The sequence below is a fragment of the Dipodomys merriami genome, unplaced genomic scaffold (genome assembly GCF_024711535.1).
Source record: "Dipodomys merriami isolate MVZ:Mamm:240054 unplaced genomic scaffold, mDipMer1.0.p SCAF_6, whole genome shotgun sequence".
In the NCBI taxonomy this organism is placed as follows: domain Eukaryota; kingdom Metazoa; phylum Chordata; class Mammalia; order Rodentia; family Heteromyidae; genus Dipodomys; species Dipodomys merriami.
In genome coordinates this window covers 74217300-74289388 of record NW_027206179.1, presented here as the reverse complement: position 1 = coordinate 74289388, position 72089 = coordinate 74217300, and the positions used below count along the sequence as shown (strand labels likewise).

The 72089-nt window shown below is 38.0% G+C and overlaps 1 long non-coding RNA gene across 1 annotated transcript; it reads left to right on the top strand.

Annotated features, from left to right (window-relative positions):
* Positions 1-17437: 17437 nt before the first annotated feature.
* Positions 17438-47894, top strand: LOC138813584 (uncharacterized). The gene is made up of 8 exons (XR_011367855.1): positions 17438-17510; positions 18078-18139; positions 42513-42669; positions 42978-43083; positions 43997-44204; positions 44548-44689; positions 46586-46673; positions 47684-47894. It is a non-coding gene; the product is annotated as an uncharacterized lncRNA (long non-coding RNA).
* Positions 47895-72089: the final 24195 nt, after the last annotated feature.

The following is a 72089-nucleotide window of genomic DNA, read 5'->3' as shown; positions in this document are numbered from 1 at the left end:
ATGTGGGGTAGAAAATGCACTTAGTAAATATCCAGTGGATATTAGTGTGTGTTTCTAATCATTTTAATTTTGGTGCGTTAGGAAGTCTGGCAACTGTACCCAGGAATGCCCCCAGAGAGAAGAGAATAGATGTAAAGGAATGAGAGGTAGGAAATGTCCTACGATACTAGGATAACTACTAGAGGAACTAAATCAAAACAGGCTTGAGTCAGAATGGATTGGGGCTGACAGTGGACAGAAAGAGAGGAAGAACAAATGGTACCCTTACTGCATCTGGCAGTGACTTGAACTTCTGACTCATCACTATGTCATTTTAGGTGTTTGGATTATAAAAGCAGTATAAACCCTGCCATCAAAAACAGGAAGTTTCATTGTAAGTTAAAGGTCTCTACTGAGTAGATAATATCTCTAAGCTATTTGCAGTTAGCACACACTAAAATAAGATATCCACCACTGAACAGATTCTGCTTCTACCCTGTGACTTTAATTGGACAGCAAGGGCAGGTACATCATCTTGAATTTTGTTTACTAATCTTAAATCAAGGAGGAAAGTTTCCGGAAATACAGACACAAGTTGAGCAAGCAAGCCTGCCCTTGAATTGCACTGTATTGATTCAGTGCTAAAACAGAAAAGAAGAGTTTTACTAAAACATGTCTGTTTAATCAGCTCTGAAGAGGATTGAGTAAAAAACAAAGTCTGCACAGTTGTACTCCTAGAATAAAAGAGCTCTATTTGTAGTTTGGATATGTCAGATTGCATGGGAAAATTTTTATTAGTTGGAATTCCTTGTGAATGTCTCTTGCAAGAGAATGTTCACAGAAGAGATTGGGTACCAATAAATTATCCCTGGGAAATGGAAGGTGTAGAGCAGATAACATCCAGCCTTCTCTACATCTTTGGCGTGTAGCACAGAGAACTGTATCAACTGAAGATTGCAATAATCCCCCAGGACCAGCAAGAGCTCCTATAACTACAGAATAGTCTTTTTTCCATTTTTCTTTTCTATATACCAAGATAGGAATGTAGACTAATAAATTAGAGAATGGCCTTTTTACCCAAAACAAGTGCTGAAATTTAAAAGGAAACAAAATGTGTTTTCTAATTTCTACCTATCAGAACATTCAGAAAATTAATAGAGTTTCCCCCTGAGGGATCTGTTTGCATATCTCACTCAAGAATATGAGCATTATATATGGGTATATTCAGAAAGCACTGTGCAGAAGAAACACAATTTATAATTAATTACCCAATGCTGTGTTGTTTGCCATATATCCAAGCTTTACCACAACTGAAGAATTCTTAAAGGAGCTCCATTTACAGGCCAAACTACACAACCTACACAAGACAGAAACAGAACAAGTAAGGGAACAGGGACCCTCCTCTAGGCCTAGGGAGAAAATAGGGAGAAAAGATAGGTTGGGATGCTCTTGCAGGGAGAATTGTGCGCAGACTTCTCTCTCTCTCCTCTCCTCTCTCTTCTCTCTTTCTCTTCCTTTCTCTCTTTTTATCTCTCTCTCTCTCTCCTCTCTCTCTCCTCTCTCTTTCTCTCCTACACTGATTTAGGAAGCTGGGAGAAGAGCATCAGCTGAGTTGATGCTTTAGCTTTCCATGAGTGATTGAAGGTGGAGACAAAGAAGAACTATAAACTCAGGCTCAGTGTAAGTGACAGGGGTAAAAGGGATCTTGAGGTCAGGATAGGACTGGTAGCTGGATCTCTAGGCCAGAGGCCATCTATTTCTACAGGCCAGGGCTGCAAGTTACCTCAATATACCAGATAGAGATGAATCATGGTGAAAAGAAGAGGGAGGAGATTTATTATGTGGCCTGATCATGTCCTGTGAAGAGGAAAAGCCAGCATTCTGCCCATCATTAGGGTACAGACATGTGCTTTTGGTTTAAATAGAGGAGGAGGAACTTGAGACCCTAGAAACTGCCTGAATATCCAGGGGCTGCATTTGCTTAATGTGCCCTTGGTTCCACTAAGGCTCTGGTGAAGAAATTTATTTTCTCTGCCATCCCCTTTAGCCTTATCTATACCACCCTTACTAAGGCTTAGAGGTGCTGTACTACCCTGTAAAATTGGCTGTGGTTGATTTTAAAGAAAAAGAAAAGTCAGGTGCTGGTGGCTTATGCCTGTAATCCTAGATAGTCAGAAGGCTGAGATGTGAGGGTCACAGTTCTAAACTAGCCCTACTATTGGCATACAAACACACACCAACCTGCCAACCCCTCCAAATAAAACAACTTATGGTCTTCCAGAGAAAAGAACCCCACCTATAATATTTACTTCTGATTTTCAAATATCTAAGTTGAGTCAAATCATTTCTAAGTTGGAGGTGTAATGAAATAACTGTATTATATGCACAAATTGATCTCTTTCCTGTTTCTATCCAACCTTTTTGTATCCTTCTGTTTCATACTGAAGCATATAACCTCTGGGAAATAGGCTTCTAAAAGATTAGATCTGCTTGATTTCATCCTGCGCCACCTGATTACTGCTTGCATGACTCAGACCTATCTTTGGAGACACATAAGAGCACCAGTGATCATCAGCACAGAGAGTTGTGTCTTTAAATTTTAGTAACTGGTTATTGGTTCTGCTCAGTGAATGCTTTCTTTCAATCTAGTCTTATGTAATCTGTCTGTAGAGGAAATGGGTACTGTAGCTTATTGTGTATGGCATACTTGTGTATGAAGAACTAAGACCCAGACAGGCTAATCAGCTTCACCAACATTACAAGTTGGTCATTGCTTTTGGGCATTGTTAATTTGAACCATAGCACTTTTGAACCAAAAGGGGGTTAGGAGATGGTTTTCTAAAAGTACTTCTCACAGAAAAGGAATCTGAAGTTATCAAGGTCACACAGCTAATTGTTGATAGATTCTACACACACACACACACATTTAATTCACACTTCTCAGAAGCTCTTGGTTATTGTTTTACTTAATGAACAAGAAATGATCAAACTTGGTATAAGGAAGGAATCCAAGGGCTAATTCTAATATTCAGATTATTGGGCACATGACTACCCTTTAGGAAAACAGATCCTTCCGGTTTGTAATTATAGTCAGAGTGCAAGAACTTATTTTTTAAAAGATTTCAATAATTACCCCCCAAAAATCTTGTTAGCTTCTAAAACCAGCAAATTCTGACAGAAAGAAGGAAGTATTCACTCTTCACCCAGGGGATAGGGAAGATGGAATACCTGTGTGAGAAAATAAACACCAGACTGGCAGGAGGAACTGTCCTCTTTGTCTTTTGGATGTATTCATGGGAGTATTTTGTCTGGGAAGAGGCAGTTATCTTATAATTGTGAGGAGATAAGCCTGAGATGACTAGCCAGTATGATGAGCACAGAGGAAGAGAAATGCAGGATGACCTGGGTCTTCGATGATATTGTTCTACCACCAAGTTTACTCCCAGTGACTGATTTCTTGTTATGTGACATGCTGAAATCAGCTCTTATGGTGAGAACTGTTATGCATCTCCTCCTAATTCTGAGTTTAGTTGCTATTGCTGGTAGCCTGTAATTATCTGTGGCAAGTATAGATACACCATGGAAACTTCGAATGCCATAAATCAGAGCTTTGTAATTTTCTGAAGAGTAGATTGCTAACCAGTGTAGCAGCGATACTCACAAGACAATATATTGGAAATGAACTGTACAACTTGGGGAGGGGGTGGAAGGGAGGAAAGTGGGAGAAAAATGAGGGAGGGAGTAACAAGTTCAACAAGAAATATACTACCTTATATACATAACTGTAACCCCTGTGTACATCACCTTGACAATAAAATTAAAACACTACAATATAATGCACTTTTTAAGCCACATCTGCAACTAGCAATTGAGAGCATATTAATTGATACAGTAGTCTGGCCTTGGAGAGCTCATCTCTACCACTCTTAACAATTATCCCATGGAGTTAATCATCATAGACTGCTGCTGTTCTGTGGTGCATTTCAATTAAAGATACATATCGCACACTGCCATCAGAACCAGAGGACTCAACAGCTATCCCTTTCGGTTGGGGCTTTCCCACTCTCTATTGGCCTGATAACTTTCGGCTTTAGGAATGCATCGAAAAGTTGGTGGATGTATTGTAAGAGAAGGAAGCTATGTGAGAAAGAAGACTTCCAAAGATTATTGGTATCCACAGTGCAAGAGGATTGATTAGGAAGGAAACAGCAGCCCCAGGTTCAAGAGCTCTGTGTTCCCTGAACAAGACCAGAAGCATCCTAAAAGCCCTGCATGGGGAAGTGGAACTGTAGCTCAAGTGGTAGAGCGCTAGCCTTGAGCTGAACAGCTAAGGGACAGTGCCCAGGTCCAGAGTTCAAGCCCCATGACTGGCAAAAAAAAAAAAGTCCTGGATGGCTGGGTTGATTGCCGAACATGCCCCCTTGACCTTCAGGTTGCTCATGGGCTCAAAGTTTTGGGACTACATTATGCTTCCCTTCTCCTTTCACAGGAGATAATCAATGTACAAGGAATGATAAGTACAAGGAATGTCTGAGGAAAACCACTTATGCAAACCAGAATTCCAGCCTTGTTTTACCTTAAGTGAATCATTTAAATTGTCTCTCTCTTTTTTTTTTTTTTTTGGATCTGGTTGTGGGGCCTGAACTCTGGGCCTGAGTGCTGTCCCTCAGCTCTTCAGCTCAAGGCTAGTGCTCTACCACTTGAGCCACAGCACCACTTCCAGCTTTTTTCTTTTTGCTTATGTGGTGCTGAGGAATTGAACCCAGGGCCTCAGGCATGCATGACAAGCCTTCCCAGCCCTGTCTCTTTTTTATTAATAAGTTTTTTATTGTGAAAATATGATACAGAGGGGTTACAATTACATGAGCAAGGTAATGAGTACATTTCTTATCAAGCATTGTTGCCTCCTCCTTTGTTTTTCCCCTACCATCCCTGCCCTCCTATCTCCACCACAACATTCCCCCCCACACCAAAGTTGTAAAGTTCAGTTTTCGACTTGTTTTTACTATTTAATTTATTGTAAAGGTCATGTACAGAGGAGTTACAGTTACCTAAGTAAGTTAATGAGTGCATTTTTGTAGTAGACTATTGTTTTAAAATAACCCATTCTTTCTATATATATATCAAGGATGATTTGTCAATTGCCTTATACTAATTCTACATTTATAACATATAGTAGAACAATTAAGATAATATTATGTGAGTGAAAATATGTAGGGTACTTGCCATATTATGAGGGACTGTAAAGAAATACAGTGATGTTTAATTTGGGATCAAGTATTCTAAAAAAGATGAAGAGTAAAAAAAAACTTATTTAACTCTGCAAACATATTGTATTTTCTCTGTACAACTGTGTCCCCAAAGGATGTATTTTGGCTTAAAAGAGTACCTTGCTCATGTAACTGTAACCCCTCTGTACAGTGTTTTTACAATAAAAAAAACTTATTTTAAAAATAAATAAAGTCAAAAAAGAGTAAAAAATCTCAAAAATTCATTGATGAAGATAATTATGTGATCCCATAAAGTAAATAATCATTTTTGTTTATTTCATGAGTGATGAATGTTACTTGAATCGTGTATAAGTGTTCACATGGACATATGAAAGGCATGTGATCATCAGAAAGGCACTATTGTATCTGAGCACCTCCTATCTTACTTGTGAAGCAGCACAGTGCTACATGCATGGCCCATATGCTTGCAGAAGTGACTAAGATTGTTCCTATTATTTTATATCTTATTTTAAAGGGCTCATTATTAATATCAGTATCTCTACTCACAGGGAATATTTGTCATTTGGGGGATACTGAGGATCTTCCTAGATCCCTCACCCTCTTCACTTACAGCTTGCTAAGTTCCCTTTGAAAAGAACACTCCATGAGAATTAGTCTTAGAGGAAGAGTGGTGGTTGGTGCTAGCCATTCCCATCACCCCTTCCTCCTGCCTCATTTAAGGAAGCTGATGGAACTCGGCTGGCTAAGCAGACATTCCCATCAGGGATTTGCTAAGTCAAGTTAGCAGTGACAGTTCGGAGGCTAGTTCCCACATAACAGCCCACAAGATCATGTGATCCCTGTTCTGTGTCTAGGGCTGTTGCTTTTCATACTTGGCATCTAGGATTCCCTTAGCTTCTTGACTGTGTTGTTTTACTTGTGGGACAAGTAATGTCTTTCCAACAGGACCTCACAGCAGGTCCTTACCAATGAAGGGATGGTATTGATCATACCTTTCATACCTACCTTGGAAAATACAGTTGGCACCATAAACACAAACATAAAGCTTTCAGGAACAAATAGTAGGATTAATGCATATTTAGAACAATCTAATGAAGAACATTTGAAGCTCAGTATTAACTGGAAAACACTTGTTGATTCCCATTAGCTATTCACTGGAATATGGAGGCTCATGTTTTCTGAGCATGACAGGAAAACAAACCATGGACATTCTCCAGAGACAGGAAAGAGGTTCTATGTATCATAAGTACAAGAGGTTTCGGTTTGCAAAATAAATGAGATTATAGGTATAGATGCAAGACCAATTGTCTTTGCCAGGCACCTAGGTAGGTATTACCCATAAACTTTGATGTGAGACTTCAGGAACTTAGAGTTCAAATTCTCTATTTGTGGCTCTTGGAATGGAAATTTCTGTCACTAACAGATACTATCCTGTCTTTTATCTGCCAAGGTGATTCAGCTGTCTACCCCAAACATGTTTTTATTGATCGATAGTGTAACATCATTTGCTAAGAAACAATCAGTATGCTAAGGATGACATTCTATATTGAATCTTAAGTGTAAAACACATCATGCAATTTACTCAGGGGCAGCATGGTCAAATTGTATTTAGTTTCACATTATTTATTCCTAAAGCTTCTTCAGTATTGGTTTTTAAAATTGGACAAGAGTTGCATAGTGCCTGAGATAGCAGGATTGCGTAGCTGATACCCTCACATTGATATCAAACTCTTCTTTCCAAGATCTTGTAATTCAGGATAAGAACAATATCAACAACATAGGAAGAAAGGGAATTATAAAGTGCCACATGTGTAGGCACCATTTTGAATCTAAGCAAGTTGGGGGCCCTTGTGATCTATAATTCATAAGAAATTCTTAAAGCCCAGAAAGTTTAAGAGATACCTTCTAAGTGACTCGGGTTATATCTCTCTACCATGTTGGTGTCAGGAACTAACTTTCATATCCCACCGCTGCTGAGACTTCTCTGTTGCCATCTGTGTGACAGAGTAAATAGTGCTTTTCCTTGCATGTAGGAAAGCTATATTGTAAACTTGATTTCTAAGTTTTGGAAACAGTTGTCCAGTGACTACCTCTGCTTTGGCAATCTGCCAAGAATAAAGAGTGCAAGGATAGGTTAAAGTTCACCTCCTTCCCCACAGCATCATTGCCCTGAGTGGACAAAAGTACAGCATATAGAACCACCACTGGAAATTCACAAGGCACCTGATAATACAGGGCTTAAAGGGGGACTGTAGACAAATCCTGATTTTTCCTGAACCTTCTCCCAAAGTTTTAACTGTGCATCCTGTGATGTACCAATTGCAGTCATCAAACAAGTCTAATATCCAACAGCACTGCCATTATCCAAGCACAAGATAAGAAATGTAAGTCTAGAAAAATACTTGGAAATAACTTGCATTTAAGTTCTCCAGAACTGCCTTTAGTCTATGGTCATTTGATAAGCAGTGTGATTCATGCAAAAGTTGTCATGTTTAAAATACAGTCAAAACCTCACATATGCCACTATAGCCTCTTAAAGTAATTACTAGCATGTATTCATACACTTTGAAATTCTTTAAGCATATGATTCTGTGGTTTCCACTACACTAATGGTTGTGAATCCATCACTGGTATCCTCATTTTAGAAAGTTTCATCACCCTGAAGGGAAAGTCCATACCAGTTAGCTCTCATTTTTATCTTTCTTCTTTCTAAGTCCTTAGGAAAACCTCAGTTTCCTTCCATTCTCTGTAGATCAATCTATTCTGCACATTTTATCTAAATGGAATCACAAAATGTGTGATCTTTTGTGACTCCCTTCTTTCACTTAAAGATTTCAAAGTTCATCCATATGTTAGCATGTTTAGGTACTTTGTTGCTTTTTTAAATCATCATTCCATGAAATGGATAAACCATGTTTTATTTATCCTTTCATCTGTTGATGACATCCAGATTGTTTATACTTGCTGGTTTATACTTGTGCTACTATTGCTGCAAAAACCCATATACAAATTTTTGTGCATTTTAATTTCTTTTGGCCACATATTAAGGAGTGGAATTTCTGGGTCATATGGTGACATTCTTTTAATTATCTAATTATCTAAGTAGTTCTACAAAGGAGTTGTCATTCAAGTACGAGAAACATAGTTTTATTGGTAGCTTTAGTATGACTTTGTGATCATTTGGGCAAATGCCCAGAAGTGGGATTTCTGGGTCATAGGGGGCTTTATGTGTATGTAGTCTTTTGAGGAACCTCCATATTTCTTTCGAGAGTTCTAACCCACTCTTGAAGGCACCCCATCCTGCTCTTCCTGGGGTTACTTTTATGATAATCTTAACAGGAATGAAGTAGTCTCTCTCACTGTGATTTTGATTAGCATGTCCCTAAAACCTGGCCATTTATATGACTTCTTTTGAATGTCTATATTCAAATTACTTGCAGAGTTTAAAAAGTGGGTTGTCTAGTATGCGCAGAGCCTCAAGCCTGTAATCCTATCTGCTTGGAAGGTGGAGATTGTAGTATCATGGTTCAAGGGCAGCTAGGCTAATAAACAAGTTTATGAGACTCAATTTCAACCTGTGGCTGGGCACAGTGCTGGTTCCTGTCATCTTCAGCAATACAAGAAAGCACAAATCAGAGGACTGCAGCCTATCCATGAACATAAAGCGAGAACCTAGCTTGAAAGGGGGAAAAAGGCAAAAAGGAGGCAGAGTTCAAGTGGTAAGATGCCTGTGTGACCAGAAGGAGGCCCTGAATTCAATCCCTCCTGTGAGAGGGAGTGAGAGTGGGAGAGGGAGAGAGAGGGGAAGGGGCGAAGAGAGAGGGGGAGAGGGAGCTTTCTTATCTAATATCTCTTTTATACATAGTCTCTTCCATTCTCTGTGTTGTGTTTTCATATCCTTGAAGGTAGTCTTGAGCAAGGAAAGATTTTAATTTTGATGAAATTCATTGCTTTAGCTTTTGGTGCTGCATATGAGGAACTATTGCTTAATCCAATGTCACAGGAATGTATATGTAATTTTTTCTGAGATCTATAGTTTGGACTCTTATATTTAGATCTGTGATTAGCTTTCAATTAATTTTCATATGTGGACATGGGTAAGGTCCAATTTGTGCTGTACACTTGTTGAAAGAAATATACTTTCCAAATTCACTTATACATTAGCTTCCTAAGGCTCCTCTACCAAAATGCCCCAAACAGGGTGGCTGAAAACCACATATATTCACTGTTATTGGAGTCAAATGGCAGAACTAGAGGTGTTGTCAAAGCTAGGATCCTTCTGAAATCCTTAGAAAATCCATCCTTGCAGTTCATGGCTCCTGGTGTTTGCTGCTGGTAACCCTGGGTGTCTCCTATAAACATATTGCTCCAATCTCTGTCTCTCTTGTCCTGTAGCTGTTTTTCCCCTAGTTATATCAAACTATGAGTCCCCTCTCCCCCAGTATGACATTTCTTAATGAATGACAACAAAAATAAATCAAATTTCAAATAAGATAGCATTCCGAAGTAGTGAGGATTAAGGCTAAGATGTGTCCTTTGGGGAGGAATACCATTCAATCTTTGACCATGCTTTCCCCAAATTTATTTCATTTTCATGAGAAAAAAATAGAGTCATCACAACCTAATAACCCCAGGAGTATTAGCCATTCTCATATCAACTGTATATCTACAATTATAACCATCACTTGAACCACCTAAATGATCTGTGAATGAGACTTGATATATGAAACATGCTAGGACAAAACTTATCTGGGAATCTAGAAACCAGACAAAAAGTGACCTTCTTCTAAAAAGCAATGGTAGGATCACAGTAGGACAGACATAAAGAAGAAAAAGGAAAGGGTCACCAGTATGAAGCACATCACATCCTTTCAGCCACATTCCCTCTCTTTCCTCTATCTGAAATTCTCACAATGTACAGGTTGGAATTGACAATTTCCTATTGTCCCACAGGTTTTGGAGGCTGTTAATTTGCTCAATTTTTCTTTCATTTCAATACTGTCAATGGACCATTCATTGATTTTTTTGCCTGTTGAAATTCATTGTTGAAGAAGGCTAGCAACTTAAAAAAAAAAGTTGAGCTATGGGCTGGGAAGTTGGCTCAGCAGTAGAATGCTTGCCTCCCATGAATGAGACCCTGGGTTTGATTCCTTAGCACCACATAAGCAGGGAAATGCTGGAAGTGGCACTGTGGCTCAAGTGGTAGGACACTAGCCTTGAGCTGAAGAGCTGAGGGGCAGTGTCCAAGCCCAGAGTTCAGCCCCCATGACTGACAAAAAAAATTGAGCTATTAGAGTTTTTATCTGATGGATTTCTATTTGATTGTGTTGAAAGTAATTTCTATTTCTTTCATATTTAGGGATATCAGTTGCCTCTGTATTTTGTGAACACTTTTCTGTTTAATATTCTGTGTATACATCATTGGCTTCTGGCACCAAATAAAACTTTAGAGAAACATAAATTCAATCTAGTACTGTTACCTCTGATACTTTTCTTCCTTTATCTGGACACCTAAAGAATTATTTTTCTTAAGTTTGGGTTTGGGTTTGTCTTGTGATGAAAATTCACTTATCATATTTTTCCTGTAACACAGTGTGCTATTTTTATTATCCAAGTACCCAGCATTTCTTTTTATTCATTTTGAAAAAATTCTCATAAAATTTAAATTATTGCTTTATATTGCTTTCTAATATCTCTGCTTTAGGAACATTGGTTATCCTTATTATAGCTCATCATATCTTTTTTCAATACTTACAGGCTTCCCTTTTGTTGCAAGATCTTTAGGGCTTTAAAAAATTTTCACATTTACTTTATCTGACTTGTGCAAGGTTGTTTTCTATGCCAGTAATTCCATTTTCAGAAATGGAATTTCTCTTCTCAGACTTTCTGTTTCAGCTTCAGGTAGTTCATAAATTTTATAACCTACTTTAAAATTTTATTTTCTTGTTTAAAATCTCATCCATTAACTTCTACTTTATTGATTTTAATTTCATCATCAAGTTCCTGCTTTATTCTAAAAGCTTCCATTGTTGCACTAATTATGAAAAGTTCACTTCCCATTTGAGTAATTCTTTCTCTATGACTGTGAACTTTATGTTTTGTATATGTTTACTTTCTCTCTTTATTGGCTCTAGAATATTTATATGGTTCTATATTATTTTTGTTCATCAATTCCCTTTAATTCTACTTAGCTATCTTATTTTCTTTCAGACATAAATAACTCCTTGCATCCCTTGTTAATTTATTGGTTTCCTGTGAGCTAGAATTGAAGGCCTGAGGATTTGTTGTCCTAATCAATGCAGGTTAGCAAACCCAGTTTCATACGTACTCTGAGATGCTTCTATGCCAGCACTACTGTGATCAACAAAGAGAGAGGCCACAGATAATCCATGCCTGCTCCCCAGTGTTTTGGCCGATAAAAGACGTGCCTCAGTGATGTTAAAACACAATTGATCAGACGTGACATACGATTTCAATGTAACCACCTTAGAAATTGAAGACTGAGAATACATATGGATGAATTCCTGTCTTTTCAGTATAATCACAGTATAATCACAAGAACATGTTTTCCTGTTCTTGAGTACATTTCTATCTTTCATGTTGACTTCCTTATCAAATGCACCCTTCCCAGGAAAGGATTATCACAAACTCAAATTCTTATACCACCAGTGTAGCTAGCCCATTGTGGAGACAGCTTCTTTTGAAAATGGTTCTAATGCATTCCAAGAGATGTATATGATCAGAGTGATTTGGGTCCCTTCTCTCTCCCTCAAATACTTGTGGTCTTGGGAATAAAGTGCTGTGATTGGCCGAGTCTGGGGGCCAGCTCTTCTCCTGGAGTTGAGAAACATCAGTCACATGTGCATCATAGGGATGCAGTTGTTAGAAAACTGGGATGATGTCATCAGAGGTAATGGAAGGAGCACTGGGCTTTAAATAGAACAGATGTCCACTACATGAGGTGTTCATGAGGTATCAGTGGTAATACTCTGATAGGAAATTTATCAACCATGTAACTACATATTGCTAGTATTCTTCAAGGATAGTTTGGTGGGTGTTTATTATATAAACACGTACCATTTGTTTTATACTTGATAGGCAGGTATATTAGTAAAACATTTAATTTTATTGAATATTCCATATGTACAATTTATAGCTTTATGACATAATATCTAAAGATTAGTTTGTCAGATGAGATTTAGATTTAGTTTTGACTCAGTATGTGTTGTATTCAGTCATTGCCTTTTTTATGTGACTCCACCTGTATTTGATTATATATAAAATGTTGTCTTCTTAGTAATCCCATTTGATGAAAGGACAATTTTTCTGAGTGTTAAGCTCACTTAAAAAAATCTTTAAGGAATTGTACAAAAGAGTTGCCATTTAACAAAGCAGTTTATGAATGCAAGGCATCTTGATCAGCCTTTTAACAACCCAACCATCCCCTTTTCTTAATTTTGTAGAATAGACATTGAATTATTGACTGTATTCTCCCCCTCTTCCCCTCTTCATTCTTCTACCCCTTTAAAGTACCTGAATTTTAGTGTTTATTTTGTTGAACTTTGCCTTTCTAAGGAATTACACTAGTTGAGTTCTCCCCTAAAAGGACCATTTTTCAGTTAATACATGCATATTACCTGACATATTTACTTATAAGTTTATTAGCTAATTCTAGCTTACCATGTAAGGGAAAGTCTTCATCCTTTGTCTCTTCTGGGCTGACTTACTTCACAAAACATATGTTTTCCAGGTCTTCCCATTTTTTTCTTACAAATGATACAGTGTCATTCTTTCTAAACCCTCAGAGAACAATCCAATGGCTTATAAGCTAGAGTCTCCTTAAAAGGAGTAATTAAGGTTTTCATTAAAAACAAGGACTCCTTATTGGAGAGCTAAAGTATTTGAGTACAATACAATGCATTGTATTTGTTTTCTTTGTGCTAATACTGGGACTTGAACCCAGGGCCTGGATATTATTCCTTAGGTTTTTGTTCAAGGCTAGTACTCTTACCACTTTTGACTGGAGATAAAAATCTCATGGTCTTTCCTGCTTGGGCTGGCTTTAAACTAGGATCGTCACATCTCAGCCTCCTGAGTAACTAGGATTCTAGATGTGAACCACTAGCTCTTGGACATTGTACTTTTGTACCTGGGAAGATGTCCCATCAGGATTGCAAGAAATGGCTTATCACAATTTCATGGCTTTGTCCTTTTGTAATGTGAATTATAAGTAAGAGATCTTACTTGTCTGAAACATAATGTAGCAAGTACCAAGATCTTGACACATCTCATATTCTCCATGATTATAAATTAATATTTAAAGATAGTAGCTTATTACTAGATTATCCTTAGATTTGAACATGACAGATTAATTGCATATTGTCTCTGAAAGTGGATTAGTTCTATGAGAGTTACAGCTTTTGTAGAGTTGATTTTTTTGTTAAAAATTATTCACAGTATCTTGGAATCTATAGGAGCCCTGAATCTTAATGTCACTATTAAATCCTTTTATTCTAATGTGCAGAAAAGAACAAAATCAATAGGTCCATAAACAGCACTCATCCCTAAACAGTTAATATAAAATACAACAAAATTCTTATATATGTTCATGTTCCCAAAACTGTAGAATTCTGAAAAGTTGTCAAGGAAATTCTTTTCTAAAATGCCAAATGTCAAGAGTTGAATTGTGCCCCTTCAAAAAAGATAAATTAAAATCCTAATGCCCAGGACCGTGTGATGAGCCCTTATTTGGAAACAGAAACATTGCACATAGAATAAAGTTAAAGTTAGGTCAGACTAGGCTAGGGATAATCCATTATATTAAATATGATGGTATCCTGATAAGAAGGCTACCCTGTAAAGACAGGATGGGAATGCTATGTGACAACAAAGGCAGAAAATAGAGTTGCATAACTTCAGAGCAAGGAATTTCAAGGATTGATGACTAATAGATGCCAAGAAGTGGCATCTATTTACAGATAGTATGATCTTCCTTTGAAATCTGAGTGGAAGCCTCAGGATCCCATGTCTCTTTGATTCTTTTTTTTATTGTGAAAATACTGTACAGAGGAGTTACAATTACATGGGCAAGATAATGAGTACATTTCTTATCAAGCATTATTGCCTCCTCTCCCCCTACCCCCCCACCCAATCCTCTCCGCTCCTCCCGCACCAAAGTTGTAAAGTTCGTTTTCGACATAACGACTTGTACATCTCATTGTTGCAATGGGTCTACCTGTATCCCCATTTAAACGATTTGTTTTTCCCCTTCTCCTCCACAAATTATACCGACATCAAATACAGTGAGAGCAAGGGTTATACCATGGGGGAGGGACATACAAAGCAACAAAGAAATAATCTTATAAATGTGTTAGAAACAATCGCATGAAAGAAAAAAATATCTTAGGGTTCATTTCCCTAGCATCACCTTATCTGACCTTTTCTGCTTGACTCAGACATATACTAGTTATTGCAAATAAGGGAAACCATGGGACCGTGTTTCTTTGGGCCTGGCTTACTTCACTTAATATAATTTTTTCCAAGTCTTTCCATTTCCTAACAAACCCATGTCTCTTCAATTCTGCATGCCTACAAAACCAGTTTCAAGTAGATAATGTCAAAGTCTGTTACCACCTTACTTATTTTCCATGTATCCATGAATTAAGACTAAAGAAGCTTGAGCCAATGTTGTACAGATGAACCCAGGAAAACACTTTTCTAAACAGCCTTGTGTTTCATCATAACATTTCTCAAATGCTTGTAGTGTAGCTAGTTAATATTTATACCATATATTGCTTTCTTATTCCCGTTTCTCACCCCCTTCTTTATCTTCTCATCTCCCAGGCAGTCTCCATTTTTCCTACATGTTCTTGGTTGTTTTGTTTCATGTTATATTCTACAACTACTTTGAGAAAACATTGATACTTGTCTTTGTGAAAGTGTCTTTTTGAGCATTATTGAATGTAATGTTCTCCATTTCCATCTAGTTTCCAGAAAATGGCATCATTTCATTCTTCTAAGTAATTAAAATTCCATTGTATTTATAAACATTTTCTTTTTTTAAGATGCCCAATGGGCATCTGAATTGATTTCCTAATTTGACTGTTAGGAACAGTGCTACAAATAAAACAAGTATATAGGCATCTGTTTTAGATGACCTTTATTCTTCAAGTTAGATAGGAGAAATGGTGTCACTGGCTCATATGGAACTTCTATGTTTTTGAGGGATCTCCAGAGTGATTTCCATAGTGGGTGGACTGATTTACATTTCCATTAGTAGTGAGTATTTGTTCCTTTAACCTGCATGTCCTTAATATAATTTGTTGTTGTTTTCTTGATTATAGCCATTCTGAATGAAGGAATCCCAACACAGGTTTTATTTAAATTTCCCTGAAGTTAAGGATATCAGGAATTTAAAGAATACATTTTCACCATCTTTAAGTAGTTGTACAATGGAGTTGCCTTTCAACAAAGCAGTAATTTTTCCAGGTACTTGTCCATTTGTATTTCTTCATTTGAAAAGTATCTGTTCAGTTTATTTGTCCATTTTTGGGTTATTTGTTTGATCTTTTATATTTTCAGTTCTTTATATTGTAGATGTTATTCTCCTGTTGAACTCTGGCAAAGACTTTCTCCTTTTCTATATGTTGTCTCTACCTGATTAGTAATTCTTTTTCAGTGAAAAATTTTGAAAATTTGGAAAATCTCATTTGTCTATTACTGCTCTCATTTCTTCAGCTAGGTGAGAGTTTTTCAGGCATTCCTTGCCTATGCTTACCTCTTAAAATGTTACTAATAGATTTTGCTCTGTGTGTTCCAAAGTTTCAGGTATTAAGATCTTGATCTATTTTGAGTTGATTTCTCTACAGGCTGAGAGATATGATTTAGTTTCCTTCCTTCCTCTTCCTCCTCCTCCTCCTCCTCCCTCTTCTTCACCTTTGCCTTCTTCTTCACCTTCGCCTTCTTCCCTTCTTCTCCACCTTCTTCTCTGCTTTCTTCTTTGCCTTCTTCTCCTTCTTCGCCTTCTTCTTCACCTTCTTCACCTTCTTCTTTGCTTTCTTTACCTTCTTTTTTTTAGAAAATTCCTGTTGCTATGTTATTAAGTGCATTCATTTCTTCTCTAATATCTAAGATATAAATAATGTCATCAAACATACTTTCACTTGTAGATTCTAATTTTAGACTCTTTACTACCTCTATGTTACTAGGGATCCTATACAATTTTTCCTATAATTTCCCAGCAAGTTGATTCAAATTACAATGTTTTCATTGACCATTTAGTTCCTACAAGCTATATTATTTCTTGGTTGGCCTCTACTGATGATTTTTTTCTCCTCATTATAGTTTGTGTTTTCCTCCTTTTCTCAATACCTAGAAATATTTAATATAAAATGAGGCAGATAAAAATAAATTTAGGGTCATGAAAGTGGCTCAGTGGTAGAGTGCTTGCCTTGCATGCATGAGGCCCTGGGTTTGATTCCTCAGCACCACATAAGCAGAAAAAGCCAGAAGGGGTGCTGTGTCTCAAGTAGTAGAGCACTAGCCTTGAGCTGAAGAGCTAAGGGACAGCACCCCAGGCCCAGAGTTCAGGCCCCACGACTGACAAAAATAAAATAAAATAAAAATAAAAATAAATTTTATCTTGTTACTGGCTGTTTTTGTCCATTTTTATAGAATGTGGCTGATTTGCCTTTTAGGCTACTGGTTTTTAGTTTAAGAGCAATGCTTCAGTAAGGATTTTCTCTACTGAGGCTCCTCCCTTTCTAAGCTCTCTATCTAAAAACTCCCTCAATCATGAAGCTGTCTATCCCAACAGACTAGAACAGAAAATATCCCTTTCCTCCTCTAGACTCCAATCATGTTGAGATCTTTTTAATTTGGTTGTTTCCTCAAGTAGTTTATTTCTTTTGACAGCTTACTTGAGAAAAAAAATTTAAGAGAGAAAAAATGTATTTAGGTTTTCAGTCCATGGTTTGCTGGCTCTACTGTTTTAAGGCCTTTGGCTATACAGAAAGATCACAGTGGAATGGCTTAGCAGAGGAAACTGCTCAGTTTATGGTAGCCAGGAAGAAGAGAAGGGAAAGAAACCAGGGACACAATACAGCCTTTCAAAGCCCCTCAGTCAACTACTACTTCTAGCTAGGGCCTGTTCTTCTATGATCTCATCCATGAATGAATCCATCAATGAGCTCAACACTCTATGATTCAATCACCTCTCAACAGTGCCACCAACTGAGCAGCAACCCTTCAATTCAAGAGATTCATGTGGGAACACTTAGTAGCCATAATTCATATGCAATGGTAAATTCTAGGATAAAGTTTCCAGGGTGACTCTATGTAGAGATTCTCTCTCTCTCTCTCTCTCTCTCTCTCTCTCTCTCTCTCTCTCTCTCTCTCTCTCTCTCTCTCTCTCTCTCTCTCTCTCTCTCTCTCTCTCTCTCTCTCTCTCTCTCTCTCTCTCTCTCTCTCTCTCCCTCTCCTCTCTCTCTCTCTCTCTCTCTCTCTCTCTCTCTCTCTCTCTCTCTCTCTCTCTCTCTCTCTCTCTCTCTCTGCCTTGTTTCTCCCAGATTGCTAATTTATGAAGACCACCAGCCTCTCCCCGTTTCCTCTTCCCTCCTGTACACAGTTTGGAAACTCCCAGGCAATCACGAACCTTTTCACCTCTCCAGCATAACTGTCCTGCAATGCAGGATATCAAGTATGTTAATAAACGTAAAGACTTTTTAAAAAGTTAGATAGGAGGGTGAATTATTTGTTCTTATGACACCATTATATTTAGAAGTCAGACAGTAATTTCATTTTTGGAATATGAATTAATATATTTTCCCCCATATGCCCTATTACCTTTTGATTTACTACTCATTCAAGAAGAAGAGGGTCTAGAAGATATGAATGAGGACTTTCTTAGAAGCAGACATTCGTCACTGAGGGTAAGTGATGGGTGCTAGGGAACTCACAGAAGATGAAGGGTGAGTAGATAATAATGATTAACTATTACTACTATGACTCATAGTTTCACCCATATCTTGAACTTAGATTGCCCAGGTACAAACTCAAATCCTTGAGATTCCACCAATACAACAGACAATAGCTGAATCATATTACTCTTTACATATAAAACATTACCCATCCTTTAGACTATTACCTAATGGAACACTAGAAAAGAAGAATTGTTTATTCTGGTGAGGAAAAATTTTAGCCACGTGGGATTGAGATGATTGTAACTTACAGGAATGTTGGTAGAAAGGGAATTCCTTTGGGAAATGAAAGAACGCCCTGGAGAAATGAGTTTGAACCCAGGGTGTGAGGAAGGAAGGTATTCCAGGAAGCAGAGAGAAAAGATTAGAGGCAAACAGAGTTAGTTAATGTTCACAGAAATGTTTCAAGAGTGAATGGTTGGAGTATTTGGGATGTAACAGGCCATAATATGTTAGAGAGCAAAATTCACAGCATGCCTGGAAATACTGTTACCTCCTACCTCCTTAGCAGTCAGCATCAAACCATATGATATTCTGTTCAATTGGGTCCAGGCACATCCTCACAGTTCTCAATTTAGGTTTCCAAGTTTGCAAGATGAGACTCGTTAGCATATCATGTCTAAAGTTAGGGATTGCTGTAACTTGACTTGGATGCAAAGATTTTCTCTCTCCTATTGTAAGAGAAATAATGTTTTGAGAAATAATGTATTGCCTATCATTAAAACCAAGGGTATTTTTGGTCCATTTCTCTTTATTTAGCAACTTGAAAAAAAATCTATAATATAATCTCAATCTGTAACAATACCTTCTTCACTGTTTATAAAGCATGGATGTCCAAAAACAGATCTAGTTAGGGTCACAATCTATAGCTAATCTATGAGAATACAATAGAGTTTAAATGCTTCTCTCATCATCACAAATGTACAAATGTTTCTCTATGTTGTATTTTGTTCCAGTTTAACTGATTTCTCCTAACTACAAATTATACATCTATCTATCTATCGATATATAGATATCGATAGATAGATAGATGTATAATATATATTATATATGTGTATATATAACTACAAATTATACATCTATATATAGATGTATAATATCTATTATATATATGTGTATATATGACATATGTCTCTGCTTCTTACCTGTGCTCTGAAACACAGGTAAAGAAGAATTGCTCTGCTTATGATTAAGGAGTTTCTAATTATTCAGAACCTCTTGTGAATCTCACTTGATTACCCATTGTACAGTTGCTATTTGGTATAATTTAGTTCTTGTAACAACACTGGGGTAAATGTTGTAACTGTTTTATGCCCAGGAAAGCCAGAAATGGAAGTGTTTAAGTAACTTACCTGAGATGAAACTGTTAGTAATAGCTCTAACCACCAGGCTGTTATAATTCTGTTAGGCATTTTCTGGGCCTCAACTTCTCTTGATCAGAGCTCTGTTAATAGCTATGCATGTTATTAGTTATTCATTCCTTGCGTATTTATTTGGACCCTTCACCTCTGGCAGGGACTATATTAGGCACAAGGAACATCATGACTTTAGTTATTTGCTCCTTGCATATTTATTTAGAATGTCATTCTCCTCTGACAGACAGAGACAATGACAGGTAGAACAAATGTCTGAGTTTTCTATGTGTTCATTGTTGTCTACTTAATACCAAAATACCTTGGCCAGTAATTTTTCCATAACTTGTAAACTCACTCATCACCCTAAGAAAAGTCAGATTCTTCTGTTCTCAAGTTGTTGATCTTAGGCCATGCTTGGTCCTTCTGAGATTCAGTATGTTGACTGTGGAGGGTCTGTCAATATAGAGGACATATCTGTAGGGCACCATGCCTTTTAGCAGCCTGCTATTTGCTGGTACGAAAATGTGCTCATTTCACTGGTACAAATTTTGTCCCCCAAGGGTACTGCCTGGGCAAACTGACAGAGCGTGGGTGGTTACCACTGCCATCTGCATATTGCCTTGTAGGAAATCTTAGAGTATCACCAGCTGTTATATATGATTGTGTAAAGCTCTGGGTGCTGGGGGAAGTAGAACATAAGGATAAAAATCTTCTTTTCTGTAAAGGAAATGTAAGCATATGGAACTGGGAATGGGGAGAAAGGCAAAATGAGCCCCACATTTGTTACAGCAAGAGTTTGCTTTTGTGTATGCTTAAGGACTGCCAAGACAAGAGAGATGCATGCAAATTTAGAGCATAGTGGCATGGCACTTACATTTGTGTTTGGCTGGTGGGAAAATGTCAACACATTGAGTGTTCAAACTTCTTATCAGTGTTTCAGAAGAGAAGAGGAAACATAGGATTTCAGGGCTCTGGGGCATAACATGAAAGAGGGTCATATTCTTTTAGTTTTTCTGATTTATCATAAAAAAGAATGATGTGTCTATCTCTATTGAAATATGAAGATAATGCATTTTATCCAAACTTCCAGAAAATGGATGTCCTAGTTTCCTTAGAATGCCATTACCTTAAAAAGCAGATTAGTTTAGGGCTGAAGATCTGGCTTCCTTTTTCAGTGAAAACATGCAAAGTGATGTAGCCATTTCTTCTTGACAGTCTGTCACTGTAGACCTTCAAGCTTCCCAAGGGCAAAAAGCCAGATTAGAGTTGACATAATGGCTCAGATGTACATCATCACCATGCCATGAAGGCTTTACCTGTTGAGAAGGATTTTACATGTAATTGATCCTCTCAGATTTAGTGTTTGGCATTTAAAGCTTCAGGTTATTGGGTTGTGAATAGGCATGGTTCTTAAGAGCACTGCTTTGGCAAGACAATCCCCAGTGTTGTCCCCATGTTGAAGTAAGTCACTACTGTCCTTGGGTATCTATCTCAAGGTCACAATGGCCCTAGCAGGAGTAAATGGAAGGTTTTGAAACTGAATCCATTTTATAGATCTGAGAATTTATCACTATATCTACAACAGGAATTGTTTTGAACTCAACAAGAGTTTTAATGGAGGGCTAATTAAACTTTGGAAACAAGAATTCACTATAATTAAATTTATACATAGACAGTAAAGAAATTCTCTTTAGTTGTTTGCATAATGTCAGACTATGATTTAGTAAAAATAACTTAATCATAAGGACAACATGGATTACTAAACAATATTTAATGTTATTAGAATGTTTGGTCATGTTTCAATTTGCTGTGGTCTATATTATGAAGATCAGTCAATAGCATTTGATTATGAGTTGAACTGCAGAGTTTTAAGAGATACTGAGGTGGAGATATTTTTGTTTTCTTAGTACATAGATAGATATGTTCACAGTTTTTATGACTGAAAAGACTAGCTATTGACACTATATGTGCATAATAATATGTTTTATGACTAAATGTTTCTCTGAATTACTCTAAATATTTTCCAACTTGGAAATAATGCCTTTCAATTTCCCATATCTTTATGCTTTGATGATTTTTAAGTGCTTACCTTTCACATTATTGAAGTTTTAAACAAATAGCAACTATAGCTCCCATAAACCAGACTCTGACTTTGTAATAATAAAATTAATAGGAACGGCTGTCATATGCTGAGCCATGTGTTTATATCATTTATATTTATAATGATCCTATTACAGGACACTATTATTATTTCACATATGGGGCACTAGAGGCTTGCTGGTGCTAAAATTCCTAGGGTTATAGAATTAGAATGTAGAAGTGTCATAGAGTTCAAACTAGCCAGTCCTCCCTTCTTTTGTTTTCCTCTTGTGCTCACCTCTTCTACTTACCATACTACCCTAATGGGTATCCCATAATTTAATTCATTGAATGAAAATAAAAAACAATACACCACACTGAATATGTCCAGTATATGTATAGATCATACATGGCTTATTTGCCAATAAACAGATGTCCTGATCTCTTGGTGTCTTTGGACATTCCATGGTACTACAACAGAATACCACACAGTGGATAATTAATAATGGCCAGAAGGTAAATGGGTCATGGATCTGACGTAAAAGTTTCAGATCAATTAGCATCTTCTTGCTGCATCATCCCATGGCAGAGAAGGGGCAGGCAGTGTGTGGTTTTGTGATGAGGGATATGGTGGCTTCATAGAAATTTTGGTAGTCAACTTTCACTTTCAATTGCATTGAAGAGTTAGAGGAGTATTGGTGTGAGTTCTACTTTGTAGGCCTTGTAGAATTCAGCTGTGAATCCATCTTGTCCTGGGCTTTTCCTGGTTGGGAAGTCTCTTATTATTGTTTCTATTTTTATATGGGTCTATTAAATTGATTTAAATCATCTTAGTTTAGTTTGTGCACATCAATATTCACTAGAAATTATTTCATGTTATCCAGATTCTCAAATTTGTTAGTGTAAGGTCTGCACAGGAACACCTCCCTACCTTTTGGCGAAGTTTCTGCCCAGTATCTGTTACCTAGGTAACCGACACACTTGGAGGCAGTCACCTCTCCCCCTCCTAAGGTCAGATGGAAGGCATGTGATCAGAGGTGGCCCAGGTGATGACCTGGAAAGAGGGGAATGTGACTACTTCCAGGCCTGCCAGTTACCTAGGTAACTGAGATACTGGGCATAAATTTAGCCAAGAAGTAGTAGGGAGGCATCTCTGTGCAGATCTTACATTCCAGCCTTTTGATAATTATGAAAAAGGGTGAAGATTCTCTCTGGCTACTTTGTGTTGGCAAGGGGCATTGACAGAAGGGGTAAAAGGCTGAGATGTGGTCCCCCTCTGGGAGAAGGCATCATGCAGCATCTGTTGCTTGGTAGGCTGCTTGGTAGGCGTGAGTCCTTAGATGAAGTCTGGAGGAGGCAAGTCTCTTGGATGAAGTCTGGAGGAAGTCTCATGAGGCAGAGAGGGTCTGAGCAAAAAAAAAAAAATACTAGAGAGCAAAAACAATAGCAAAAGGAAGGGTTTGGAGCAGAAAATTATCTCCTGCATTCCAGGATGTCCTGGAAGTGGTAGAAATGTCCCTAGCTACTTCTGACATCTCTGTTACCTAGTAACTGGCAGACTTGGACGTAGTTACTTTTCCCTCCTGCTAGGTCACATCCTGGGCCACCTCTGGTCACATGCCTTCCATCTGACCTTAGAAGGGGGAGAGGTAACTGCCTTCAAGTATGTAGATTACCTAGGTAACAGATACTGGGCAGAAACTTTGCCAAGAAGTAGGGAGATGCCCCTGTGCAGACCTTACAGGTAACATGAAGGTTTGAGAAGTATTCCTTTATAATGTTCTGAATCTTGGTTGTTTCTATGGTGATGTTTCCATTCTCATCTTTGAGTTTATCTATTTGGGTGTTTTCTTGTCTTTTACTGATAAGATTTGCTAAGGGTCTGTCAATTTTATTAATTTTTTTGAAGAATCAACTCTTTGTTTTGTTGATACTTTCTATCATTTTTTGGACTCTAATTTATTTAATTCAGACTTAATTTATTATTTTTTCCAACTACTGGATTAGGTTTTGGCCTGTTGCTCTTTTTCAAGGAGCTTCAGGTGCATCATTAAATTGTTGGCTTGAGATCTCTCCAATTTGTTGATATAGGAACTCGGTGCTATAAATTTTCCTTTGAGTACTGCCTTTGCTATTTCCAATAGGAGCTGGTCAGTTGTATGTTCATTTTTGCTAAATACCATGAACATTTGAATTTCCTTTCTAATCTCTTGTATGACCCACTGGTGGTTCAACAGTATATTGTTCAGCCTCCATGTGTTACAGAATTTTCTTTGGTGGCTTTTGTTGTTGATTTCTTATTTTATTCCCTTGTGGTCTGAGAGAATGCAAAGCATAATTTCAATGTTTCTGAATTTGGACAGATTTGCTTTGTGACCTAAAATGTGGTCTAGTTTGGAGACTGTTCCATCTTCTGCTGAGAAGAACATGTATTCTGTTGCTGCTAAGTGAAATATTCTGTAGATATCTGTTAAGTCTAGTTTTGGTTTGTGCAGTTATTAAATCCAAAGTTTCTCTGTTGAGTTTTTGCCAGGTTGATCTATCCAGAGGGGGAGAGTGGAATGTTAAAGTCCCCAACAATTAATGTCTTTGGATCTATTTTAGGGTAAGTAGTGTTTCTTGGATAAATTTGGGTGCTATGTTATTTGGTGAATAGATGTTTAGAATTATTATATCTTCCTGTAGGAAAGATCCCTTTATTAGTATGTAATGTCCTTCTTTATCTCTTCTCACTAATTTTAATTTGAAGTATATTTTATGTGATATTAGGATTACAATTCCCACCTGTTTATGGGGCCATTTGCTTGCCTTTCACTTTCAGAACATGTTTGTTTTTGTGGGCAAGGTATGTTTCTTGAAGGCAGCAGATAGGAATTTGCTTTTTGATCCAACCAGACAATCAATGTCACTTGATTGGAGAGTTAAGTCCCTTAAAATTGAGAGATGTTTGGTAGTTCCTGCCATGTTATCCATCTTCTTGGGGCTGTGCCTACTAAGCTTATCTGATTGTTTGGGGGCTGTTTCTCTGCCCTCATTGTGTTCTTGTTGGGTTTCTATGTGTAAGACATCTTTTTTTGGTCCAGTCGTGGGGCCTGAACTCTGGGCCTGGGTGCAGTCCCTCAGCTTTTCAGCTCAAGACTAGTGCTCTACCACTTGAGCCACAGCGCCGCTTCTGGTTTTTTTCTTTTTGCTTATGTGGTGCTGAGGAATTGAACCCAGGGTCTCATGCATGCAAGGCAAGCACTCTACCACTAGCCACCTTCCCAGCCCCCTCTATGTGTAAGACATCTTTAAGAATCTTTTGTAAGGCTGGGTTGGTGGAGATATATTTTTTCAATTTTTCTTTGCTGTGGAAGGTTTTTATTTGTTCCTCTCTTATGAGAGAGAGTTGGGTACAGTATTCTTGGTTGATGGTTGTTTGTCTTTAGGGCATGGCATACATTATTCCAGGCTCTTCTTGCTTTCATGGTCTCTGCTGAGAAATTTGTAGTTTTTCTGATTGGTTTAGGTGATTGATCTTTTCTCCCTGACAGCTGTAAGGATCCTTGCCTTTAACTCCATTGATCCTGTGTAGATTACAATGTGACAGGGGATGTACCATTCTGGTCTGGTCTATTTGGGGTTCTAAAGGCTTCTTGTACCTGAATGGGCCTATTTTTTTTGTATGTTTGGGAAGTTTTCTGCTAGAATTCTGTTAAATAAATTTCCTAGACCTAGAGCTTTTGTCTCTAGTCCTAGTCCCTCCTCTATACCCATTAGCTTTAAATTAGGCCTTCTGATGGGGGGGGGAGTCTTTGATCTGTTGAATGTCCATTCTTTCTCTATAATGTCTAGACTATCTTCAATCCCAGAGATTCGATCTTCTGCATTGTCTAACCTATTGTCAAGACTTTCTGCTTTGTTTTTTTTATTTCCTTTCCTTCTAATTGATCAGATTTGATGGCTTCATTTTCTTTGCTGGAGCTTTGTTTTAGATCTTGTATGGACTTCTTTACCTCCTTGATTTGGTTTTCAATGTTCACTCTCAAATCCCTTAGTTGAGTGGTTTTATTTTCATTGGATTCCCTTTCCTGGAATTCATTAAACTTTCCATTTGTGGCTTCCATGGTTTCCTACAGCTTTCTGTTTGTGGATTCCATGAATCCCTCTATGAATCTTTGGTTATTCTCATCACATTCATGCAATTCTTCTTTAAACATTCATTAGCCTCATTACACTCACTCGATTCCTCTATTAATCTTTGCTTAGCCTCCTCATGCTCTCACAATTCCTATATTAATCTTTGCTTAACTTCATTATGCTTACACAATTCTTCTATTAATCTTTGGTGAGCCTCATCACACTCACACATTGCCCTATCACGGTTACACAAAACCCTTGGCAGGCTTTGAATCTTTTCATTCACCCTGTTTACGAGCAGTGTTTGAAGAACATTTTGAGGACTCTCCTCTGTATTATTCATTAACTGCTCTGTTGCCTGTTTATCATGAGCAGGAGATAAGTTTTCGTGTCTTGCCATTTTTCTTGTGTTTTTACAGCTTGTTCTATCTATTTGGGTATGAAAGAAAACCAATCCATTCCCTGCCCCCTGCCTGGGAAGGGCAACTTTCCCCTGGGTGGACCTGAGCCCCGCTGGTCAGGCTCTTTTTTTCCCCTAGTACCAGCTCTACCTTTCTTCTTTTTTTAATATTTTTATTGTAAAGATACTACATTGTAAAGATACAGGTAATGAGTGCATTTTTCTATCAAGCGTGTTACCCCCTGCTATCCCTTCCCTCTCCACCTCCCCAACTCCTCTTTCCCCCCCTCTAAGTTGTAAGTTCATTTTCAGCATAGTGTCTTGTATGTCCCATTGTTACAATGGGTAAAGCTGTATCCTTGTTTCAAAAATGGCTTATCAGTGTCTAAGGTCTAAATTATCTGCTGGCTACTGTGGCCCCGTCTTGCCAGTATCAAAGAAGGTGGTCTTCTCTGGTGGTGGGGGAGGGGTTACTCTCCAAACACTGTTCTATAAGGAGTGAGGATGTTTTGTGGGGTACTCACGCCTTTCCCTTGGTTTTCAGGCTGTCCATGGTCTGCCTGTGTTTGTGGTCAGCTGGTTGAAGATTTCTGCTCCTTGACAGTTCATGCTGATGGTTAGTAGAAGCCACTCTCACTCCATCTCCAGTGCCTTTATTCCAGGCTCTGTCTATTGATATGGTAGGAGTGGTAGCTGCTGAGGCTGCTGACAAGTGCTGGAATCTGTCTTCTTAAACAAGCTGCCTGAATTTTTCCTTTCTGGCCAAACTCTCTCTATTAGGATAGCACACTTACTGTGACTCTCTAGCCATGGATTTTTCACTGGAACACTACAACTAGTTTCTATGTGAGAGCTTGGTAAGCTCCTACCTGTTCCTCCACTATCTTCCTCCATCTCCTAGCTTTGTGTTTTTGAATGAAATTTAGATCTTTAGAAATTAGGTGCAAATGATAGACATGGCAACATTGATCAAGATGCATTGTACTCACAACCTGACTTGTAGAACTGAAACTTTGTCTAACTGCTTAATGAGGAAAAATAATGAGATAATTCTCAGACATGATAAACTGTGGTAGGAAAAAAAAACACTTTTGGCCTTTTGAGTTTCTCAAAGGCCATCTTTTTTTTTTTTTTTTTTGCCAGTCATTGGTTTTGAACACAGGGCTTGGGTACTGTCCCTGAGTTTTTTTGCACAAGGCTAGTGCTCTACTACTTTGATCATAGTGCCACTTCTGTTTTTCTATTGCTTAATGGGAGATAAATTGTTGTAAACTTTCCTGCCTGTGCTGGCTTTGAACCATCTCAGCCTCCTGAGTAGGTAGGATTATAGGCTTGAGCCACTAGTGCCCAGCTTCAGAGCTATCTTTTAATTTTCATCTTTTTCTTCTATATTCACAGTCTGAGTCATATTGTATGGCAAAATGCTTTTAGGAATTTTAAATCTGCTACAATTCACCCTGAAGATATCAAAGAATGAAGAATTTTTATGAGTCCCAAAGAGCAGCTGTGTATGGAACAACTCTTTGTTTTTTTGGGAGACACTGACTCTCTGATGATGCTTTCTGGATTAAGCTGCATAACAGCTGAAGGTCTCCTGGATGCCCCAGGCAGGAGCCAAGGTTGGAATCCCTGCTGAGGACAGATGCTCTGTGTTCCAAAGGCAGGACTGGATCTCTGGAGGTTTTCTATGGTGGAGTGGCACAGAGCTGCCAGAAAACATAATAATTGCCATGATTATGATTATAAGCGCCTTTTAATTGCTGTTCCATCATGCCAACTATCTTGGGAAGGAAAAATTGGGCCTTATGAATAAATGATCACTTAAATATTTAAATAGATGATTATAATATACAACTTTGGAATACTTGGCTTTCTCTTGCTCTTGGAGCTAAGTAATTTCTGCAAAGTATGGGAAATTCATGTGCAATGGCCTGGTGGGTGTCTGGTAGCTTGAAATACATACATGCCTCTTCCTGTTCTGGTTTTCTCCCCAAAAACTTGTGTAAGCCTGAGCAATGGATAAAATAGATAAAGCAGAAAGTATTCAATTATGTAGCATAGACATTTAGTGTGCTTATTTCAAGAGTGTATGAAGAAGTAACTTATATTGAGAAATTATCTATTTTTAATCCTTCATTTCTAATAGAAAGCTAGCCTTCAAAGTATTATGATTGCTGGAGAAAGATGGACAACCTCTCAATTCTCAAGTCTCCCCCTTATATAGTGAAATACAATTCTAGGGCAAGACTGTGAAGAATTTTCTTAAGAACCACAGTTTAAAAGATTAGACAACATCATCCATCATCTTTTGTGCTGAAGGGAAATAAGAAGGAATTGTTGACAATATCACTAGGCTGAAGAGTTGATGTTTGGTTCCTTAAAGGGAGGTTTAGCAACTCCATCCAATCTCCTGGGCCCCAGGCAAGCCCAACCCAATAGAAGCCCAGCTAAATTGAAAGAGAAAAAGAATGCATATGCCACCACCGATATTTCTGGGATCAGCATGACCTGCAGCACCATGGGGCAGAGGGGGGTGGGTTTTTTCCCCAATAGATGAATCTTAAATACTCTAGAATGTTCCACAGATTCTGTAAACCGTGACAAAAAATTCAGAACTTACTAAAATTAATGCAAGCAACCAGGAGAAGGCCCAAGAACAGAAGGAAGTAGCTGTAGGGTTGGCAAACTACCCTCCTTAAGCCAAATCCTGTCATAGTCATTTTATGGCCCTGAGATCTAAACTTTTCTTTACAATTTTAAAGGGATCAGGAATAAAAGAAAAAAGTTGGAGGGTGAAGAGAACTACAAGAAAATATATTATGAAATTTATATGTGGTCTGTAAAATTGAAACTATTCTTTGGCTTTTTATGTTTTCCAACCCTTGTTCATCAAAGTTCCTTCATAACTATGGAAAATCACAGCCATCAAGTTGAGCATCAGGAGCCAGTGTGGTGCCCCAATTCTAAGTAGAAATGGAAAAACCTTGGTAGATATCAGCACAAGTTCCAGGGAAAACCAATACACTGCCATAGAGATGTGTCTCCGAGGCTTCTTCACATAGAACCATAGAGCTGAAGTTCATCCTGAAGTCTTAGGAAGTAGAAAGAGGGAAGACCATACTGAGAGAGGAGTCATAATTAGGAGGTCCTTATAAGGCAGAGTTAACCTGAAAAGGCCAGGTGAACTTTCAGACATAACTTCTTATTTAGTTATTTTGTCTTGTTTTCTAGTCATCTTGTCTGTTTACTATATTCAAGATCATGGTATCAGCAATGTTCATTGAAACATGATGTACAATATAGTCTAGATATACAATTAATCCAAGTGTCCATCAACTAATAAGTAGATAAGAAAATTTGGTGTACACACATTCACACACACACATACACACACACACACACACACACACACACACACACACACACACACACATACTACTCAGCCATAAAGGAGAAAAATACTGTCATTTGTAATAATGTGAATAAAACTTGAGATCAAATAAACCAGGCACAGAAACAGAAGTACTATATACTGCATGATCTCATGTGGAATCTTAAAAATGTTGACTACCAGGACTTTGACATGAATATTGAGGACCAGTTAAAAGGCACAAAGTTTCAGTAAGGGTAAGTAAATAATCCTACAGATCCATTGTTCAGTATGGTGATTATTGTAAATAATCATGCATATTTAAAAATTGCACAGAGATTAGATCTGGCTGATATGATTACTATGCTAAGGATTGAAGTGAGGGCAGCCAAGCATTTTCTAGATAAGTATTCTACCACTGGAGCCATGCCCCCAACCTAAACTTGGAGGCTTTGACAATATATAGCAACCAAAGTTGCTATAAACATCTGTATAGATTTTTATGTGGATATAGGTACTTATGTCTCTGAGGAAAGATCGAGAGATAGGATAACTATTCCATTTTTCATCATCACACTCCTACTGTTCTACATCCTTGTTATTATTTGTTATTGTCAGTGTTATAAATTTTATCCATTTTAACAGGCAATTAGTATTACATCCAGAATATGATTACATGCACAGCCTGCAAGTAAGGTAAAAATTATCCTCCATCTTTTTAGGGTAAAGCATCTACTTCATAAGTTTATTTTTAATTCTTTCACATGGGAGAATTATCTCTTTTTCTTTATTTGTTAACTTATTTAAATGCTTTTACCAGTTTAGACTCATGAATGTTACTTCAGTTACAATCCGGTTTTACTTATTGCTCAGAATTCCCTAGCTTTTCATCCCTGTACCCCTTTTGACATACCTATAACAATGGCATTTTAGAATGAGTAATTCTCTCTTGATGCTCTAGTTTCACCTTGTATAGTTTTCATCTGGTCCAAGATTTATTTGAAAATCATTTTGAAAACCCAGACGTGGGATTTACATATATTCATGGTTACTGGATGTTATTTCCTTTACCCTGTTTCAGCTGACACAGCAGAAAATGGCTCCTATATAAGCACATACCTACAGATATTTCTGTAGGTATATTAAAAAACAAGTTCTTACTATAAATATAATTCTAATAAATCACTCTATCCATCATTATAAACTCTTACTATTGCTTATCTGTAAACTCCTCCAGCAATGAGAAATTTGACTCATAGCATCTGACAGCAATATCTATAATTGTTAAAAGTTACTCTTTCAGGTCTATCAGCATTATACATGCATCTAGGATATATATATATATATATATATATATATATATATATATATATATATAGCTATCTATCCCAGATATATTATATATATAGATAGATAGATCTATATCCTAGATAGATAGATAGATAGATAGATAGATAGATAGATAGATAGATAGATAGATAGGATATATTCATATCCTATATAAACATTGAAAAGTAGAGTATCACAATTCATTTCCAAAAGAAATTATATTTTCTAACCCTCTTGTGAGGTTATTTCCTGTTTATTATATAATTGGATTCCCCTGTCACATTCTCTGTCTCTTTTGAGAGTCAGTTTCCTGATTAACTAATTTGTTAAATTTGTAAAAATCACATCCAGTAAGCCTTGGCCTTTGTGTTGTACAATTCTTGTGGGTTAAGTTGAATGTATAGTGTCACATATCCACCAACACGGTCTCATACAGGATAGTTTCACAATACAATTCCCTGACCTTCACATGTTCATCTCTCCCCTCTCCTACAACTTCTAGAAACAACTGCTATGGACAGTTTTTTCCTTAAGATAAAAGAAAAATGATGATGGTGATTTTTATCACATAATTGGTAGTTACAGTATAGATCTTTTCAAACTGGTTTCTTCCACTTAGAAATATGCATTCAGGATTCCTTTATTTTTATGGATGGTACCTCATTACTTTTTATCTCTGAATAATGTTCCACTCTGTAGATGTACTATATCCATTCATCTGAAGAAATATGTTGCTTATAGCCAATTTGGAGTGACAGAAACAAATTGTTACAAATATTTATGAGTTTTGCATGGTCATGTATTTTTTTCTTTCATTTTTTGTTTGTTTTGATACTGGGCCTTAACCTAAGAACTTGGCCCTTAGCTTTTTCACTCAAGGTTGGTGCTCTACCCCTTGGGCCACAGTTTCACTTCCAGCTTTTTGATGGTTAATTAGAGATCAGGGTCTCACAAACTTTCCTGCCTGGGCTAGCTTCAAACTGCAATCTTCAGATCTCAGTCTCCTGAGAAGCTAGGATTACAGGTATGCACCATCAGCACCCAATTTGGTCATATATTTCAAGAGTAACACCTATGCATAGTCTTACCAGGTAAGATTGTGTTTAGATTTGACAGAAGCTATCAAACTGTTATGCAGTTTCTTTAGAACTTTGTAAACATTTAGCAGCTTCTGTTGTTCTACATCCTTGCCTCAATTGTTATTATCTGTTCCTTTAAAGGTTGTAGCCATGTTAATAGATTGCTTCGCATAGTGGTATTGCAGTTTCACTTTAATTTGCAACTCCCCGGAGACACATAATATTTAGCAATATTTCATATGCATATTTGCCATCTGTATATCTTCTTTCCTGAGATGTCTGTTCAGATATTTGTCCAAGTTTTAATTGGGTATTTGTTTTCTTCTTGTTTAATTTTAAGAATTCTCTGTATATTTTGAATATGAATTATGTATCAGATATATGTTTTGTAAATATTTTCTCCTTTTCTGTCTGTTGTCTTTAACATCTCTTAATGATACTTGTATACAAAAGCATTTTTTCACTTTAATAAAGAATTATTTATATATTTTTTCTTTCAGGAATTGTGATTTTGCTGTTATATATAAAATGTAATCATTAGGTCCAACATTGCCTAGATTTTCTCCTGTTTTATAGAAGTTTTATAGTTTCATGTTTAGAGATAAGAAATGGGACATTGCAAGAAATAGAAAAGAAATCCAGGGGATCATTTGGAATGACTTCAACAGCATCTATTTTAAGATACTGTAAAATCTAAAAGAAATGAATAAACTTCTAGATGCATATGACCTACAAAATTTGAGCCAGGAGGATTATCAACGACCTAAACAGATCTCTAACAAAGGATGAAATTCAAGCAGTCAAAAAAAGTCTCCCAATAACGAAAAGCCCAGGCTTAGATGGACATCACACCTTTAAAAATGACTAACATCAATGCTCTTCAAACTACTGCAGAAAATAAAAAGGATAGACTACTATCAAAGTCATTCTATGAAGCTAAGATCACCTTGACACCAAAACTGGATAAGTACACAACAAACAAAACTACACTACAAAACTATTACTACAAAACTCTCTGATGAACAGAGAGGCACAAACTATCAATACCACTTGCAAACAAGATTCAATATGAGAGAAGAGGACTGTATACCATGATTACATTGGTTTCCTTCCTGGAAGGCAATGATAGGTGAATATATGCAAATTGACAAATATCTTCCAACATATGAACAGAATAAGGAACAAAAATAACCTAGTTATTTCAATAGGCATGGAAAAAGCTTTCAATGAAATACAACTTCCCTCAAGTTAAAAGCCCTAAAAAAAACTAGAAATATAAGAAATTAATCTCAATATAATAGTGGCCACAGACAAGAAACCTTTAGCAGCATTATCTCTCAGCCTGCACAAAAATCAATTCAGAAAATGAATTGTAGAGCTTAGTGTATAGCCCAAAACTTTGAAGCTCCTAGAGGGAAACAGGAAAAAAATAAACAACACTGAAGATGTAAGCATAGATAATGCTTTTCTGAATAGAATTCCAATTGCTCAGGAAAAAAGAACAAGGATTGACAAATGAAACTGCACCAACTTAAAAAGATTCTGCACAGCAAAGGAAAAATTGCCAGGGTCAAGAGAAAAACCTATAAAAGGTGAGAACAATCTTTGTCAGCTACTTATCAAATAAAGTATTAATATCCAGAGTACCTAAATACCTCTAAAAACCTAATTACCATAAGTAATTGAACAAACACTTCTCAAAGGAAATACAAATTGCCAATGAATACATGAAGATGTATAAAACATCTTTAGCTATAAACGAAGTGCAAATCCAAACATGCAGTGTCCAAAGGACAGCGAGATTCTATCTCATCCCAGTTTGAATGGCTATCTTCATGGAAACAAACATCAAACACTGGTGAAGTTGAAAACAGATTTTTAAGCTGCTATTTATTCATGAAGTATTATATAGCAACAAAAAGAATGAACTATTGATATATGCAGTAATATTATTTATATTCAAATTTATTTTGCTTAGTTGAAAAGCTGAGCTCAAAGGAGATATTTCATGATTCAATTTCTGTAGCTTTTTAGAAAAGGCCACTCTAGGGACCAAGCATAAAGATCAGGAACCTTCTAAGGCTCTGATTGAGTGAAAAGGTTTTTGAGGGTAATTAAAACATTTTGCCTTGTGATAGATAAAAATGTGAGTTTTGCCACTGAATTAAAACTACAGAATTATACACTGCAAATAGCAATTTTATGGTATGTAAGCTAAACCATAAACAAGGATAATATTAAAATATTTTCTATGGAATAGGGAAAAATAGCCCTTGGCATCATTGCCTCTTGAAAAATAAAGTAGAACTAATTTCTTGAAACAATTCAAGGTGAAATTAAATGCTCATGAAATTAATTGGTCCCAAACTTACATTGTAAAATGTATTCAGCTTACAGCTGAGGATAATGAGCCCAGATAAAAAGTAAAAAATTGGGGAAAAGTAATAATAGCTCAACAGGATAATGGATGGATTATGAAATTGTCACACAATGAATACACACAGCAATAAAAATAAAACCTTGCTGTTGGTCCAAAGCCTTTGTTAACTTCATAGATACAAAGAGCAAAAGATATGAACCAAGAGCACAAACTAAAGATCCAGCAATGGGACGTCCAACTGTCCTTGGTTCAGTACTGAAAAGTCCTGGGATACTTCACGGATGGAGGTGAACTTCATGACCAGCCCTAACAGGTCAATGATATTACACTCAGTAGAGAAGGCAGAAGGTAAGTTACTTCTGTGGGCACATTCTGAGTTACAGAAGGGCACGAAGAAGTGTCCTGATGCCTTGAAATACTCTGTCTCTCTTGAAGTAAGCAGTAGTCACAGTATATAAACATAAAAATGTATTAACTAAAAGTTTCTGCACAGCAAAGGACACAGTTATTAAAGGAAAAAGACAGCCAATAGACTGGGAGAGTTTCACCAGTTTTACATCGGTCAAGGGACTAATATCCAAAGTATACAAGGAGCTCAAGAAACTACCACCCCATTAATAGCCCAATCACTACATGGGCCAAGAAGCTAAACAGAGACTTCTCAGAAGTAATAATGCCAATGAATACGTGAGGAAATGCTCAGCATCCCTGGCCTTAAAAAAGTGCAAATCAAAATGACATTGAGGTTCTATCTCACCCCAATTAGATTGGTCATCATTAAGAATTCGAACAACAAGAAATTCTGGCAGGGATGTGGGAATAAAGAATCCCTATTACACTGTTAGCAGGAATGTAAACTAGTACGACTACTCTGGAAGAGTTTTGAGATTCCTTAAAAGAAACCTAAATATAGAACCCCCTATTGTCCAAGCCTATCACTCCTGGGCATTTACCCAGAGCACTTTCACATCCATGTTCATTACTGCACTATTCACAAGAGCCATGTTATGGTAATAGCCCAGATATCCTACAATAGATAAGTGGATCAAGAAGATGTAGTATATATATATATATATATATATATATATATATATATATATATATATATATATATATAATGGAATTTTGCTCATCCATAGAATAATATTACATCCTTTGCAGGGAAATGGATGGACCTAGAACAAATCATGTTAAGTGAAGTAAGCCAGGCTCAGAGAGACAAACAGTGCATGTTTTCTCTCATAGGTGGGAGCTAGATCTAAAATATAACTAGGCTATGAATGACATATACAATGCTCAATGCATTTACACACAAACTGACTGAAGGAGGGTATAATGAGAGAAGGAATCCAAAAGTATAACTCCCACACACAAAGTACTGTTTGTCAAAGCAAATATCAGGAAGTGGGCAATGGGAGGCAGGGCTCATAGGAATGGAGAGAGGAAGGGTGAGCAAGTATCATTATATTCAATGTTCATTATGTAAAAAATGAATGTACTATGTAACTTTAAGGTAAGGATAGGAAGAAGAAAACGAAGGAAGGGTTGACATTGACCAAGAAAAGTATTGTACTTATAACTTGACTTCTGGAATTGTAACCCCTTTATTACAACTACCTAATAGTAATAAAATAATTCACTAGCTATATAACAAGATTTATGCAAGTTATGCATTCTCTATGAAGATTATACTTCAATATAAATTAAAAATATATAAAACTAAGAAAAAATAAGATGGGCACCAGTGGCTCACACCTGTAATCCTAGCTACCCAGGAGGCTGAGATCTGAGGAATGAGGTTCAACGCCAGCCCAGGCAGAAAAGTCCATGAGACTCTTATCTCTAATAAACCACTCAGAAACCTGGAAGTGGTGCTGTGGCTCAAGTGGTAGAGCGCTAGCCTTGAGCTGAAGAGCTGAGAGACAGTGCCCAGGTGCCCAGAGTTCAAGTCCCATGACTGACCAAAAACAACAACAAAAGTATTCATACTGTTTTTGATTGTTATCTTAGCAATTTTTAAATTATATTTTTATTATCTTTAATTCGTTGTACAAAAGGCGTTACAATTCAACATGTCAGTTTATGAGTACGATGTTTCCTCTGGTTCTGAGGCTAGAACTCAGGGCCTAGGCACTGTCTCTCACTTTAACTGCTCAAGATTATTGCACTACTAAAGTAGAGCCATAGCTCCACTTCTGGATTTTTTTGGTGGTTTATTAAAGATAAGAGTCTCACAGACTGTCCTGCTGGGGATGGCTTTGAACTGCAATCCTCAAATCTGAGCCACTATTACTAGAGTAGCTACGATTACAGGGATGAGACACCAGTAACTGACTCAATCAACAGTTTGAGCTTGGCCTTCCTATATATACAGTGAAAATAACAGTGCTTGTCTTCCAGGCTGTGGTGATGTCTGTGTAAGGAATCTAGTAAAGGCATATCTCAGCAAACGCAAGGGAAGTGGCCCCAGAACTGGCATAAACAATATTGTTATTAACCAAGAAGCATTGTACTCATAAACTGACATGTTGAACTATAACCCGTTTTCCACAACTAAAGATAATAAAAATATAATTTAAAAATTGCTAAGATCACAATCAATAAACAGTACAAATGGTTTTATACATTTATACATTAGTTTTATACATTTTTTAAAAGTTGTATTGAAATATAATGATAATCTTCATAGAGAATGCATAACTTGCATATATCTTGACATATAGCTCGTGAATTTTTATTACTATTATTAAGTAGTTGTAATAAAGGGGTTACAATTGCGTAAGTCAAAGGAAGAGTTTCTGTTTCTAGAATTATACTTCCAAGAACTTGAGATGTGCATTAGCTGATCACAAGCTAATGGCTTGTGGTCACTTGTGATGTAAACAAAGGCAGGTGCGCCCAGCAGCCCAGCAGCAAGAGAAAGCAAAGTGTTGAGAGCTGTTGAGCTGGTGGACATAGGAAAGTGTGAACCCACGTCATTCACTTCCTCTTGTGCCTTCAGGAAACAAGATGGTCAGATTTCTCTGAAATTGAATTCCTGAGTATATTTTTGTAAGAAAAATCTATAAACCAGACATGGAATTCTTGTGGCTTTTGAAACCAGAGGACCATTGGAGCCAGCGCTCTACTGTGCAGAATTCTCCTTGATTCTTCTTCTTGCCTTCCTTTACATAATATCTGGCACAAATTCTGCATTATACTCAAAGGTATAGGAATATATTGTTATGGAGTAATTCAGAGTGGTTATTTCGAAGAGCTTCATAACATTCCTTGTTATTTTTATTTTGGCAGTAATAGAATTTGAACTCATGGCCTCATATTTTAAGGTAAGGACTTTTCCACTTGAGCCATGTCCCCCAACCTGTTTGCATTCATCCCAGAGAACTGTGATCCTATCTGTGTGTTCCCTGTAGTTGGGAGGGCAAGGGCATACCTCTATGCCCATTTCTAATTAGTTGAGATGGGATCTTGAGAACTTCTGCCTGAGAGAGCTTGGAACTGCAGTCCTCCTGATTCCTGCCGCCTGAAGAGCTAGGGTAGAAGGTGTGAGCCACTGTGCCAGCTGATTTTCTACTTTATACATTTAAATTTGTTGTGAGCAATGCACAAAATCATTAAAATTATACATAATTGTGGAGTAGCTTGTGGTGATTTGATACATGTATACAGTGTGTAAAATCAAATCAGAGCAAACATATTTATCTTGCCAAACATTTAACATTCCCTTATGGTGAAAACTTTCAATCTCATTCCTTCTAGCATTGTGAAATATATAATACATTGCCTCTCTCTGTAGTGACCCTAGTGTGTGATATCATGTCAGAACTTTTTGCTGGTATCAAAGGGCACTTAGAACCCATCAAACCACCTTTCCCCATTATTTCAGGCTTCTTATTCTCCCAGCCTCTGTTAACTTCCATTTTATCAGCTTCTCAGCATCTTTAGATTCCCCCTTGAGTGGGCTCATACCATGTTTGTTCTTCTTTATCATGGCTTATTTCACTTAATTCTATATTCCTCATCCATATCACAAGTGACAGGATTTCATTCTTTCAGGGGATTTGTTGTGAAAGAGCATATTCCCATGTTACTTATTATGAGACTCATTCTAACTCCCATGCCCATGTGAATTTAGGGTTTAGAACCCGGATCTGACTCTAGCTGTGCTCCATAAAGCGGTATAACCTTGCACAAGTTCCCTAATGTCTCTGCCTCTAAAAAATGGGCTTCTTGCAGCTCTCAAGATTCACCTTGAGTCTGGATGGTGAGGACAGAGGTAGACTGACAATACACTGATTTCATCCACTCAGACCAGTCAAGACACATACACACATCTTCAGCCCATACTAATGTGTCACCTTCCTTGTGTTTTGGCCAGGATGCAATGCTCTGCCATTGGGAAGAGCTCTGTACATTCAGTACACGAATCCTTGAGAAATGCTAAGTAACAAAGCCATTAATTGCCTCAAGGAATTAGCCGATTCTTGCTTGTTTCTGGGAAAATCAATAGTTTCTTGCCAGGCTCTTCTGAACTGAAGGAACTGAGCTTTATAAAACACAGAAGATTTTTAAGACCTAAGTTTTTTTCTGCTTTATTTTTTTGCATCTATATGTTTCAAAAGGCAATTCTGCATGGATCCAAGGAGATCTGGCATTTATATAGCATTGAAAAGAATTTCTAATTTATTTTGCACAAAGACTTAGCCACATATTTCATAGGATCTTTAATAGTTTAAATTCCATTTGTGGCATTTAATCTACAGGTTTGATGCTAGAAATGATATAAAAATTTAGCTTTATTTAAAGTGTTGCTTGGATCTATAGCCTCCTGGGGCTTCATGGCCTTTATCAACCTGCTGGAATGAGTGAATCTGGATTTTTAAGTAATTAGATTATTTCATGTTCTTCCCTGGCAGTGCCTACCTGCCAAGTTAGCTTCGAGATACAGTGAAGGGGTTAGAGAAGGAAGGGTCTTGAACTGTGTGCAAGGGAGTGATTGCAATAGTCAACAATAAACTATAAATGGTGAGAGCAGAGAACAAAATACAACTTCCATACAGAGGCATGTGCTTATATACATGATTGTATTGACTAAAGTCTAGTATATAGAGGAGTGAAACTCCATGGGATAAACTTTTCAAGCAATTAACAGGCAGAATAACAAAATGAATATCAGAAAGTTGACATGAGACTGTGAATGGGAGATAGTGGAAAGGGAGTGAAGGAAAAAAAAGGAACAGGTAGCAAATACAGCCAGAATACTCAATGCAGGTATGTGATCATGGAAGTGGGAAACAGAAAACGATGGCATAGGTGAGACTGATAGCAGGTATGATTCTGACCCCTAAGCGCTGGATACTTAGCGGGACACATTCAATTGTAACCCCCTTGTACATGTTCTGAAAGTTTAGAAAACTAAAAAGTCAGTCTTGGAAAGAGTTAAGCAACAAAGATAGGATGACGTTGCTGGAGAGCAAGATGCAGAATGTGGGCCCAAAAGACATGCTGCTGCTGTTCAAGAAAATTCCTGCAAGAGCAATGGGAGTGGGTGGCTGAGATAGGGTGGAAGATGATATCACTAAAAGAAGCTAGGGAAGAACCACAGGAGAAATGTCAGGAGGCCAGAACCACAGGAAAACTGTCCACAGGTGCATTAAAAAAGTAAGGGTAATGAGAAGAGTTACTTAGGAGAGAGTGATGCACTAGAGCAGTGAAATGGGAGTCAGATGAGGATGCAAATGAATATATCTGATACTTGAATTTAAAGGAGAATAAGAAGGAGCAAGGCTTTATATCATGCTTACTATTTAGCAGAACTGGTGCTAGCAGTAGGCAACTCGGGCAATGCACAAATTTAGGGAAGATGGGGTAGATAAGTAGAGGTGTGTGTGTGTGTGTGTGTGTGTGTGTGCATGCGTGCATGCGTGCGTGCCAGTCCTGGGGTTTGAACTCAGGGCACTCAAGGATAGTGCTCTACAACCTGAGCCACAGCTCTACCTCCAGCTTTTTGGTGATTAACTGGAGATAAGAGTCTCACAGACTTTCCTCCATAGGCTGGTTTCAAACCACTGTCCTCAGATCTCAGCCTTCTGAGTAGCTAATATTAGAGGCATGGGCTACCAACACCCAGCTTAGTAAGTAGTTTTTCAAGCTACTTGGTAAATAGTAATAGATGGCACACAGTTTGAGCTCAACTTAGAAAAATGTTACCCAAGTCCTATCTCAAAAATAAAGCGAGACATCATGGCCTATGTCTGTAATCCCAGCTACTCAAGGAGTACATTTAGGAGAATCATGGTCTAAGACTGGGTGGGGAAAAAGCGTGAGAGAAATACTATCTGAAAAAATATGTAATAGAAAAGCAGAAGAAGCAGGAGCATAGCCTACCTACAGATGCAAATGTAAAGTCAAATTCAAGCCCCAGTCGCATAACAAGTAATAATATTTTTTTTTGGTCGGTTGTGGGGCTTGAACTCTGGGCCTGGGGGCTGTCCCTCAGCTCTTCAGCTCAAGGCGAGCACTCTACCACTTGAGCTACAGCACCACTTCCAGTAATAATATTTTTTAACGTGAGTTTATGGTACTGGAAGAATATTTAAGAAGACATATCCAGAAGAGTATTTCTGGAGACAAGTGATGCTAAAGATGTTGAGTCTTGGTAGCTGATACCAGCAAGAGGGACAGCCTAGCTAAGAGAGCATGTTGGGTCAAAGTAATAAGTAGCCAAAGCAGAACTCTAGAGCATACAGTATTTTGAGAGGGTCAGACAGAGAAGAGTCAGGCTCTAACAACTGAATAGGCACAGACAGAAAAAAAACTGGAGAAGACCCAGTCAGAGCACATCCTATAATTTTCTCGCAATTATTACTCTCTCCCCACCTGTTCATGCTTCTCTTCTCCCACCCTGTAGAGAAGGCTCCCTCCCTCGATCAACCCAATGGGCTGTTAGCAGTCATGGTATATGCCGTATTGGAGCAAAGACCTTAATTAACAATGCACAACATGGCTCGGTTCCTTTTGTTCTTGTCATCTGCTAGGAGACTGGCATGGCCAGACAGTGCCCAGTGCTTAGTGCTTCGTCATAAGTCCCCAAACAAGAAAATGCCTTGGAGCCCTACCAAAACTATAGCAAACCTGTAATTCTCACACAATAAGAACCAGAAATAAATATTGGTCTGGTTAGCCATTTGGAGGGAGGGGGAATCTGTTTATTTCTGCAACAAAAACTAACTCATGCTGTGGTATTAAGGGAATTGTGAGGGGAAAGGCAGTGAAGAAAGAAGGGTATCAAATACTGAACTGATGAAGGGAATCACTGCAGAAGAACCTGGAAAGATCACATAGGTGTCTGCACAAGATTCTTCAGAGACCCACTAGATTTCCAGAAAACATTTAGCAAAGATTTGGAAAGGGGTATTAGCAGTTGAGCAAGCAAAACACAGATAACTGCTATCAATTGGCTACATTTTTAATTCCTAGTCTGGCAGAGCTGGTGGACCCTGTAGAGAATCCAGGCTGGGTACCATAATTTTGATAATAGAGATGCTCTTTCAGAACAGCTGAGTGTCCTCCTGTCCTCACACATCCCCACATTCACTCCACCTTCCCCGGAGTATGTGTGAAATGTCTCATTACAGTTTTATATCCTCTCATTGTTGAGAGGCAAAATTCTTTTTTCCTTAGAAAAAGAACCATTATAAAACGTTTATGGCATAGTGCAGATCATAAAGAAAAAATAAAGTTTTTTAAGGCAGCAGATGTGGGGAGCATGAAGATATAAATATAGTTTATGAAGTGGGGGAAGAGCTAATCATGGGAAGGGGTGGAATAAAGGTTGAGGTCCTGGAGAGACATGCTATCTTCACAGCTTAGTTTAGGCTTAGAACTCTCTCAATGAGAAAAGCAGGAGTGCCCACACCTGTAGTACATAGGTACTATAGATGTTCTTATTTCAAGTGTTGAACATGTCTGAAGTGTGAGCATACACATGTGCTTGTTAAATAAATAGCCCATTACTGACTGCTGGTAATATTAGTGGTTCATGGTAGACAGTGCACTCTGCTTGAGTGGGCCATGTTAGATTGTGACTTTCAAGATCACCTTATGTGCAAATATGGGAATGCACCACTGTGACCCCCTTCAAAGGCTTTAATGTTCTAGCTGTGGGTCCTTTCTAGAGATTTCCTGAGCTGTTTATCTATGGTTTCTTTCTAGAGTGGCCCATGGCTGCCATTTTGGTTCAACCTGAACTTGCCTGATGGCTGTTTGCACCCTTGAACTCACCATGGAGTCAGTCATGGTCATCATTGGATTTGCTTCTGCGTTTGACTTATTCTCCTGTCAAATCCTGCTTTTTCCCTCCAGTGCACAGGTATTTATCCCAAGGAATCCATAATAGATATTCAAAGGTGTCTACTTACAACAGAATTCAACCAAAGAAACTTGGTTAGAATTGCCTTATAGGTAACAATGGGAGAAAGCTGAGGAGGTCTCTCATTGTGTGGATGAAAGGGGTACACACATCAGAGCCAACATACCACTTGGCTAGAGTCCATCCATCTGTCCAGTCCTACCACTACTCATGTTACAAAGAACCAAAGATACTCAGGAACACCCATAGATTACGCATGATTCTGCACTCCATTCTAAAATTCAGATTATTGGCTTTTTATCTTGCAGGGCAAAGTGTGCAATTTTATTTTCACTGCAGACAATACCATGTGACTGTCCATCTCTTCCTTTGTCCTTTGTGTCAAGAAACGTCATACAAATTTAGAAAACTTAGGTAACTTACTTCACTTAATATGATTTTTTCCAAGTCTTTCCATTTCCTTGTAAATAGAGTGATGTCATTATTTCTGATGGAGGCATAGAATTCCATTGTATATATATACCACATTTTCTTGATTATTCATTTACTGAGGGGCATCTGGGTTGGTTCCATATCTTAGCTATGATAAGTAATGCTGCAATAAACATAGTTGTGCTGGTAGCGTTAGTATGGCCTTGGTTTCCCTCATTTGCATATGTCTAGGATAGTCATAGTAGATGATCAGAATTGCTCAATAGCTATGTACATATGACCATATAAGATGATGCTAAGTGAAATGAACTCCAAGACATGGAAACGGGAGGTTTATCTTCATTGTTGTTGTTTTTAAATGTACCATGTGATTTCTTTTTTCTTTTGTGTTTTACTTTCCTTTGGTTTATCCCCTGTTGTCACTACATTTGATTTTGATGCCCTGAGTATTGTATACATTATCTGAATTTGGGAAGGGAAGGGGAACAACAAAATGGTGAGACAAAGGACAAAGGGTGAACCAAGGCTACAGCGATACTCACAAGACAGTATGTTGGAAATGAACCGTACAACTTGTGGGGGAGATTGCGGGGGAGGGAAAGTGGTAGCAAAATGAGGGCGGGGGTAACAAGTTCTACAAGAAATATACTCACTACCTTAAGTATGTAACTGTAACCCTTCTGTACATCACCTTGACAATAAAGTTTAAAAAGAAAATTATAGTAATTATGTAATCCCCTATATAATGTCTTTCTTTTCTCCAGTTTTTTCTCCCTAACATGACCTACTCTTCTAATTTATCTTTGTCCTGTTCTCTTTTTCTTCCCTTTTCATTTATATTCTATTAGCTTATTGTATTTCTGCAGCAAATCACTTCAAATTCCTTCTTTTTCAGGATGAGTCAGAAAATATGCAAATAAGCAAATAAATAAAAGTATGGCTCCGTATTCTTTAGACGACAAGATCCTACTACAAGCTTCCATTGTGGTATCATTACAGGAACATTTCTATCTCATTAAAAAAATGAATTGAGCAAACACTGAAGGGTACACAAGGCACCTGTTAAATAGAATTTATAATTTCCAAACAGGAAATGGCAACAGGTAATTTATGATTTATAAAACACTTTTAAAGGAAAGGTACCTATTTGTCATCATTTTCTAAAGAATTGTTAACACAGTGACTCATGTTACATATTTTGGCCTATGCTATCATTGATTGGGCTTGAATGTGGAGAGGTTACCTATGATAGCTATATAAGTATGGAGAAGAAGGATTGTATGCCTGGGATTTTATCATTAAATCTACTTATTTATAAAAATGTTCTCTATACAGGTTTTCAAGGTCTATAGTAAGATTGTAAATATGTCTTCTCAGTTTGTCTTTAAAAAAAATGCCTAAGTTACTAAATACCTATGTCTCATGCCTGATATCCTAACTACTCAGGAGATTGAGATCTGAAAGACTTGTTTGAAACCAACCATGGAAGAAAAGTCTCTGAGATTTCATGTGCGATGAACCAGAAAAGTTCTAGATTGGAGATATGGTCAAGTGTCAAGCACCAGCCAAGAGCAAGAAGACTGAGAGTGTGAGTTCTTGAGTTCAAGCCCTAGTACTGAAGCAATTCTAGACTGATTTTGCATCTAATTGTTCATTTTAAGCAACCAACTCAAAGGATTATAATGACTTTAGGATATGGTCTCTTAATTATAAAGGCTTTTCCATACTTTGTTATCTATAATAATTATGTCATTATAATTCCTTCATGACTTTTCCCATAGTTTTAGAACACACACACACACACACACACACACACACACACACACACACACACACACACACACACACACACACACAAAGAAAAAGATGCATGGATATCCAGTGTAATGTATTCTTATATAAAATGCTAGTTTAGATCCATTCTTTTTTCCGTGGCTACCTAATTATTGCAATGCCATTGATTTCTTAGCATTCCCCCCACTGATTTAAGGTCCCACTTTTACTATTAAATTACCATTTACCTTTGCTTGCAGGTTCTATTGTGTTACATTATTATCTATTCTTCAACTTGTATCATAATCCTGCCATTACTTAGTTTTTATGGTACATTTTAATATGGTAAGTTGCTTATTCCCTGTTGATTTTCAGAATGTGTCTTTGACTTGGGTGAGTTATCATATAAGTTATAATCACCTTGTCTCATGGCAAGAACAAATCTGTTGGTATTTATCTTGAATCTATGTTACAGGCACAAGCTGACTTGGGGGATTTACAGGCTTTTGATATTGTGTCTTCTTTTCCCACACATTCTGCTTTTCCAATCTTTCATGACTGCTTTTGTCCTTCTTGAGTACTTTAGGGTTTTTGTTTTGTTTTGTTTTGTTTTTTTTGTTTTGTGAGGTTTAATTTTGCCCATAGAGTTTCTTTATTTTTTCACCTTTCAATTACTTTTCTTTTCTAAGTTTGTCTCCATATCTTTCTTCCCTGATACATCTAGCTATTAGATCTTGGAAAAAGTTTTTATCCTCCTAACAAATCAAAGCATCTTTGATATCTTGAATTGGTATTAATAAAACTATCAAAGTATCTCTAGTTCACAGAAAACAAAAAAATCAGGAGAACTCCTGTTGGAGTTCCTCTAATCTTTCTGCTGGAGTCTGTTGTTACCTGTGACTGGAAAGGGAGTCTGTTATCTCCTTGGTCCAAGAATAAATAGGTAATTTCTCCCCCAGGGCAAATCACCTCAAGTAAAACCACAGGATATATTGCCATAAGTAGCTAGGTTTTTTCCTGAGTTCACAGAATTGAAGGAGAGACTAGATCTTGGCCTCACACCACCAAGGTTTTCTTCACTGCTGCCTCAAAGTTCATATCTACTTGTCCTCATTTTGCTTCATCTTTCAGAACATCTCCTTTAAGCTGTTGGGCAGATGTGGTCTGGCTGCCTCCTCCTTGGAAAAATCCAATTTAAAGGGAGTTTCCTTTCCTAATAGGCTAATGGAAAGGGAAATTCTTATATTGGCCTTTCATAGGTCATATGCTCATCCATTGACCAATTACCACACAGAAACAATGAACATAGGCTTTGATTGACCATGTTGTGTTCAGGTTCCCTTGGTGACCACTATTTCCCATGGTTGGGTGCAGGAGAAATGTGTATAATGTAACAAAGTACCTACCAAATCCCCCATAAGCAATAACTAAAGTCCTAGAATTAGAAATGTTTCTGTCATGGGCATATTATTTAAAAGATCGCATACATGAGAACTAAATTATGTAAGAAGATACTCAATTAGATAACAGTCACAGCTTATGTTTTGATATCCTTGTCTTTATCTTAGCACTTTTTACTTTTTATGTACATGGTGTTTTGAGCATTTGGCCTAGATTTTTAGCTGTATTTATTCTTATTCAAATCTTGTCACTCTGTTATTATAGTCTATAAGTCCTAATTAATTGTTGAACTCCCTCACTACTTTCCCAGAGAAATCAGTTTTATGGAGGAAGTCCTGTGAGCTTCTAACTGTCATGAGGAGCTGAGAAATTCTTGGCAGGAAGCAGGGCAACTTGTGGTATGAACATTTTCTATGTTATAGATAAGAGGTGTTTGACTGTTCCCTTTACATACGTCCTAGTCTCAGTACTGAACTTCTCAGGAAGATTCACGCCAAATTTGTACTATGTGATTGAGAGAAAAATGATGTTCAACCCTCTACAGAGGTGCTGAACTCTCCTGTAGACTCCATCCACCACTCTCTGTAAAACTGTGGGAAACCACAACAACTTCTCTGACCCTCAGATTGTTGTTGACAAAGATTTTTCATGTGAATTCCTCAGAACCAAAAGAATATGAACTTGGGCATAGCTGTCAAATTGTACAGCACTAAATAAGTACATTTTTGTCAGTCATGGGGCCTGAACTCTTGGTCTAGGTGCTGTCCCTCAGCTCTTCAGCTCAAGACTAGCACTCTACCACTTGAGTCATAGTGCCACTTCCAACTTTTTCTGCTTATGTGGTGCTGAGGAATCGAACCCAGGGCCTCATGCATGCTAGGCAAGCACTCTACCACTGAGCTACCTTCCCAGCCCTAAATAAGAACATTTTAAATAATGATCCTCAAATTGAATTGTCATAAGTCACAAAATAGGCCATGAGCAATACTGCAGTAATGAACAGACGAAATTTGCACAAAATTCATACATTTTCACACATTCTGTTTATTTTCTGACAGAGCCAGAAATGCCTTGCATGGTCCTTGTTTCATGCATGCACAATTTTTCTTCTATAAGCAAAACCAAGATGATATATACAGCTTTCAGTCCCATAATTAGTCTACTGTAGAACAAGGTTCCTAGCAGGTACCCAATAAAGGTGCTCAAAATTGAGTTGTGGTGTTGACTCAAAGAGTGAGCCAAGCTGGACTTGGGGTGGTTGAGGAGGGAATACAGGGAGCACTAGCAGAACTGAAGTTCTGCTAGTGTTCCTGCTCTCAAGGTCAGTAAAAGTTAAGCAAGATACAGGATATTGGATAGTCAGAATAGGATTCACTGCTCAAGCTCACCATCTGTATCATTGTTATAGTTCTAACAGATCATGAGTAAAAATTGAGAACAGTGAAATGGAAGAAAGAATGGGACTTCTTGGATCTTTCTAGAATGGCCAGTGGAAAATCAATATGGCTTCTTTCTCATCAAACCTTTAGAAGAGCCTTACAACTTTGACTTGCTACTGGTTTCAGATAGTGGATCCAAAGATGGATTGGCTCGACCAATCAGGGCTTGCCTAAAAGTGTTGACTGCTTCTGGGTTCTCCAAGGTTGGATTTGTTCCCCAATGCTGCTGTAATAAATGGTTACACATTGTCTTCAAGCAATACAAATTTCTTATTTCTACATGAGTCCTAAGACTATACTCAGAGCCAAGTATGTTATCTCAATTCTATAATGCTAACTACTTAGGATATGGAGATCACCTTTATGCCTAGGCATGAAAGTTTGCAAGATTTCACTAAAGTCAGGGCTACCCTATGGTCCAGCAATTCCACTCTTAAACATTTATAAAAAAGATTACAAACTAGGATACAATATGGCCATCTGTGCAACCATGTTCATTGTAGCACTGTTTACCATAGCCAGAGTATGGAATCAGCCCAGGTGCCACTCAATGGATGAATTTAAAATATGATGTGATGTGATGTGTGTGTGTGTGTGTGTGTGTGTGTGTGTATGTGTGTGTGTGTGTGTGTGTGTGTACACACATATGTACATAGGCATAGCATTTTACTTATCAATTGGAAATATAATATTGTGAAGATGGGAGGGATAAAACATGTTAAGTGAAGTTAGGCCCAGATAGACAAAGGATGCATGTTTTCTTTCATATATATAAGGTAGAATTTAATTTATTTATTTATTTATTTATTTTTGGTCGGTCGTGGGGCTTGAACTCTGGGCTTGGGCGCTGTCCCTGCACTCTTCAGCTCAAGGCGAGCGGTCTACTACTTGAGCCACAGCTTCACTTCCGGTTTCTAGTGGTTTATTAGAGATAAGAGTCTCACTGATTTCCTGCCCAGGTTGGCTTTGAACTGTGATCCTCAGATCTCAGCCTCTTGAGTAGCTAGGATTACAGGATGAGCCCGAGCACCCGGTTCTAAGCTAGAATTTATAAATACATAAGTTCACACAAATGTATATATGTATGCAATATACACAGATGTTTTAACCTAAATATGGTAGCTTCAGGGGAGAACTCAAATGCTATAATTCCTTAAAAAAGCTCACTCCACAGACCAACAAAATAAACAGCAGGAAACAGGTACTGAAAGGTGGGATAGTATCAAAGGGAATGAGATAGACAAAGAGAGAAGTAGGAGGAAGGGAGAATGAGGTCATAAAACTTAATGCATAAACTCAAAATTAAGAAAACTGAAGGGTCGGGAGGGATGGGGGAGAAAGATGAAAGAAATTGCAAATGATCATATAAAATGATGCTTACCGAAAGGAACTCTAAAAAGTATAAACCAAAGGTTTTTCTAATTTTACATTTTGTGGTTCTTTTTCTCTTCTTCTATTTTTTTCCCCTTTTGTCTTGTACGTAAGTTTATGTGATTTGGGGAAGAGGAGGGAAGCATAGAAATGGTGGGACAAAGGTTGAACTAAGTCACCAGTGATACTCACTAGACACCAAACTGAGTGTAGAGATATTGAGAGTACTATTGATTGAACCCAGAGTTGTGTACTTGCTAGTCAGGTGGTCTATCTAGCGCTTAAGCTTTTCCTCCAGCCCTTTTCTGCCTTGGTTATTTTTGAGGTAGGATCTTGCTTTATGTCTGGGTTGACATCCTCCTCTCTGTGTTTCCCCTTGCTGTTAGGGACCAAAGGATGCCTGCCCAGTGTCAGACATTGTGCCCTTCTGCAGCTAGGACCACAGGCACATACCATCACATCTAGCCATTGGTTGAGATGAAATCTTGCAACTTGTTTTTGAAAATATATTTTTATTATCTTTAACCTGTTGTACAAAAGAGTTGCCACTCAACAGAGCAGTTTAAACATAGGATGCTTTTTATTGTTATGTTGATTACAGGGGTGACAGTTACATAAGTCAGGTATTGAGTACATTTCTTTTGAACAGTGTCACTCCCTCCCTCATTTTTCTCCCTGCTTTCTCTCTCCCACCCTTTCTCTCCCCAAGATGTATAGTTCATTTCCAACCTGATATCTAGTGAGTATCACTGCTGAACTGGTTCACCCTTTATCCCAAAATTTCTGTGCTTCCCCTTCCCCTCCCCAAATCACATTAACTAGCATCTAAGACAAAAGGGGCTGGTTTCTCCTGGCGACTTCCCAGGGTTGTGGATTTTACATCTTTCTTGGCTACTGCCATCTTACCACCTTTGCACTGACTTTGGTCCAAAATAATCTCTCTATATCAAGATGGTTAACTTACTCTCATCTGCAAAATCTCTGTTACCATGCAAAATAAGTCATAGGTTCCTAGGGTTAAACCTTAGATATCTTTGTAGAGGCTATTACTCAGACTGCAACAGGACTCTGAAAGCAGGGGTAGGGTGTAGGAATAGGGGAGGTAGAGAAAGAGAGAGAACATGAGTGATCTAGATGGGGACAAGAACTGCTTCATGTAGTGCCCCACCTCTTACTGGCTATAGTCAGGTGACTGACTGTCATATCCAACAAATTACTCACTTAGAGGCCAAGTCTGGGCATCTGGAAAGCTAATTTCTATAGCTCTCTTGTGAGGAAAGAAGTATGTGACTTCTCAGGGAAACATGGAAAGTGAGATGGTAAAGGATACTTCCCTGGGAGAATAAAGGGAAGAGTGGCTGAAAAAAATCACTGTTGGTTCCCTCCTTTCTAGTCTCATACAACGAACCACAGGCTACTTCCTGCCTTACTGCCCTCCTGCTCACATCCCCCTTCCTTCTCCCTTCCCAGTCTTAGTGAGGGAAACAGAACAAAGACTTGAAATCAATAAGAACAACAATCACAACAACAATATATACTGGGGTGTCAGAGAGGAGAAGGAATCTGGAGCAAGTGAGGAGTTTGGGGGAGTGAAATGCAGAGCGCAGTGAGCAATCCTGTCCAGATGGCAGTGTGCTTTCAGGCCCCAAGGCAATGCTGCGCCTGCTATAAAAATAGACTAGAAGCTACTAATGTCGCTGGACACGTTAAAATTTCCAGACTGTACATCCAAAAAGCAAACAAAAGAAGCCCATTGTAGTCAAGTTGTTACTATTAGCATATGCAATTGAGATTTTAATGAGATATTTTGAGTTTCTGCTTTGCTAAATGGATTCTGGTATCTCTTCTGTATTTAGAGTGTGTTACATATTCCAAGTACTTTGAAGACACTTGTGGCAACGGGTTACTCTGCTGGACACATGGCTCTAGGAGATTCCACTGAAATAGTTAGCACGTAAAAATTGGATGTAATGATATACAATGTATATAATCATGACTCTGAGGTAAAATGTGATATTTTGACAGCCATATAGATTATAGAATAATTAAACTAAATTAATTACTATATCCACCTCACACACTTCTCTGTGCTAAAAACATTTCAATCCTATTCTCTTAGCAATTTTCAAATATATAATGTTATTATGAATTATTGTCACCATCCTATGCAAAAGCTCTCCAGAGCTTATTATACTTGTCTCACTGGAATTATACATATATATGTATATTTCTTCTTTTCTTATTACTATATGCTAATTGTACAGGGTAAGGGGTCATTGTAACATTTCCATACATACCAGTTATGTCCTTGCATCCTGTTTCTTATTAACATCTCACTAACACCCTATCACCATACTGCTCCTATTTTTTAAAAAAATAAAGCCTCCACATCTGAGTGAGATCAGAAAATATTTGTCTTTTCTTCCTAGATTACTTCTCTTAACATAACAATGACCTCCAGTTCCATTCATGACGTTGCAAATGACAGGAATTTTTATTATTATACAGAATTCCATCGCGTATATGCACCAATCATCTTTATACATTTATCGGCTGATGAACTCTTCAGACAGTCTATTTCTTGGCTATTATATGCTATGTTTCTATATTCTATATCTTCACTATTGTCAATAATATGTCAATGCACAATGCACATAGGTGTTTTGATATCTCCGACCTACTAATTTTATTTTCCATGGGCATATGACAAAAAAATAGGCTTGCTGGCTTACATGACTCTTCTATTTATAACTTTCTAAGTAAATTCAATACTGTTCAGCATGGCTGAACTAATTTCTGTTGCCAACCTGGATGTTATAAGGGATTGCTTTTCCCTACATAGTTTACCAACACTTGTTACCTTTATTGTTAGTATCTTTAAGTAGTTGTACTAAGGGATTACCCTTCAACAAATCAGTTTTTATCTACAATACATTTTGATTTATGTCACCCTTTCTATCATTCTCTCCCAGCCTATTATCTTTTATCTTTCATGTAATAACCAGCCTAACATGTGTGAAGTGACATTCTATTGCGTTTTTAATTTGCATTTCTCTGATGATTAGTGATTAAAATGTTAAAATAGATCTGAAGGACTAGGCTACAATACAACAACTGAAGGGACCTTAAAACCTTATTTTCATCACCCAGACAGAAACTCAGTGAGGAAAACAGTGGGCTTGAACTACAGGTTAGACCCAGTGAGCCTAATATGCATATATACAACATTCTACTTTCAAGTGTATACCTAACAGTCTCAAATGCACATGAAATATTTTCTAAGAGAGATTACAGGTGAAGCCACAAAACAAGATTTAACAATTTGAAGAAAACAAATCATATCAACTGTCATTTCTAAACACAATGCCATGCAACTAGAAATCAATAGTAGGAAAATGATGGAAAACTGACAAGGTATGTGGAAATTCCATATTTTGTTTGATGTTCTTTGGGGGATAGGCAAGTATAATTTCTTCCCCTACAGTCAAACAGGATTGACTAAGAGAGTCAAAAAGATGAAAGAACCTACCTTTCTTACCCAGATTCCCTCTGCAACCCAGGTGGAACAGAGTCTCTCTGTTCACTATAAAGGGAGCTAGTACAGACTGTTTGTTTCCTTCAGTTTGATTTTTATGCCTTGGCTGGCTTTGAACTGTGATTTTTAGATCTTAGCTTCCTGAGTAGCTAGGATTACAAGCATGAGCCACTGACACCTGGCTTGGTACATCAGTTTTAGAATTTTTACAGTGAGATCAGCAGAAATGAGAAGAGATTCCAAAAGACAGCTGAGCAATTTCTGGAAACACATGCTGCATTAGGACCATTGAGTAGGTAGATGTTTATTGTGTTGTCTTGTTAAGTAGCGTGCTTGTTAATACTTCCTGTGCGTCTCAGTTTTGAATACTGGTTATGCCACTTGAGGTTGCCTGAAGCTGCCACAAAGATGACTTAATGTGTTGCTAAGGCAATGGATTCTCATGGGAAGTGAAAACCGAAATAGCAAGACAGTTTGCCTTTCACTACTATATCCACATTTGCTATGTAGCACCTTGTTTTGCTTCCTCATAATAGGCCAATTTATTTATTAGTCATGGCATGAAGCTTTAACTGTGGTGTAGCTGGATACCTTATCAGAGACATAAAAATAGATCTCAGAGCAATCTGCCAGGATCTACTCTCTGAGGTGATATCCACTAAAACAAAGAGAAAGGTACTAAGCAATTATCTGGTAAGGAAGATCAGTGTAGACAGCTAAACCAAGCAATGTACTCAGTACTTCCTGATCATATTTTCCAGAGACCAGAATTACCAGGGAAACTAAACAACTAGGGCTTTGCTAGGCACTGGTGGGTCATGCCTGTAATCCCAGCTAGTCAGAAGGCTGAGATATCACAGTTCAAAACCAGCCTAGACAGAAAAGTCCATGAGATTCTTATCTACAGTTACTCCCCCTCCCTGCCAACATACACACAGAGAGAGACAGAGACAGACAGACAGAGAGAAAGAGAAATGAAGCTTTGGTTCAAGTGGTAGAGTGCTAGCCTTGATAAAAAGAGCTTAGGGACAATGCCAAGGCCCTGAGTTCAAGTCCCAGGACCATCACAAGAAAAAAAAAATAAACAGAACAAACAAAAGCTAGGGATTTATGCTATTCCTATATGCTATGTGTTGGGGCAGGCTATTTCCCAGACACAGACATCTGCCTCTGTTCTACTGACTATGATCCTTCTCCATATCAGCGTTCAAGGGATACTTTTCTCATAGTAGTTAAGGACAGTAGAATATTTTCATGGTAAGTATTTAGGACTTGTCTAAATAATCAACTTTTTTCAGGTCCAAGGTGTGTCTGTGTATTTACCAGGATTTCCTGCAGGATACCTACATGTGCAGCTAAATAAGAACCCCGGGCTGGCCAATGACCCAATAACAATCTCAGCCAACTTCTGGCAAATCAGGATGATGAGAGGACGTCCCCTCTCATTGATGGGGAGTGGGATGCTAACAGAAAAGTGATGTTTGTGTAGAGAAGGGGCCACTGAGAGCATGCCTCCTGGAGGCTTGAACTGACTGAAGTGAGGAGAGACTGGCACTGGTTTTGCCTCTATTCATCTTAGTTACTCTACACTGTTACCTGGACCTTGGTGGGACAGCCCCCAGGGAAGTGCTGCATGTGGTGGAGCAGAAACTTGTATGGAACACAACTCGAGCTTGTAGACACTCAGGCGTACAACCTGGCATTGCTCTGGTTCCTCCTCCCTGCTGTAAGGAAGTGGGGACTTGTCACGAGTCCTCTGGAATTTGGGGGTTTGCCTGTGCAAAACACTGGGCAAGCAATTCAAGAAGTAATTTGTCATATGAAAGATTACCCACTTATCCCTCCAAATCAGTTACCATCCAGGAAGGAGCTGGATTATGATCTCTGGTTCTTGAGGTATTTATACCAAATCATCAACACTCCTTCTCCTTCCCGTTCTCCTCCACCTTCACGTTCTCCTTCTCCTTCCAGTTCTCCTTCCCCTTCCCTTTCTTTTCTTGGTATTACCAGAGCGTGAACTCTAGGCCCTCATGTTTCTACCACTTGAGCCACCACTCCTTTTTCTCTGTAGTTATTTTTTAGATGAGGTCTTGCATTTTGGCTCTGGTGTCAGCCTGGGGCTGCGATCCTCCTATCTTTGCTTCCTATGTAGCTGGGTTCTCAGGTATGTGTCATCATCCTGGTTTGTTCATTGAGATGAAGGGTCTTATTAACTTTTGCCCAGGCTGGAACGAGGTATATGATCCACCACAACTGGCCTTTCTATTACCCGGTAATCCAAAAAAATTATTCTAACACTTCTAGTATGAATTTAGACCAAGCCCTTAAGCACACAATAATAGTATGTAAAGCTGTGATACAGTATTAAAATGAATTCAAAATTAAAGCAATATACCAATAAATATATTTCATATCTAAAACAAACTTTTAATTCTCTATCACCTTGAATATTGGCTGGTCTCCCTTTATTTCATTCATTAATAGTAAGCCTGTCAGGTCTTATTTTTGTAGAGAGAAGGCCAGATGGGAACCAATTGCAAATATTTACTAAGTACTGATTAATTGCCTACTCCTATATTTGACACTGGGGAAAATTTGGAAGGGTGAGGAGGCATAAAAGAAAATGGAAAAGTGAGAAGAGACAAATCAAACTCTCGTTTGAAGTGCCAGCACATTTATAATAACATGATAAATAAGGAGGTATGGACCCTAAGAGCTGAAGGTATTTAGAAAGAGAGGGGGGTGGAGAGAGAGAGATCAAAAGCGGTAGTGTGAACAGGACAGAATTCATGGAGGGGGCAAGATCTGAACTAGGCTTTGAGCCTAGGCACATCTCCATGGGCTCACGGGAAAGAGATAAAATTTCAACAGTCAAGGATGACTACACAAAGGTGAAAAAGGACAAGATCTGAGATCAGAGTAAAGGGTGCCCTCTTGAAAGTCAAAGCATCCCTATTTAAATGATTTAACCCCTCTGTATGGTATTTTCACAATTAAAAAAAATAATAATAAAAAAGTTTTAAAAAGTCAAAGCTTCGTGTTGGATAGGAGTCGCAAACAGATGAGAGAAATACCTTGGGGTTTTACAAAACATGGAAACCACTGAGTAAGGTACAGCAAGTCTCATTTCAGATTATGCAAGGACAGGCAGTGCCATGCTGTTAGCAAGGTGAGTGGGATATCCAGAAAGTATGAGTTGCTGGTGAAGCTCATTATTGTCAATAGAAATGGGGTATATCATGCAAGTCCTGAAGGCAGTCTGAAAGGGGAGCTAACAGACAAGTCTACAGGCTACATGATGAATGCAATGTTAAAGAAATCTTATTCTGCATTTGTTTGGGCAAGTGAGAAAGGGGCCAGGTAGACCTCACAGAAGACTGGTGGAAAATGAAATCCAACAGAATGGATGTTCTGTTGTATGCAGAGAAGAAGGAAAAAACTCCTACTTGAGAGAGATAGGAGAGAAAAGAAGAAAGTTGGTATAAAGGGTACTGGCAAAAAGATGGAAAATGGAACCACAGATTCAATCAACCAGGGTTTAAAGACAGTCATTTTTTAGAGAAAAACCTGTATTGAACACTTAAGTTATCTTATTGTTCTCTAAATAAAAGAGTATAACAACTGTTTACACAATATTTTCATCATATTAGGCCATATAAATAATCTAAAGAAGACTTTCCGTGTATGTGAAAATGTGCATAGGTTATATGCAATTATTAGGCTATTATACATGAAGTCCTTTATATACATAAAGTCCTTGAGAACTTATGGATTTTGTTACCTCTTGTGGGGTGCTGGAATCATCTCCATGGATACCAAAGGACGACTGTCATTTGTATTTGAAAATATCCAATGCCTGGGCAAGAACACACGTCAGTAGGGTATTCTCAAAGTACTTTGAGATTCCGCTTCTACAATACTGAATAAGAAATGTACTCATTACCTTGCTCATGTAACTGTAACCCCTTTGTACAGTATTTTCACAATAAGAAACTTAATTTAAAAAAAAGAAGAAAGCAATTGGCAGTTAAAAATGATGCTCGTGAAACCAGAATGGGAACTGTTTCTAAAGCATCCTGATTTGTGCAGTTGCAGAAGACTAGAGCAAGGAATCTTGGCAGTATGAATCCCGTGAGGATGTGTGATCCAGTAAAATGCATACCAGACAGATGGATGGGATTTGGATCACATGTTGCTCATGAGTTTTGTGTTCCAAGAACAGGAACCCACACCACTTAACCTTTTCAGTGAGCCTCTGTAACTAGAAAGGAAGACAGCTCCTACCCTCTCAATAAGAAGACATTATGTATTAAAGCAATGCAAGTGCTTTGCAAATGTAAAGATTTATTTTTATTTTATTTTATTTGCTTATTTTATTTATATTCACTTTGAACTTATTGCAGAAAGTATCTGGGAATGTTATGGGTGTTTAAAGAATTTTTTAAAAAGATAAATACATGTAAAACTATGGGAGTTGCTCATTGTGGTCACTCAGGCTATACCAGGCATTGTGGTATGAGTTTTATATGCTTTTCTCCAGAATAATCCCAAGAAGCAAGTACTGTTTGTATCAGAAGTTACTAAACAAGGAAATGAGGCTTAGCAAGGAAATGAAAAGATTATAATGCAATATTTAAGGAAGAATATAAACCTTTATATAAGTAGGACACTGGTGGCTTACACCTGGAATCCTAGCTACTCAAGTAGCTGAGATCCGTTGGATCTTAATTTGAAGCCAGCCCAGGGAAGAAAAGTTAGTGAAACTCCATCTCTAATCAATGAGCAAATGCCAGGCTGGCGGGGTGTCTCAAATATTAGACTGCAAGCTAAGCAAGCAGGTCAAATGAGTATGAGGGCCTGAGTTCAAACTCCAATAATGCAAATAAAATGAAATAACAACAAAACTCACATGAATCCAACTCCAATAGAAAATTCAAAGTAAGAAAACAGAGTCAGATATTAGATTATATAGACTCTCAATAGAATTCATTATATTCGCTATCAGTAAGATATAAATGAGACTGAGTTTTACACGGGAAAGAAAATGTGATCAGCTGCACAGTTTACAGTGTCAAGATAAAAATCAAACCATGCGCTACAGAAAAGTAGAGTTGTTCAAATAATAACACTAGAAAGAACTGTCTCCCAAGGGCTCTCGCTGCTTTCCATATACTGTTCATCTTTCCTAGCAATATCCTTAACACAGACATAGTGAGGAATACCAGATAACGTAGTATTAAATCGCATATGTAGCAGGATGTTAAATTCAGTTTTCACCAAAGACAGAAATACATTGGCCTAGAATTTCCAAAGCTAGATCTGATATGCACACATATCCAACTACCTTGAATGCCTACTTAGATCAATTAAATAAACACTTGCCAGAATAATAAAAAGGAGCATTTTTGGAGGCATGAAAGTTTCTGCTCTGTTATAATGTTGTCAGTCCTGCTCCAGAGGGCAGGTGGTTGGGTTGTTGGGGTTGAGGGTGTACACCTTAGATGTAGTGGACAGTCAGGGTTCAGCATAGACAGCCATCCCTGTCTGATTGCCCTTTACCCTGATTTGTCTCTCTTGCAATCTGATCTAGGGCCTAGGAAAGAAGAATTTCATTTGCTTCCCTTCATGAAGATGACGAGGGAACAGAGAAAATACGGAAAGCAGGAATGATAATAGAGATGGGGGGAATAAAAGCAGCCACCCTCAGAAATGAGCGATCCAAGGCCGCCTAAGTCCACTTTCAGGAAGTGAAGAGGAGGAAGGTGCAGACATTCAACCATGATAATGTTATTGACCCATGACCTAGAGCTCTGACTAACCAGCTCTTACTAAGGATCCAAGAGAGAAATGATGCTGTAGTTGACTGAAGAATCTGTCTGAAGAGAATATAGGAGATCTCCCCAGGGCATTTCCTCAACCACACCCAGCAATGTGATGAGGGCTTAGCTGGAAGATGTTCTGTCCATACATAGGACTGGGGAAGCAAACCTTGATTATACCTCAGCCACTCAAAGATGCTCCTCTACATGTCCATCTTAATGAAAAGCTTCAATCAATTGGTGAAAAGCCAATGAAACCACAGGTTTCAGTTTGAAGTGGACAAGATACAAAGCAAAGATTTATACTGTAATTTACCCAATGCTTCAAAGGCCAGGTTTTTACAGAGATACTCAGGACCTTAAAAAAAGTGCCTTCTGTATGTTAAGAGGAAAGCAAAAAAAAAAAAATACCACCATTTAATAGAGCTTAGTTTAAAAAGGAAGTAATTCATCCATCAGAGAGCTCCAAACCAGAAGTGATTCAGGGACTCTATTACTTCCAGACCTGGAAGTAGCACAGAGAACATTTCTGGTAGGTTATACTTGTAAAGTTGACTTATGTAGTCTGTCTGCTGGAAAGCTGCTAGTGATACAAGCTTGTTGACTGCCTCCAGTAGGTTGAATGTAAGTTTTGTTTTTCTTTAAGATGAGCATTTGCAAGAAATAATGAATTTGCAAGAAATAATAAATATGCCTTGCTTATGTTTGCAAATCAAGCAAGGTTAAGGTCACTTATGAGCTGTAATTGTCTTTTTCTGCCCAGGGATTCTTCAGGTTTGAGCTGTAATTTAATTTACTTGTTATCACTTATCACAGGCCAGGTTCTTTGGTGGACAGACTCTTTAAATGATTCAGAAAGCCCTTTGTTCCTATAGAGTAAAACACATTCAGGACAAGTCTACCAATGCTCCAGCATGACCTGGGGACTCCTTGGATTGTCTCTCCTTGAATGTCTGCTTCTTGCTTCATGGGCTGCAGATTGTCCATTTACTTGACGAAAGCTGTCATTTTCATTATTCTTACCTTTCTAGTGCATAGTAATTGATTTTTTTTTTCTTTTGACTGGTATATCTCCATCAAGGTCTGCTTTAGATCAGAGCCTTCACACAGAGCCAAATAAAAACTAAGTCCTCCTATAAAGAGGGACTTCAACACTCATTTATCTGTCTCCTTCGACTTGAAAGAATCTTTTAGTTAGAACTATTTGTAGAACTAGGCCTTCAATTATGCATGCCTATGACTAGGAGCCATGATAGGGCTTATTATTAAATTTTACACTTTGACTCTGGGCTTTCTATACATGCATCATGTGTCTGATAATGCTGGGGAAAGTCCCATTCTCCCCTAACCTCAAGCTTTAGCTAGACATTGATTTTTCTGTCCACCTGTTCACTTCTCGCTTCCCTTTATTTTCATGTCTGAGAACAAAGACAGCTACCACGTGTATGCTAGTCTTTATTTCTGGCCTATAGCTAATAGAGAATTCCAAGTTGTTATAAAGGGGGAAGGGTCCTTCATCACTGCCTAGCACTGGAGCTTGATTTCTATGCCATTACCTCACCTCCATCCATAACCACAAGAGCCACACTTTTCCTCTTTTTTTCCTCTCCCCAGTGCTAAGCCACTACAAAAAAGTTAGACAAGGTCCAGTAAAGTCTCACTGGAGGGCAGCTCTGGACAGACCTCTGCTGGACAGATAGACATGGGTCAGACATTCGTGCCTGGAGCAGGAATTTCAAATTTCCTAGCTCCTCATTTTCCCCCTCATACATTGGCTGTATTAGACCATGCTCTTTGTATAATGCTTTTCAAAATGGTAAATGATGTGGTCATATGTTATCTTTGAATCTGTATGACAGGGGAAGGAGATCAGTGAGCCAGACAGCAGACTGGTGGCCTGTTCAAGTTCACACATATTTGGACAGAGAGCTAGCAGGAGAATTTATTCTTCCATTCTAAATTCTGAATTAATAACCTATCCTTGACTTCTGCTGCAACCATAAAAAGTGAGGTACACCTTTTCATATAAGCCAGGCTTTCCATTTCCTGCTCAGAAATATGGGAAACATCAAAAATGGTTGGTGACTTGTCTCAAGACGTCTTAGATTTAACTTGACAATTGGGATGATTTCTGCAGCTTCCATTAGGAGTTAGAACAACATGTGTATATTTTCTATGATTTGTAAGGGAATGGAGAAATGTGTTTGCATTCGGTAAGTCTCATCTTTCAAGGGATAACAACCCATGAATTCAATTTGCCCTTCCTAAGCACAGTTTAAGAGGGCTTTGCTGGGAGAAAAGCTCAACTAATCTTTGCATTTCTGGCTAACCTTTGTTTTTATATTTTGCACATATCCAGTGCTTACATATTCCTTGCATTCTTTCCTTTATTTTTAAATAAGTTCTCGTCCAGGCGCCAATGGCTCATACCTTTAATCCTAGCTACTCAGGAGGCTGAGATCTGAGGATCACAGTTCAAAACCAGCCTGGGCAGGAAAGTCCATGAAACTCTTATTTCCACCAGAAAACCAGAAGTGGCTTTATGGCTCAAGTGGCAGAGCGCTAGCCTTAAGCTGAAGAGCTGAGGGACAGAACCCAGGACCAGAGTTCAAATCCCATGACTGACAAAAAAGCAAGCAAGCAAGCAAGCAAGAGAGGAAGGAAGGAAGGAAGGAAGGAAGGAAGGAGAGGAAGGAAGGAAGGAAGGAAGGAAGGAAGGAGAGGAAGGAAGGAAGGAAGGAAGGAAGGAAGGAAGGAAGGAAGGAAGGAAGGAAGGAAGGAAGGAGAGGAAGGAAGGAAGGAAGGAAGGAAGGAAGGAAGGAAGGAAAAGAGAAGAAAAGTTCTCTTTCAATAAGTTGATCCAAACACTGTCATTTGATTGTGGCTGGTCAGTCTTCTAATGAGAAGGCTTTCATTATTTAAATTTTGAGGTTACAATCAAGCTCATTGTAGCTATTTATGGTTTACCACAAAATAGTACTACACAGATTCTACACAGATGTCTAAGTCATCTCTTTGTTGAAAAGGTTGTAAAAGAAAATAATTATTTCTATGGTATAACTGTAAGCATTCCATGGTGATTAGTGCCAAATGCAGTATTTTCTTTGTTCCTTGATCTTATGGTGAGCTATCTAGCTTCTCCCTTAATGATCCTCTATTCTGTTATTAATTGTTTTACATGTGGTTCTTTTGAATCTTTTCTAATGACCCCAGGATGCATCTACCTTACCATTTTCTTAAACTATGTTTGGATATCAAGGCTTCTACCTCCTTACTTACTAGTAATCATTAAAATAAAAACATGAGGGGCTGGGAAGGTGGCTCAGTGGTAGTGCGCTTACCTTGCATGCATGAGGCCCTGGGTTCGATTCCTCAGCACCACATAAGCAAAAAGAAAAAAGCCGGAAATGGCGCTGTGGCTCAAGTGGTAGAGCGCTAGCCTTGAGCTGAAGAGCTGAGGGACAGTGCCCAGGCCCAGAGTTCAGACCCCACGACCGGACCCAAAAAAAAAAAAAAAACATGAACAATCAAACTGTTAATATAGATATATACAAAAATTAAAGTAAGAGAAAAAACATAAAATACTTAGTTGTAGATTGGTAACTTTGACTAATTTTCCACTGTTCTTATTAATTACTGCTAAATTTAAATTTAGTCTTTCTTATGCTGATTTAAGAAGGACATTTATGTCTCTCAAGTGTTTAAAAATAAATGTTCACTGGCAGTCACATTTACTTGCAGCCTACTTAACTCAAGCTTACTTTAGCTCCAAAAGCTACACCCCCATCTTTAACTAACTGCTTTAACATCATCAAAGAGAAAACATTAAGTTCATCTTTAATATTCTCAATTAATGTCTTAAGATACCTACTTCCCACTTGCCTCCTCTACATCATTGTCAACTTTGCTACAAAGTCCCTGCTCACTTTTCCTGGCTCTTCAGCTACTGTGCACTCATGATCAGATGAAGAAACAAACATTAAACAGAACTTAACAGACCTAGAATATGGACATAGCTGGTATGTGCCCTGCTTGTAATGATGTCATCCCAATATGGCTTCTGTTGTTCTCAGAACAAAAGGTACACATTTAGGACTGATTGATGATTGATTGGTGTGAACAAGATCCACCTACTGAGAGAGGAGGACAGGGATTCATAGACTCAGAGAAACTCAGTCAGGAGTTCTAGAGTGAGAAGCAGAAGGTAACATTAAAAGAAGCTAATTCCAATTCAGGTATTTTGCCTGAATCTTTTAGAAATAGTGCTTTCTGTTTCCTAGACAATTTGACAATTATTTTTACGTGCTAGTAAATAACTTTTAAACAAACAGACTTTAAATGTCAAAACAAGACTACTAAGAAACACTAAGTACTATACTATATTAGGAACTGTTTAGAAAGGTAATCTGGACATTATTTTAAGATTACACTTGTTTTCCTTATAATTATACAATTAATCTGAAACTTTACAATCGATACAGGGCTTCTGTTTACTCTTTTAGTGAGAAAGAATTAAATTTTTCTCCTTTCCTTTTCTCCTTCCCTTTAAACTTTCCTTACCTTCCTTCCCTCTCCCCCTCCCTCCAGCTTCCCTTTTTCTTTCTTTGACAACAGATATCTGGATATGATGAAATGTTAGCATTTATGTTAAGCACTCCATGCAGAGCAATACTCTTAGGAACCAATAAAGCAAAGAATTTTACATAGGCTGAAAATGACTGAAATTTGGGGAATGATTTTTAACCCTTAATTCTGTTGTTAGTATTAACTGAAAGCTTTTATACACAATTATTATAGGTGCAAATTCAACATTATTATTTAAGCAGATAGGGAAGAGGAACTCAAAGAACAGGATTTACTGGAAGCAGAAGAAAATATTGAGTGAAAGAATTCTCACAAGGGAGATACGTACTAAATCCTGTCTGTCACCATCTATACTTGATATGGACAGAGTATATTTAGCCTTTAGAATAAAGTTACAAGAAGACTGTGGCTTTGGACCAGGGACATTATTAAAGGAAGTATCAAGGGATTCAGCTTCCCTGGAAAATCACCTATGCAGCCATTCTCTTCAAAACTCAATGGGAGTTCCTTTTCCACTGATGACTATATTAGGAATAGCACCACATTGTCATGTCAACCTGAGCATTCTGACTAGTCCTAAAAATAATTCTGATACTAGTTAATTATCAGAAGTAAAAAAAAATCCATTTGAAGTTATTTCCATTTTTAATTAGAAAAAAGTCCAAGGTTTTATTTTTTACAGTATTGCCTATTACCCATCATTTACACTGTTATAACAGCTTGAAGACCTTGGGGAAACCTGGATGTAACACATACCTCATGTAGGTCCATGCTGTACCTACAATGAATGGCGGTCAGTCCTTCTGTTATATTATTATTATAACCTCACTTCTGTGAGGTTATTTGCTGAATTCTTAGGCTACAGAAGACAAGAGGCTAAAAGAATGCCAAAATCAAAACATGACATATGATTCAATTGTTTTGAAAGTTGTAAGCCAGGAAAACTAATCTCTGGTAATGGAATTCATGATAGTGATTAACTTAAGGGAAGCAGGGAGCTGGGAGAGAAAATAATACGAGATTTTTGTGGTGTTGATTGTTTAGTTTCCACCTAATATGTATTTATTCCCAAGGCCCACTTATCTATCACTATATCACAAAATGGTAGTATGATCTTAGCAAGTTCAAGGCCTTGAGTTCAAATGCCAGTCTACCAAGAAAAAAGAGGTCAATATCAACAGTATAGTTATTGATTTGAAAATCTTCAACTATAAATGATATTCAAATTCATTGAGCTGGACAAAAATTGCCATGAGAATGAATATAGACAGGAAAGAAATAAAAATTATAAATATTTGAAATCTGTAAAAACAAGACAATTTTGCTTATAGAGATTCTTTGAGAATAAACAGAAGCAAATAATCTTGATGATATAAATTCCTAAACTATTATACTGATTGTTATTATTCTAAAAACAACAATGAATGTAGCACTGTATTAGCATCTCGAGAGCACAGGTGAGCAATGAGCAAGAACACTATAAATAGATGCTGTCACTGAGGGAAAATCTCCTCTAAATTTTGTCAGGTTTCAACTAGAATAAGAAGCATACAAGTGTCCAAATTCCAAAGAACTTAGCTTTCCCCTGGGTTGTTCACAGGCAATGTAATACCATCAATTCATTCTATAAAATATATTCATTATACTATATGACATATTTTTCTTACAAGGAAATGATAGACAATTCACAGAAAAAAAAACCATACTTGCGAAGAACATATTTGAAAGGATCAATGAAAGGATCCATCACATCCATGCAGAGGCAGGCACAGGATAAAGATTATTACAAGGTTTATTAGAGGAGCCGTATTTCCCCCAGAGAGAGAGCACATGGCAGCCTCCACTACCTAGGTAGCCGCAGGGTCTGGTGGAGGTAGGAGGCAGGAAGTGAGGTAGATGGGAGTTCAGGTGGGACTGGGTGAAGAGAGGGCGGGGCCAGCTGTATGGTAGGAACTCCAGGTCAGGGAGGAGCTCAGGTCTGGATGGAGCTGAGGACCAAAGGTAGGCATAATGCTTACAATATTCAGATGAATCTGTGATCATAAACTACAAATTTAAGATAAAATGGTGAGCTGGGTGCCCATGGCTCATGTTTGTAGTTCTGGCTACTCAAGTGGCCCAGAGATGAGTATTTTGATTGAAAGTCAGCTTAGGCACGAAAATCTCTGAAATTCTTATCTCCAATTACCTACCAAAAAGGCTGAAATGGAGCTGTGGTTCAAGTGGTGCCAGCCTTGGGGCAAAAAAACCTTCGGGGCAGTGCCTAGCCTCTGAGTTCAAACACTATTACTGGCACAAAAATAAAAAATAAGATAAAAATAAAACGGTGATACCATATTCATTTAATTAGAACAAATAAATATACTTATGCTATTCACTAGCAGTGGAACAAATAAATGCTATTCACTAGGAGCCATAGGGAAAACTAGCATACCGAATTACTTAATTATGTCCAGTAAAATTGAAAATGCATACAACATATCCTCAACCAATTCTCCTTTTAGGCACTTCTCCTGGAGGAAAAATGTGAAAGATTATTCAGTGAAATGATAGCCAGAATAACAAAAATTTGGAAACAATTTATTGTGCTTAGAAAGGTTGCATGAAATCAAGTACATCCAAGCGAGGAAGGCGAAGAAGGAGTCAGAGAGAAGGCTTCAGCACAGGCATTCAGACAATTGGGAAATAGCACTTTATTGTATTTGGGTGGGGGGGAGGGCCCGGCTAGTCCTGGGGCTGGAACTTAATTAACCCTCAGTTTTTTGCTCAAAGCTAACCCTTTACCAATTGAACCACAGCCCCATTTCCAGCTTTTTGGTGATTAATTGGAGCTAAAAGAGTTTCACAGAGAAGTGGCGCTGTGGCTTAAGTGGTAGAGTGCTAGCCTTGAGCTGAAGAGCTGAGGGACAGCGCCCAGGCCCAGAGTTCAAGCCCCATGACCAGCAAAAGAATAAATAAATAAATAAAATTAATTGGGGCTGGGAAGGTGGCTCAGTGGTAGAGCGCTTGCCTTGCATGCTGAGGCCCTGAGTTACATTCCTCAGCACCACAAAAGCAAAAAGAAAAAAGCCGGAAGTGGCACTGTGGCTCAAGTGGTAGAGCGCTAGCCTTGAGCTTAAGAGCTGAGGGATAGCGCCCAGGCCCAGAGTTCAGGCCCACGACCTGACCACACTCCCCCTCCCCCCAAAAAAGAATTTCACAGACTTTTTAGTCTGGGCTGGCTTCAAACCATGATTCTCAGATGTCAGTTTCCTGAATAGCTAGGGTTACAGGGATGAGACATAGATGCCCAGCTAGGAAACAACACTTTTGACTAAGAAAAGACAGATTGCAAAAGAGATACACACGTTTTCACATTTATGAAAAAAAAATTCCATGTCAGACTATGATTCACCATATGGTTTATGAAAATAAAAATAAATAAATAAATAAATAAAGCAAACAAACCTGGGAAAAGTCAAATTACATTTACCATAACAACTGCCTTTTAGATGGCAGGTATAAGAAATAAAGGAAACTAGTCTTTTATAAAATTAAAGGATATATCCCAAGTTATTCTAATTGTATAGGGATTTGGGTCACATATATTTTTTCTTAATATTTTTTATTGTGAAAATACTATTCAGAGTTACAATTGCATGGGCAAGGTAATGAGTACATTTCTTATCAAGCATTGTAGCCTCCTACTTTGTTTCTCCTAAACATGCCTTCCCATCCTCCTCTCCCCCACCCAATCTTCCCTGCCCCCCCCACTAAAGTTGTAAAGTTTGTTTTTTGTTTATTTTTTAAATTTTTATATATTTTTATTGTGAAAATACTGTACAGAGGGGTTACAATTACATGGGCAAGATAATGAGTACATTTCTTATCAAGCATTGTAGCCTCCTCCTTTGTTTCCCCTTCCCATCCCTTCCTAGCTTCCTCCCTACCCAATCCTCCCCCCCCCACCAAAGTTGTAAAGTTCGTTTTCAACATGACAACTTGTACTTCTCATTGTTGCAACAGGTCCACCTGTATCCTTATTTAAATGACTTGTTTTTCTCCTTTCCCTACACAAATTATACCGACATCAAATACAGTGAAAGCAGGGGTTATACTGTGGGGGAGGGACATACAAAGCAACAAAGAAATCATCTTATAAATGTGTTAGAAACAATCGCATGAAAGAAAAAAAAACATTTGAATACATATCTTAGGGTTCATTTTCCTGACATCACCTTATCTGACCTTTTCTGCTTGACTAAGACAAATACTAGATATTGCAAATAAGGAAAACCATGGGACCTATGTTGCTTTGGGCCTGGTTTACTTCACTTAATATAATTTTTTCCAAGTCTTTCCATTTCCTAACAAATGGGGAAATGTCATTCTTTCTGATGGAGGCATAGAATTCCATTGTGTATATATACCACATTTTCTTGATCCATTCATCTACTGAAGGGCATCTGGGTTGGTTCCAGATCTTAGCTATAGTAAATAATGTTGCAATAAACATAGTCATGCTGGTAGCTTTAGTGTGGTCTTGTTTATAAACATTTGGGTAAATGCCCAAAAGTGGGATTGCTGGGTCATAGGGGAGCTCTATGTGGAGTCTTTTGAGGAACCTCCATACCGTTTTCCAAAGTGGTTGAACAAGTCTACATTCCCACCAACAATGCAGTAAAGTTCCCTTCTGTCCACATCCCCTCCAGCATCTGTTGTTATTAGAGTTCTTGATTATAGCCATTCTAAATGGGGTGAGGTGGTATCTCAATGTTGTTTTGATTTGCATTTCTTTTATGGCTAGGGAGGTTGAGCATTGCTTCATGTGTCTATTGGCCATCCTTCTTTCCTCTTTAGAGAAGTTTCTCTTTAAGACTTTAGCTCACTTATTTATTGGGTAGTTGTTTCTTTGAAGATTTGTTGTTGGAGGATTTAATTTTTTGAGTTCAAGGTATATTTTAGATATGATGGGTCACATATATTTTTGATATTTTTCTTGGCATTTTTCTGTATTTTCAGTTTCTTAAGATTTAGCTGGGCACCAGTGGCTCATGCCTATATTTTAACTCTAGAAGCTGAGATCAGAAGGAACACATTTGAGGCCAACCTGGGTCCATCTCAACTGATACTTGGGTGTGATGATACTTACCTGTTATTTAAGCTGCACAAGAGGCTGAGATTTGGAGTACTATAGTTCCAGAGCAGCCTGGGAGAAAATTTTTGAGATCCTATCTCAATAGAAAAATCTAGGCATGGTGACATTTGCCTGTCATCCTAGCTATGTGAAAAATGAAAATTTGAAGATGCTAGTCCAAATCTACTACAGCAAGAAAAAGCAAATACACTTATTTATTTGGAGTATGGCTCACGTGGCTAGAGTATCTGTATAAAAATGGTAAGCCCTGAATTCAAACCTAGTACTAACACCTTGCAAAAAGAAAAAAACTGCAAAGGAAAGGAGCCAAAGATCAATGAAAAATTCCAAGAATGTATTCAAACAAACATTTCTCATAAAGTACCACAGAATTGTTGAAGAAAACAGAAAGGCAACAACAAATCAAGTTATTTTAGAGCTCTGTATTTAAGAGTTCTAAAGTTTTGTAAAGTTTGCTAGGTTTCCATTCCTGTTTGTTATACAATTCCACATACTTCTTAAACCAGGATGTTCTTAGCTACTTAAAAAAAACTTCTACTTTTTATTAAAATGGAAAGAAATCTTTTTGATCACAGTGCTTCCTTGAGAATAAATCTTAGGAGGAATAAACCTCGATGATGTAAGCACCTGATTCTAATGAAGGTTCCCTTTTATCTTTTACTACGTGGATGTGACATTTATCTGTCCTCTGGCTGAGAACTTTGACACATTCAGTTTTAGAATTCATCAGATACATTAATTAAGGGTAGGGACCCTAGTGAAATCTCATAATATATAGAGATCATGTGATTCTAAAAAACTTCAAGAAATATTGTGGTGCCTCTAGAGGCTGATTGTAGCAAAATTCCAAAGGCCCCAAAAGACACAAAGGCCAAAAAAAAAGTTTCCAAAGGATCAGGTAATTATGAGAGAGAGGATCCAAAGAATGATTTGGTAGAAGAATATGAGGACTGCTAGACTGAAATTTTAAAAACTTAATATATAGGATTTTTAACATATAGGATGTTTCCTGTACACTGAAAGCAGAACAGCAAATCCAAATGCCTTTTTTTGGCCGGTCCTAGGGCTTGAACTCGGCCTGGGTACTATGCCTGAACTTCTTTTGCTCAAGGCAAGCATTCTGCCACTTGAGTCACAGGGCCACTTCTGGCTTTTTCTGTTTATTTGGTATTTCAGCTGTTTACCTTCCCTATCTGATCTACACGGGTAGGGGACAAACAGGACTCAACACTAGCCAGTTGGGTGAGTAAAGAGCCAGGGAAACAGAGAGAGAGAGAGAGAGAGAGAGAGAGAGAGAGAGAGAGAGACAGAGACAGAGACAGAGACAGAGACAGAGACAGAGACAGAGACAGAGAGACAGAGAGACAGAGAGACAGAGAGACAGAGAGACAGAGAGAGACAGACAGACAGAGAGAGAGACAGAGAGAGAGAGAGAGAGACAGACAGAGACAGACAGAGACAGAGAGAGACAGAGAGTGAGAGAGCGAGATTGAACATTTCTGCAAAAGGTCATAAAGAGGGGGAATGGTCATATTTCTGATTATTGCCAATGGTGGTTTGCATGGAAGTCAGGATTCCTGAAATAATAAATATTGCAATTTGATGGGATAAAAGGAAGTTTAATAAAGAAAAGGAGACATTTCTAACCACAATACTGGGCCTCCTATATAGTTTGCTTGTTTGCACAGGCAGAAAGAACGGGTAGTCTCTTGGTCCTGACTCACGATAACACTGATCAGAGAGAGAATGATTTACCTGAGCTGTCCTTTCGTGCAAATCTTTCTGTCTCCCAAGCACACTGCAGTGTCCCTCAAATATGGCAGAAACACTGCTCCAATGCACCCTGGGTACAAAGTGTTCTCAGTATGGAAGGCTCCAGGTTCCCTTTATGTTCAAAATCCCTGAAACAAGGTCATTCAAAAATGTCAGAAGATCAAGTCCCCAAATTTATCATTGCAGAACAGCTTCCACACCCCCTCCAGCTCTGATAGCCTTCTATTTGTAATGGGGAGGGACGTGCTCAGGCAAACTCTTCTATTCCTATTTCTCTGAATGGGAAAACTTTTCATCTGTCAACAAATTTATAGTGTCATGATGAGTCATAAAAAATCATCCACGCAGTCAGACAGGCCACAGAAAGCTGACCAGAAGCACTGTGTGTCTTTTCCTTCATGTATCAAACGATTCTGCAGGCTTTATAGGGCCAGAGGGCCAGATGTTTCCTATACTGTGACTCTCTCTCTTCTATCCATGATAACTTGCTAGCATTGTGGATATGTATTTATGTGCATATATGTATAAATGTGAATATATGTATATGATACTTATGAGATATGTGCATATGCATGTATATGTATTTAAATAGATAGGCACATACATATTAATGCATTTATGTTTTTTGCATATGCCAAACAGTTTTTACTGTTTGCATATATGTGTGTGTGTGTGTGTGTGTGTGTGTGTGTGTGTGTGTGTGTGTGTGTGTGTGTGTGTAGGTGTATAGATGTTTAAAGAAAAAGAGTGGGAAAAGAGGATTGCAAAAATCTTTCCTACTTTTGATACATCATGAGACCTTTCTTGAGAGATGATAGTTATGGCTAAACTTCCTCTTACCATGAAAGCCTGCTGGCAAGACATCTTTTACCACATTCTGATCACTGAAGTATTCTTGGCTAATCAAAATTAGTAAGCTGGAAAATGTGAAGGAGTCTTGCTACGCAGAAAGTTAAGTTAATGTGTATATAATACTTTATAGTTTATGAAAATCCTTCTACATAGATAAATCACTACTGCTCATAACAAATTGATACCTATGGTGGAAATCATAATACCCTTCTTTATAAGAGGATGCTGAAGCATCGAAATAAATTACTTTGCTCAACCTTCTATAACTAGTTTGAGAGGAATGTGAGAGACCAAACTCATGGCCCAATGACACTGGAGCTCAGAATATTGAAACACCATTCAACACCCTCATTATGCCAGAGATACTACAGTAAGGAAGTACTCAGCCTCAATAATGAACATCTGCTGTACAAGTAGATCCTGTACTCTGCAGTTTTGAAATGGATGGAGACCTCCACACATAGTTTACTTAAAGCCCAGTTTTAATAATAAAAATAAAAATATTGGCAAGCCAACTATGTAGAAGAAGAGATATGGGTCCTTAGAATAAACAGGGTGAACATGGAAGTTGACACACTTGGCAAGGCATGTCACCAGTCAAATTGGGGGACTTCAGGAAAGTCAATCAAGGTGATAGGAAAAAAGTCTACATGGTAGTTGGCAAACTATCTCAGCACTCCAGTGCCAAGCAGAAGCTCCCATTCTATATCTTACATGGAAGGCTCCACATGCTACACTTTTATCACTTGTTTGCTGCAAAGCTGCTACGAGTTCACACCAACATGACCCAAGATGGTGAGCATTGATAATCGGGAGCATAATGGGTTTTCTGGAAGAGAACTAGATGGGTGATTAAACCACTATCTTAAGGCTGCCACTTGGAAATGACATAATGGTACTTACTCCACAGTGCCAATGCTCCAAGTAAGGCGCATACACATGGCCATGCTTTCTGCCAGTAGTATGCAGTGGAGCTGAGAAGAGCCGAGACAATTTATGAAAATGAATAAAGACTGTCCTCAGAATTATGCGTTCTTCCTTGCTCTTTCCTCCCCTTGTCTTATCATTTGCCTTTATTCTTAGCTTAAGAACAGATAAAACATTAGGAGATATCTATTCATCATGGATAAATCTCTCAGTAGGCAAAGCTATTTCCAAGCAATGGCCTAGCTGGTCACCGACTGCTGAAGGAATGGCTACTACTTAAAACTGCTTATGATAGTGAGGTTGGAAGGAGGCAACATTACATGTTTCATTGAAGGCTTAGACTGGTACCTAATGCCTCTGCTTTAGGGGCCAACCAC